The sequence below is a fragment of the Amblyomma maculatum genome, chromosome 4 (assembly GCF_055883805.1).
Source record: "Amblyomma maculatum isolate TAMU_Amacu chromosome 4, ASM5588380v1, whole genome shotgun sequence".
NCBI classification, from domain to species: Eukaryota; Metazoa; Arthropoda; class Arachnida; order Ixodida; family Ixodidae; genus Amblyomma; species Amblyomma maculatum.
The window spans coordinates 168,636,685-168,708,773 of NC_139347.1; the positions used below are offsets into that span (position 1 = coordinate 168,636,685).

At 47.2% G+C, this 72,089-nt stretch overlaps 2 protein-coding genes across 4 annotated transcripts in view; both read right to left on the bottom strand.

The window, feature by feature from the left end:
• Positions 1-4,465, bottom strand: part of LOC146193461 (THAP domain-containing protein 2-like) — a 21,669-nt gene extending 17,204 nt beyond the window's left edge. The window contains exon 1 of the mRNA XM_084602769.1: positions 3,737-4,465. Coding sequence (XP_084458895.1) covers positions 3,737-4,126 — 390 coding nt within the window. The 5' untranslated portion in view covers positions 4,127-4,465. The remainder of the gene's footprint in view (positions 1-3,736) is intronic.
• A 2,904-nt stretch (positions 4,466-7,369) lies between these two features.
• LOC146193462 (uncharacterized) lies at positions 7,370-48,918 on the bottom strand. 3 transcript variants are annotated; one of them, XM_084602772.1, is made up of 5 exons: positions 48,269-48,918; positions 39,878-40,064; positions 39,713-39,815; positions 39,501-39,647; positions 7,370-8,618 (listed from the first exon to the last, which is right to left on the bottom strand). In XM_084602772.1, exons 1-3 carry the CDS (start codon positions 48,863-48,865, stop codon positions 39,760-39,762), a joined length of 840 nt encoding a protein of 279 aa, XP_084458898.1. In that variant the 5' UTR covers positions 48,866-48,918; the 3' UTR covers positions 7,370-8,618; positions 39,501-39,647; positions 39,713-39,759. The 3 variants fall into 3 exon arrangements, with proteins under 3 accessions (XP_084458898.1, XP_084458900.1, XP_084458899.1); XM_084602774.1 differs by lacking the exon at positions 48,269-48,918 and adding an exon at positions 47,335-47,771; XM_084602773.1 differs by lacking the exon at positions 7,370-8,618 and adding an exon at positions 33,244-33,586.
• Between the last annotated feature and the right edge of the window lie 23,171 nt (positions 48,919-72,089).

Sequence of the window (72,089 nt, forward strand, 5' to 3'; positions counted from 1 at the left end):
TGAAATTAGCAAGGAAGAAGCCCATCACTCAATTATCGTTAAGAGGGAGTGTAGAGGAATTCAGAATCTTGCTGGAGAACCAATATTTGGATTTAACCCAAGACGTCGATGGAGTAGAAGCAACAATAATTTCCGGCATATCATTATGAAGTGAGCAGAACAAGCAAATGGTAGGATAGTTACACAGAATACTGGTAAACTATTACGAAGACTAAGATCTAATAAGTAACATCAATGAATGAATGCCCAACAGACAGGACAGAACTGGCACAGCTATCAAAGTTAATAAGTGTAATGCAACTGAGACAAGGAAGTATAATACGGAAAAAATCGAGCATGTTTTCAAGAACTGTGGTAGTCTGACAGCAGTCACAGGAAATTAGGCAAAAATCACATGTATGCCCTAAGAAACAAGGTGAACAATGTCATTGCTATTATAAATCAGGCAGTCAATGTAGCCGAAGAGTCAATTTAATGACTAATCTATGCAGTAGGCAAAGTAATCAGTATGTTATTGAGAGTGCCAGTAGTGCAGAACAATCAGACATTCTGCCAGTAACAAAGAATGAAGTAAAGAAAGCCTTAGAAGCAATGAAAAGGTTGAAAACAGCGAGGGAGGATCAAGTAACTACAGATCTGTTGAACGATGGTGGAGACATCACGCTGAAAAAATCTATTGCGTATAGAGAGTGACAAATTTTTCCAGCGTGATGTCTCCACCATCAACATATTAAAAAGAGTCCAGAAGTTTCAAGAGAGCAAGAAAAAATTACCACACAAAGGGCAGGAAATTATGAAACTGAAGGCTATTGCCCCAAAACATATAGTTTCATAAGTTCACGGCTTATTAAAGCAAACGCCTCATCAGGCAAGCTATTCAATACTAGAGGCACATACAGCCATACACGTTCTCTGCATTTGGTCCGCATGCAAGGCAAGGTAAATTGTTCCCTTGGCCAAAGTTCTCTTGCTGGTGTATACTCATTGCAAAATTCTCTATTCCAAACATAATTTAGTACAACCGTTAATTTGTATAGGTGGTCAAAATCAGTAAAGCACAGGGGTGTGAACAAATTCGTATCCAAAGGCAGACACATACCGTAACAAACAGATTTCCACAAAATTTTCAAATCACTGTTAATTTCATCATGCCAGATACTTGAACAGTGGTATCATGCAAGATACTCGAACATAACATAGCCTTGCTGAATAGCCCACATGACGAATTACAAAGGATGATTAATAACAAACAGGAAAAGCAGATAAGGAGGCCAATAGATTATCATCCAGAAAATGAAAGTGCTGGAAGTGGAAAATGAATACATCTATTTAGGGTAGACAGTGGCTCGAGATCCGGACCATGAGAGTGAAATAACTAGAAAGATAAGACATGGGCAGAGCACATTTGGTAGCTTACCAGTATCCCTCAAGAAGAAAGTATATAACCTGTATCTCACTAGTAGTCACCTACAAGACAGAAATGTGGAAGTTGATGTAAAGATGAGGACACTGCAGAGAGGAATGGAAAAGAAAATGGCAGATGGCCAAGCAGTGTGGTTCAGGGAACAAAGATGCGTAAATGACATTCTAGTTGAAATCAAGATGAAGACATAGGCATGGGCAGAGGATGTAGCGCAAAGAGAGGATAACCGATGGTTAATAAGTATAACTCACTGGATTCCAACAGAAGGAAAACTAGCGGGGGCAGCAGAAAGTCAGGTGGGCAGGTGAGATCAGGAAATGTCTAGAGAACAGGTGGCAGCAGCTAGCACAGGTACAGGTTATTTGGAGGGATGTGGGAGATGCCTTTTCTTTGCAGTGAGTAATCTGGCTGACAATGATGAAGAGCAACAAATTAGTCAAGAACCTTTTTTCATGTTACACCGATCCATACAAACTTTGCCAATGTGATCAGTTCAACGGGAACAACAGAGTAGTTCAAAAATTAGTTTGCTATAGGGTACAGAATGGTGGAAAAGTATAAGAATTAAAGTGAAGTTTGAAATTTTACATTAAAGAACTCCAGGTAGTCAAAATTTCTGGAGCTCTCCACTATGGCGCCTCTTATAGCCTGAGTCGCTTTGGAACACCAAAACCAACCAACCGTTTTAGTCTCTGCATTTGATTATTAGCTACTTCGAACACCAAACACACATGCCCTATTGCCAAATCTTCGTAACAGCCATGTTGTCACCACTTTTGACAATGACTGCTACAGACAGTGTTCTCTGGTGGCAAATACATGCTGATATCGAGTCTTCAGCTGGAGTGAAGATTGCTGGAAAACGTATCAACAACCTTAGATATGCGGATGATACCACTTTAATGGCAGAAAGTGAAGTGGAACTCAAGAGACTTCTGATGCGCGTACAAGAAGAGAGTGAGAAGTTTGGGCTTAAACTGAACATTAAAAATACAAAGATCATGGCGTCTTGCCCTATCAAGTCCTGGAGCATCAATGGACAAGAAGTGGAAGCTGTGACAGATTTTCTCTTCTTGGGCTCCAAGATTACCTCGGAAGGAGACTGCAGCCATGAAATTAAGAGACGCTTGCTTCTGGGAAAGAGAGAAATGGTTAGCCTTGACCGCCTAGTAAAGAGCAGAGACAATAGTCTGCCAACCAAGATCCGTATAACTCGTGCTATGGTCTTTCCAGTTGTGATGTATGGATGCGAGAGTTGGACTATGAAAAAGGCTGACCGCCGAAGAATTGACGCGTTTGAATTGTGGTGCTGGCGAAGACTCTTGAGAGTTCCTTGGACTGCCAGAAGATCAAATCAGTCGATATTGTCGACCATAAACCCTGACTGCTCATTGGAGGGTCAAATTCTAAAGTTAAAGCTCAGCTACTTTGGTCATCTGATGAGAAGAGAGGAGTCGCTGGAGAAAGATTTGATGTTGGGAAAGGTTGAGGGTCGCCGGAGAAGGGGTAGGCAGCGAACGCGATGGTTAGATGGCATCCTCGAGGCACTGCAGATGAAGCTATGCGATGTTAGGAAGATAGTGAGAGACCGGAAAGTGTGGCGTGACATAGTCCATAGGGTCACGAAGAGTCGGACACGACTGAACTGAACTGATAGATATGAAAAGGGTCTTTCATTGCATGCATACACAGCCCGTGTCTATGAGACCAGAAACCATGTAAACTTGCCATTCATGGATAACCTTATGGGAAATGAACAGAAAGCCTCCTGGAACACACTCAGGTCTTTTACTCCACATGAAGACATTCTTTAAAAAGGGACGTCACACTGACTTCTGATGTTCACTGACAAACATACTTCTGCACTGCGGTATGAACATGCTCATAACTTTTGCTTAAGTATGCTTTTATAAAGTATGCACTCTCTCAGAACAGGTTCGCTGTACACTGTCTCTTGCTTGCAAAAGCTATCAACTTTATTACTGATGAAAAGTGCTGCTACGTCGTTTGCTTCGGCTGATTTTATTAACGCTTTCTTCATAACCTTGCAAGCACTATTACGCTTCGTCGTGCTTGGCATGCAGTTTTTACAGCGCTCTTTCTCGACAAGCGGCTTTAATTTTTAGTTTGTGCTCGGTTTTCTTTGCGTAGTCAATCAAGCGCGCGAGATAAACCTAGGATCCCAAGCCTCATCAACCAGCAGAACGCTTTCAATGTAGGTAGGCATGCATCCTCTATCGAAGCGGTGTTTTAAATGTTCACCTCTGTGCCTACGGCGAGAGCAAGTTCATGGTCGCAATCGGAAAGGCTCACCTTTGGGCTTTCTTTAGAGCTGTCGCACTCGCCTGGAGCCCTTTGAGCCGTGTCAGCGGCAGCGCGGCCAACTCGAAGTCTCTTCCTTCCCTGCTCACGTTTCTGTCGCATGTGAAGCGGGTAGTTCGGAAACACAGTGGGGACCGCTGACGGCAGCAGGATCTTCAGTTTTGTGTGTTTCTTGTAGTCCTCGTCTGTGAAGTGCAGTGAGCATACAAGTGACCTATCCTTCGGCTCCCACTCGGTTCCTTTCCCACCCGGGCCCTCCCGGGAAATGTTTTTCAGCCACGCTGCTCGACGTTCTGCATCGCATGGGAACTCATGGTAACGGATTGTCGCATCTTTTTTGGAGTTGGTGGTGCATAGTGGCACGCAACAGTTCCGTGGCATGGCATGCGCTAAGCGAGCTGCTGACACTGGCACCGAAGCGGCACTGGAAGTAGATCCAGGCGTCCAGGCAGAGCAGTCAATAAAATGGAATCACTAACCCGACGCACTTCTTTCGCGGTTTCTGACTGTTGAGCGTCCGTACGAACGGCGCTTCGGATGAACGAATGTACTAGGCTGGGCTATTACGGTTGCTCCGTCGGCCTGCGTTTTTTTCAAGACGATAAATGTCCCTCACTCACTCACACACTAGAGCACCGGAAAAAGTCGCTTAAACGTATTGCTGACAGGACTTTTCAACACGCCTTTGCTTTCGCGCACTGCGCTAACTGCGAGCATTTGTTGTTGATGATGATAATGATACGGATTCCTTTCAGATACAAACATGATACAAACACATTCATGGCAAAGACTGAAATGTTTGGATTATTTTGGGTAAAAGGAAGAGCTCTCAGGATTGAATATAATGATATGATTACATAGTAGTGAATAGCCTTGCCGCTTGTCTGGCTTTTCCCAAATGAAAGGCAGGAAAAGAGCATGGAAAGGAGATAGCCTTGTATACATGGACTCGACCATTACTCGACCCGATTGGTGTCTACACGAACTCGCTTTCTAGCGAGTAAGTATCGCAGCGGCGCGTAGCGTCGAGATTTGTAGTTATTGTGCAAGTTTCTTACTGAGCGAGGGCGATCTCCAAATAAACCGCCGAGAGGATACGAAAAAGTGATCCGCAATACTCACAGATGTTTGTAACAGATTACGTACCCAAATCGGCATAAACGTTTAGTCGCGGTATTCGACAGCGCAGGAGATTCATGGACATCTTGCATTGCCTTAATTCAACTGCACATATACAAAGTCTTGAAAATTCAATGCAGCAAGCAGATCATGGCTCAAGAAGTGACCCCCGAGCGTTGGGAAGTAGACAGTGTATGGCACGAATCGTACAATGTCAGCCATCTCATTAGATTCAATACCACGTTGCCCAGAGGCCTGGCAAAAGCATACTTCTATATATATGTGGTGAAATAAAAAATTGAATGCAGCAGCTCAGAGAAGTATCCCTTGATTTTTCGATTGCTGTCAAGACGTAAAGGCTGGCTGAAAGTATAGAGATACTGTAGTGAATATTTATTAGGCCAAATCAATTGCAAGAAATGGGCCGTGTTGCCGCTCGCCAATAAAGAGCCCTGGAATAAATGCCAATATGCGCTTTTCATTTTACTGGGAGGCATCTGGTGAAGCTGCAGTATAGTTAGGAAAATTACCCAGATATTCCACTATAAAGCCCATTTATTACGTTGTCAGGCAAATTCTAAGCACCCCGTGGGAGGGTGTACTGACTACAGTATCAGCCGTAGATGGTTAACTTGTATCAGAGAATTTATTGATACAGAAATTTTCAACAGCAGGAAATTATAGTCATCACAACTTGAGGGAGCTTATATCTAGGCCAAATATTACCCAAGAGGAGAGTTAGGTTTGTTGTAGGTATGACACTAGCCAATCCGGGAATACAGTGAGAAGCTGAAACCACGAATTTAGACCAGCCACCTGCACAAGAACAGCACAGCATTAGCAACTGATTTAGGCATACCTAAGCAAAGCTGCAAAAGAAAGATGGGTTCAAGGTACCTTTGGCACACAGAAGCGAGAAAAGAACCAAATTCAAAGATTAACCGTACATAGGTCTCACAAAAAAACAGCAGGTCACCCACCCAGGTATTTAATGCAATCAACCTGTAGAATTAGGATAGTGTGATACAAGGAAATTAAAAAGGGGAGGCGTGCGTAAAAACGAGTATGTCAACCTTGTTGGCGTTTAAAGCTAACTTCAGGCTGTCTAGCAAGACTTTAAGAGCATTTGTATACGCTTGCAATTATTGATACAGGATTTAAATATTTCTGGCAGAAGCAAAAAAAATATTGTCTGTGTACACATAAGCTTACATGACCGGTTGAATAGGGACGTCACGCATCAGTATATTAAACAACGGCAAGAGGACAGAGTCTGCTGGTACATCGTCCGACTGTGCATGGGTGTTGGAATTGAACGTACCCTTAGTTCAAAACAATAATCTCATCTAAAAACTCCCTTACCCACGTGAAGAGATACCAAGGTAGACCAACTAGTTTATGAAGCAAAATGCTGTGTTCAACGCTGTCATGCACCTTTACAACATCCAAATTAATTAACTAGAAGTAATAACTCCGTTTCATCGCAACCCTTAATACGGCTCGCCAAGCCTACATGCACAGACCAAATTGAACACCCACGGCAAAAATCTCGGCTTTGCAAATGCCTTGCAAAGAGTCGGAACATGATTCGCGAGGCGGCTGAAGACCACTACCTAGCTGTTCCAAAAGCTTTGCGAAAGCTGAAGTGAGAGCAATCGACCGAATATTGTGGGATCAATAACCTTCCCCTGATCTGTTAGCGGTAAAATATTTTTTGCTGTTTTGAGATTTTGTAGTATCCAGGCTCTTTGCATGGAACAGTTCACAATCTGGAAGGCATAAACACAGGAGTTCTTTTCATTTTACGTTTTTCCTGTGCGTGCAGTGCTCACATGCATTTGTGAATATAGTTTCTACTGTCCTTGTTATCGCTCCTTTTTTTCATTTCCCTCTTTACACCTATGTATTTGAATAAATGGCAGTTACCGCAGCCGTCACAAAACAAAAACAAAAAAACTGACATATGCCAAAAGAAATGAACTCCAAATTTTTATTAAGCACTAAAATATTGCTTGTCAACTTTATTTACATTGAATACAGAATGAAAAATAGAAGACGGAGGCTAAGAAACCTATACACACGTAACTCACTATTACATGCACAGTATTTACATTTGTTGTGCATAGAATTAGCTTCAATTTCAATTCTATCAGTTTATTTCTCCACTTACATGCTGGTGTCAGGCTAAAAGGTATGCTTAGGGCCTTGACAGAGCCCCAAAATAATTTCAATGGCAGTGACAGCCAATATATACAGTGCTGCAAAATATACAAAAAAAGAGAAGTATGCCTGTTCACACATAGAGTATGCTCTTAAGCTAGAGACAGTATAAGATCGTGCAATTTTTACACAAACTACAAGCATAAATACAAAGCATATAAGACACGACACTTATACATACAATAAAAAGAACCACCATATAGGTGAAATACAAAACAAGGATATACATACACTAGGTGAGATCAACAAAACATTTGAATTTATTTATTTAGATAAATGTTATTTAGATAAATGCCTCTGGCTTAACAGCTACATAAGCTGCATCTTCTCAGTGTCATTATTTGCTTTTATTGGCTTTTTCATTGTTTAGTGATTTATAACAAAATCCAAGAAAAATGCAGAATTTTTCAATGTCTTTGGTGATAACTGATGGATGTGCTTGACACCCCAGAGAGGGCAGATATGCTTTCCTTCAAGCCCACCCGATACAAAAGGACTAGCCAACATTATCATCATCATCAAGCAAGCACAAAATGCAACACTTCTTTCTCATAAAGCTATTACAGCTGAGAAACGCTGAAATTTTCTTTGATCCTAACAAATAATCAAGCTTCTATTGTCAAATATGACAGTGAACTGTGAACCTTCATTACCTTTGGCACACATCTTTGTCTTTAATTTGGATAAAAAAAAGTCTGTAAATCTGTCACCTTTATTACTATTGTATCTAATGTCACCAGCAAGTTAGCCTGCTGTGGCTTTTTCTTCCTGTGCAAGAACCACGGTCAGTGGGCGCAGATGCTATCGCTGCTGCCTTAACACAGCTGAAATTTCAATGCTCAATAAGCCTGTCAATTAGATCAGTCATGCGCTTCTCATGTGTTTGCATTTTATTTATACAAAAAAGGAAGGTGACCACTTGGAGAGAGCAGTTCCCTGTCTTCATTCTGAACACCAGCTCAGTGGTAACTCATGCCCGAGAACTGTTGCACTATACCAAACATATTAATTTATCCTCATTGTATTTGCTATCATTAACTGAAGCCAACGGGGTTTAGAAATATGAGTAGTGAAACCATGCTTTCGAAGTAACACTTGGCCATTCCCTTTCTTTTCCGGCAGTTTGGAGAGTGCAGTAATACTAGTGCCTTTTATGGTGCCCTCGGCATCATAGTTCTGACAAGGTCACAGATTTCGCCAATAATGCACTGTGTGGCTTCACTGCACTGCAATCTTTGCTACCATACAAGACACAGTCCTCATTAATTATTTGATCGCCAAAAATCTGGAGTGCTAGCCCTACCCTCTATTTTCCAAAGGAATTTGGATGTGTATGGGCATATGTGATGCTTGGCATTACTTTCAATGTTGCAGTTTCACCGTCAATTAATTTGCCTGTTTCCTGAACTGATGCAACATTCGCATATCCATCTGGTCATGAAGGCATTTACACTTTTCACCAGATGAGGGAAGAAGTGCTGGTGGCTGCACTGGGTAGCATGTTGGGACCACTGGTGTTCTACCTTGGCTTTGCCTGCAAAGAGATAAAATTCCATTAACACGTAATTTTTCCCTAGCTAACACTGCACAGTAGACAAAACTGATATAGTAAACGACTTGATGAGTTTCTATGCTAGCAAAAACACACCGATGCACATGGATGCTAATTGAGATTAAAGCCATGTAGCCACTACAGGGTCTGTATCTGTGACTGAAGTGGACACCGAAAACAGATGGGGTACATTTCTAAAATAGTTAAGCCCATCCACATGAGCCCTATATATAGCTAAAAGGTAACCGCTGCCTCTCCAGAATGGATGACCATTCTGGGCATGGAAAGTGTATCTGCAAATATTACGGAGGATGCATTGAACTTTCTAAGAATGTGAAGGTGAAAGCCTAGTTAGGCGTTTCGTTAAGCATTTTACGTCCTTTTTTTTTGCACTCCATGGTGCCAAATTCTCGCAGTACACACTTCAATCAACACAGCACATATTTTCCACATCCACTTGCAGATACCAGTCACGAGCGGTATTTCAAGCTGCTCTAGCCTCTTCCTGCATAGTGTGCTTTCTCTGTCTTCCCCACCCGCAACTGGGGCCTGATGCGCTGTCACCCACAGCAATGTGGAAAAAAACTCTTGAGCCCACACAGCAACGTTTATAAGGCGGGCAAGCGCTGTAAGTCTGCGCCCACACAGCAACGTTTATAAGGCGGGCAAGCGCTGTAAGTCTGCTGCTGCCGTTGCATGTCCTTGCTTGTTGACAACCGAATTGAGTTGCTTTTCTAAACTGCATGACACTGTTCATAGCTGTGTGAAAAAATAGAGTAAATACATCTCCAGCTCATATGCTCTGCATACCGCGCATTTGCCCACTACAGTTACTGAACAGCATGATCCCCTGGCAACTATGTTCAAAGCGTTCACAAATCCTGGCCTTATATGTTTTGCAACTAACTAATAAACCTGCTGGCATGCTGCATAAAGCTGTAATGTAGCAAGTCAACCACTGTGGCCAAAGGAACAAAGCACAAAAAAAATGGTGAGCTCACATTCAAGCAGGCCATGCCTAAGGGAAAGGATGAGAAGAATATCAGTGCTACAGCAATGCGCTTACATAACAGCCAGGTGGGTCTCGAGAATGCAACATGAAACAACACCATAACAGCCCCGTACCAAGGAGACTCTCGCAGTGTGCACGTGGCCAATAATCACAAAGATACCTTGGCTACCTTCGCGATTGATAACAGCAATCGCATCAAAGCATGTGATGTGTAGTAAGTTCTTTCCGCGATTAAAACAGCTCACATTTGGGGCGGTAAATTCGGTGCACTGTAGAAAATGAGCCTTTCGAATATATTTATGAAGTGAAAGGTAATCGTTAGATTGTGAAGAGTTGGTTAGTTCAGACAACACATTATTTTGAATAATACATGATTAAACTGCGCGAAAAAACACGGACAGAAACAGAAAGCACGCACACACATAGAGCGCAGCCCACCAGAAAACCCTTCTTGAATAATAGTTTTTCACAATTCTTTTTTAATATGTATCAATAAGGTTTTTGCTGTATGGTTATTCGGCAGGGACTTTTTTCCCGAACAAACCGGGCCTCTTTCGTTACTCTCCTCAAACTTCAGCTAAAGGAAATTATGTTGCGCTACTCCAGAACACCATTACGATTTGACAATTGATCACCTGGCATGAAGCCAATAAATGCATACGAAACCACTGAGCAGCAAATTAGATTAATTGTTCTTCACTTTGTATAAAAGGTTCTGCAACTGTCGTCAAGGCACGGCCAGCAATAAAGCCTCAGAGTCATTGACTAATTAGTGTTTGACAATCAGAATAGATAGAACTCATTGCTGACCATTTCCATGATCAACATCAAAAATTCTAAGACTCAAACACTCCCCTATGATTTTCTAGGTTTCAATCCGCCTTTTGCGCGAGTTTTCTGCGCATGCGCGAAGTCGTAGCGGCGACCAATGGAAACACATTGAGCGGCGTCGACGGCGTTTCTCGGCGCCGCCAGTGCACGGGGGCTGGCGGCACCGGGCGGCACGGTGGCAGTCACAGGCTTGGCAAAGCGATGCCAACCACACCTGCCGCGTACGGTTGCCACTCTCTAAGCGCGCCAAGATGCAAGACGCGGTTTTTCAGGTTTCCTTCGCCGAGCCGCGGCCAACAACGACGTGAAGCTACAATTAGGGCCACCAAGCGTCAAGATGTGAATGGCCGACCTTAGCTACCTACTGCGTACTCTCGACTGTGCGAAAAACACTTCGTTACAGGTATGTATGTATGCATCTAAAGGAAATGTGCATAATGAAAAGTATCTACCGGAGTTAGCACCAAGCCTGTAACCCACCTGTGATAGCCGCAATGAGCATTTGTTCGGCGCGTTTGATGGCGATGAATTTTGTCGTTTGTTTTCTTTATGTGCGAAGGGGCCGGGTAGCGCAGATATCACAGGTGGCTGTGTGCGCTAGACCGTAATATTTAGCATGTTTTATCGCGACTGCCGCCTGACTAAAAAAAAAAGAAAAATTGGGCGTTTGTTGTGATGCACCGCCGTTCGCGAGCCGAGTGGTTGAGCTGGTCATGAGGCTCGCGAACGGCAGTGCATTAAAACGCCGTATTTTTTTTCTTGTTAGGCAGTCACGACAAAACATGCTAAATATTACGGCCTAGCGCACAGAGCCGCCTGTGATATCTAAGCTACCTAGCCCTTTCGCACATAAAGAAAGGAAAGGACAAAATACATCGTCTTCAGGCCCTGGCACAACTAAAGCAACCACGCACCGAAAAAATCCTCATTGCAGCTATCCCTGGTGCGCTACAGCCTGGGTGAAAACTCCAGTAGGTACTTTTCATCATGCATATTTCGTTTAGATGCATACATACCTGTAGTATCTGTGTTTTTGCCGCTCGGAGCATATGACGTACTTGACACTCTTGCACAACGCACAGTATTTGTTTTTTAATTAAAGGCTCGCCTTCGTGCACGCCAAAGCATCCAGATTTTGTTCCTTTGGTGTACGCAATCAGATGCACTTCGTTAGAGAGCTTGATAATCGTCGTCTACGTCCAACCGTTTGCAACGGCAAGGAAACCGCCTGGCACAATAAATGAGTCTCCTGGAGGGTTCATGCTCGTTCACTTGCAGAGTGGATCGCTCTGGACGTAGAACAGGGTTGGTTCCTGACCGAGATGCGCATCCGATATGTAGGAGATTCACATGTGTCACCAAGTTGTTGATTCCGCAGAAATCGCGGTGGAGGCAGAAATGAACGTTGGAGATCCTTTCACAACAGAATGACCATTCTCTGCGCACCGAAGAACCTTTTCACCACTGCGACCACATCCGTTCTGACTCCTGAGGCCAGAAACTGGCTACAGCTCTGAATCATCCATTGCCAGAAAAATGCAGCGCGTTTCCTGCAGGTGTGCATTCCGGCCGGGACAATGCCCTTTTCACGGGGTGTGTACATGTGCCTCTCAGCCGATCTTCGTGGATGAAATCCTATAGCTGCACGGTTGTAGATGACGCGAGGAGGAAGCGACGCCCATTGCACCATGCCGGCGCCGCGGTGACCGCATTGTGCTCGGTAACTCAAGACACCCCGCGCATATGCGCAGCTCAAAGTCACAGGAGACGATTCCACCTAGCTCTGCAGCATCAACAAACACCTGGCTGCTTTGCCCTTTGAGATCCCCCTCTCTCTCTCTCTGCCCCCACGCTCTCCTGTCTGCCGAAAACCTGCACGCTGAGAGCGTCTCATTCTGTCACGTCGAACACGGCCCGCACTACACGCTCTTACAATACGAAGATAGTAATGCGTACGTGCGTTATGAGTGGATTGTGAAAACGCTCTACCTTCCCCCATACTGCGTGAACATGATATGCTGCAATCACTGTCACTACTTTCTGCTCCGAGGCCAAAAAAGGGGGGAAGCTTTCGCTTTCTACCAGCGTTGGCGTGGCCATTTCGTATGGTGTGCTTTCGCGTCGTCTGCTACACTGCCGCTCAATGTGTTTCCCGCCCGCTCCCGCATGATGCCGCCACATCCTCGCGCAAAAGGCGGATTGTACCATCCAATTGGACCGTCCAAAATACCACTGAAACCAATCCAGTTTCCCACTGGTCTATTGACTCAAACAAAAAACAATTTGTTATTTTTGTAGCTACTGAACAATTCAAATAGACTAAATTAGGCAAATTAGATTTTCAAACGGTTTCAACGGGGCTGGAAGGGTGTGCAATAGGTAATATCCACTGGATGATGAGGATGACGTTTCATATGAGTATGAGATTTTGCAGTCTATCAAGAGCGCCAGTTTTGGTGTTCTCAGAGAACTGCGAAATCATATACAAGAGCAGCACCCGCATCAAATAAGTTTACCTTCAATGTTATACAGCATGAACAAAGCCTCAAAGTTCACATTCACAACTCAGTTTACCATCAATAAAACTTATGCAAATACTATGTCTTTTATATTTATTACGTCAGTGGCAATTAAGTTTAATACTTATTTTAACCAGATAGTAAAGGATTGCATGCATTATCATCGCCCTTCAATATTCTTGAAAGTATAAAACATATTCTAGCTCGTGCAGGGACAAGTAAATGAGCGGCGGTGGTGTAGAGGTAGAGCACCCGCCTCACATGCAAGAGGACCGTAGCTTGAATCCCGATGCAGCACAATTCTCCACCGGATAAAAAAAAAAATTGCGTGTCGATGGAACTGTATAAAAACAAGTTTGGGGTGCAGCCTGATGCTAGTGAACACCTCCGGCAACACACTCCCTGACCAGAATAGGAGTTGGCAGCCCTGGTGCAGCAACTGGCCACAACCTTCCATGATTAGCCCTACAAAACTCTGGCTCTCAGTCACCAGCAGCTGCGCAGCAACGGGTGCTAAGAATTTATGGCTCCGAAGACAGGCTGCCATCGGAAAACTGACCCTGGCAACGCTTAATGCTAGAACTCTAGCTAGCGAGGCTAGTTTAGCAGTGCTGTAAGAGGAACTTTAGGGTATTCAATGGGGTATCATAAGGCTTAGTAAATAAGGAGGCCGAATGAGGCATATACTGTACTGAAGGGCGGGAATGTAGTGTGTTATCGAGGTTTACCGGAGAAACGAGAACTAGGAGTAGGTTTCAGGTTTCCTTATCAATCCGGATATAGCTCGTAATATAGATGAATTCTATAGCATAAATGAGAGGGTGGCCGGCATCGTAATTAAGCTAAATAAGTGGTACAAGCTGAAGGTTGTACAAGCATACGCCCCAACGTGTAGTCACGATAACCAGGCGGTAGAAAGCTTCTATGAAGATGTAAAGTTAAAGTATGTAAAAGCACATCCTACTATACTGATGGGCGACTTCAGTGCCAAGGTAGGTAGAAAGCAAGCTGGAAACCACGCAGTGGACAACTATGGCATTGGATTAAGAGATAGCAGGGGGGAGTTACTAGTTGAGTTTGCTGAACGCAATAACTTATGAATCATGGATACCTTCTTCAGCAAACGGAAGAACCAGAAGTGGACATGGAAAAGCCCTAACGGGGAGACTAAAATGAAATTATATCATACTGTGTTCCAACCCTACCATTATGCAGGATACAAAGGTAATTGGAAAGGTCCGATGCAGTGACCACAGGATGGTAAGGTCTCGCATTAATCTGGATTTTAAGAGAGATCATAACAGATTAGTGAGGAAGAAGTCCATCAACGAATTAGCGGTAAGGGGAAAAGTAGAAGAATTCAGGCTCTCACTGCAGAATAGATACTCAGTGCTAACCGAGGAAGCCGACCTTAGCCTAGAAGCAATGAACAATAATTTCTTAGATATCATTACTGAGTGCACGATAGAAACAGGCGGCAGAATTGTTAGATAGAATGCCGGTAAACTGTCTAAGGAGACGAAAGATTTGATTAAGAAACACCAAAGTATGAAAGCCTCCAACCCAACAGGCCGATCGAACTGGCAGAGATATCAAAGCAAATCAATAGGCGCAGCATGGCCGACCTAGGGAGGTATAACATAGGGAAAATTGAGCATGCTTTAAAGAACTGTTGTAGCCTGAAAGCAGTAAAGAGGAAATTAGGCATAGACAAAAATTAGATGTATGCACTGAGGGACAAGGCGGGCAATGTCTTTACTAATATGGGCAAGATAATCAAGGTAGCCGAGGAGTTCTATACAGACCTCTAGAGTAGCCATAGTGAAATTGGCTGTAATGAAGAGCAATCAGACGTTACGCCAGTATTGAAGGACGGGGTTAAGAAGTTTAACGAAGGACGAGGTTAAGAAAGCCTTAGAAGCTATGAAAAGGGGGAAGGCAGCTGGGGAGGATCAGGTAACTACAGATTTGTCGAAGGATGGAGGGGATATAATGCTAGAAAAACTGGCCACCTTGTATACGCAATGCCTGATGACATCGCAAGTACCTGACTCTTAGAAGAACGCTAACATTATCTTAATTCATAAGAAAGGAGACGCTAATAATTCATAAGAAAGGAGACGCTAAGGACTTGAAAAATTACAGACCAATCAGCTTACTATCAGTTACGTATGAGGTATTTACCAAAGTAATCGCTAATAGGATCAGGACAACTTTAGACTTTAATCAACCAAATGATCAAGCAGGATTTCGGAAAAGGCACTCTACCATTGGTTGGTTTGTGGAGTTTAACGTCCCAAAGCAACTCAGGCTATGAGAGACGCCGTAGTGGAGGACTCCGGAAATTTCGACCACCTGGGGTTCTTTAACGTGCACTGAAATGGCACAGTACATGGGCGCCTTGCTTTTCGCCTCCATCGAAAAGCTGCCGCCGAGGCCGGGATTCGATCCCGCATCCTTGGGAACAGTAGTCGAGCGCCGTAACCACTGCGCCACCCCGGCGAATCACATCCACACTATAAACCAGGTGATAGAAAAGTGCTCGGAAACCAACCCCTATAGACCTCCTTCACTCTCGCTACGTCACGAAAATGCGGTGGCGCTATCGTCGTCAGTGACTTTAGCATGGTAGGCAAAACAACACTTCAATCGCTTTCACCTAGCGTGAATGCGGAATGGGTTGCTGCTGCTGAAAATAAAACAGCACCATGTTGACTAGTTGCGTCGCCGTGGCATGTGCCGAAAGGCACAGAAAGGGAAGTTTAGTAAGCTTGCACAGATTTCTTGGCAAGGAAGGTTCGCCGTAAACAGTGGGTCACTGCGGTGAAGCGCCAAGGCTGGATACCGATGCCAGCTTATCAAATATGCGGCAAACACTTTGCCATGGCTAAGCTGGAGCTTATTCACTCTTACGCCAGAGCTGTACAGCTGCTTAAAGGCCAGTATATTGCAATGCGTAGGCCTGTTTCTTTGTTGGAACATGCATATATGTGCTTACCTATATGTAAACAAATCCTCAATCACGTTTTTTTTTTCTTTTTTCACTTTGGTAATTGTACATATGCGACAGTCAGCTGCTGCGTGAGTGATCAGTGTTGAACTCCGTGGTTACGCTGCATGGCTAGCCTTCGCCGTGTTCACCTCATTATTTTAGTCTATTCAGTGATGACGTTTGCCACCGCACGTTGACAGCCGCTGATTTGCTCGATTAGAGCTGCATTTCTAAAATTTTTTTGATACCAAACGATTTTAGTTGTATTCACAGCGGCTGATTGTGATTGCGAGTTGTGGGGTTCAGCATCACCGAGCAATATATGGGCTCGTGATTCAGACTCTCTGAGGACTTCTATACATACTGCATCGTAGTGCATGACACGTTGTGGCATTCTGAGCTTATGCATGTTCACGCGGCCATGGTAGCCGGGACTGAACAGGGTCGCCCTAGCTACGGAACCATCACGACCACTGCAGCTGGTAACTGCAATGCAAGCTAAAAGCGTGAATACCCGTGACGAAATTGCGAAAGTTAACGTCGACAGTCAGCCACGAAGAGATCAGATACAACAGACGTGCGGCGTGGCAATTTCAACGAATAACGCACGGATAACACGGTGCCAAGGCACAATGCCCTTGCTACTGTTGCCATGCTTGACTAAAAGCTGCTCGAAGCTAGCGAGCGGCTTCGTGCTTAGCAATAACGTTCATTTGCCGCTCAATGGGAAGAATCATCTGAGAGTGTAATATTATGCTCTGAGCAGAATATTTCGTATACGTGGTTTGCGCGCACTGTTTACGAGCGAGAAAAATCACCGTCTACTTACTCGACTGAAAGTAGTTGTAAGAACTAGAGGTTTTGAAATTCTCGAAGCATTCCGCGTTTGATTTGCTGGGCGAAAACAGCAAATAAATAACAATGTTGCTCATTTTTCCTGGCGGGCAGCATCGCTTCGCTTGTGAGTCTTGAACCCACGCTCCGTCTTGTATGGCGTACAGGACCGGACGCCGCATACCGTGTGCGTGATTGTTTTTTTCATGTATCGATTTTGCCCGCACCGCTGATGCTCACGAAATATTCTTATTTCGTCTGCCAAAATTTTGCGCGCCTGCACCTCCCAATACACGCTACTGACAAGCTTGGCCACAGTACCGCTCCCGAGCTTTTTGCCTACAGTGGGATAGGCGGATGTATGGAATGTAGGAGCATCCCCTTTGAAACGGGGTGGGAGCAGTAGCTATCATGCTCATTTTTCTCCCTATATCTTAATTATTGATTTAAAATGGTTGACTAAACCATCATTCTATTTGTTAAATTTTTGTTTCTACATTACTAACATTGTCACTTCTCTGCTTTTAAGCCACCAATCTTCCAGTCGTTTTTTGCTAGTTTCCACCGCCGGTTTATTCACCCGGCCACTGTTATCTCTAAACCCCCGAGCTTCAGGAACAGTGATTGCGCCTGCATCAACTTCCGGATGGATACCATTACATTCGAGTATAATATGGTCAATTGTTTCACTGGAGTTACCACATACAGCACATGCGTCATCTCCATTGTTAAATTTATTTTTGTAGCTGCGTGTTCTAAGGCACCCTGATCTAGCTTCAAAAAGTAAGGCACTGCCTCTTGAGTTATCAAAGAAAGCTTCCTTCCTGATCTGCCTTTTCCACTTTCGGTATAATTCCACACTCTGTTTCTTTTCCATCGAATTTATCCAATTTTTACCTTCTGTTTTTCACCTGTTGCTTAACGCTCTTTATTTCTCCGTCCTTGTCACTAGCATACTTACCAGTTAGTTTCCTAGTTCTTTTCCTCGATTGTGAGTCAACGCTTTTTAAGTATAGGTATTTAAATACTTTAGCTGCTCATCTGTTACTGTCCAATTTCCTCAGGCGTCCCTTATATAATATTTTACTCTTAGCTTCCCATACTTTGAAAGATCACAGACGAATGCAACGCCAACTGGATTGCCGTTTGGTTGTAAACATTGAGGAGGTCTATACATAGCATTTGACAATGAAAAAGCATTTGATTCGGACGAAACCTCAGGGGTCATGCAGGCATTGCGAGATAAGGGTGTATGTGAGTCATTTTATTTATTTATTTATTTATTCAGTATACCTACATTGTCTGGGAGGCATTATTGTAGGGGGGTACAGATACATGAGGTGGCACGAGGAAACATCAGTAAATCCAACATGCAAGCAACAACAAAAGGAAAGCAATAAAGCAAAAACAAACTGACACAGAATACAGTATTTTTGAAAATAACAACTTTCCATAATAACAAAACTAAAGTGCACAAAATAGCATAAATTCAGAAGTGAATAAACTAACATTCAATGAATAATACTCTCAATAAAATTAGTTGCAGCCATTACATCACTAGGGAGCTGGTTCCAATCGTTAATCACGCAAGGGAAAAATTAATACTTAACACATTAGTATGACACTGATAGGGTCTGATTTTAATATTGTGGTCTCTTCTAGAAGACAAGTAATGTGGCTGCTTAATAAACATTGTCTTATCAATACCAGTTTTATTGTGATGTATATTGTGCAGAAATTTTAGCTTCAGGATTTTTCTGCGTGAAGAGGGGGTTTTCCAGCCCAAGCCTTCCCGTATATCAGGCCCTCTGACAGTGTAACGATAATTTCCGGTTACGAAGCATGCTGCCTGTTTCTGCACCCGTTCTATTTTATCTATTAGGTTTTTTGTGTATGGATCCCATGTTACGCATGCATATTCTAAAATAGGTTTAACACTAGTCAGATGCAAGTTCGCTTTCAGTGAAGGAGGTGAAAGCTTAAAATTTTGTCGGAAAAAATTAAGGAGACTGTAAGCTTTCATGGTAATTTGGTTAACATGATTGGACCAGTCAAGCATTTGGGAAAACGTTATACTCCGAGGTATCTGACATGTTCGGTGGTATTGAGTGATCTATTATTTATGCTGTATGAACTGGGGAACCTTTTTTTTTCTTTGTGAATTTCACATGGTAACATTTTCCGGTATTCAGAGTCATCTGCCACTGGCTGCACCAGATACACACTTTTTCTAAGTTGCCCTGCAGAACAGACATATCAGCACAACATTTAACCAGACGATACAGGACGCAATCTTCGGCATACAGTCTAATGGTCGATTGGAGGCCTACGCCTAAATCATTTATATAAGCCAAAAATAATATTGGACCAAGCACAGATCCTTGAGGTGCTCCCGATAAAACATGCATTGGAGCCGATGCCACCCCGTTTAGAATAACCTGCTTTTTGCGCATGTGTAGATAATATTTTATCCAGCCAAGAATATTTTCAGGGATGCCCAGGATTGATAATTTCATGCAAAGCAGATTGTGTGGGACGACATCAAATGCTTTTCGTAAATCAAGAAAGAGCACATCTATTTGTTTCCCTTTGTCCAAACCAGCTGCAATGTCATGCGTGAATTCCGTTAGCTGCGTTACACATGAAAAACCAGAGCGAAACCCATGCTGAGGTGAGGTAAAAATGTCATTTTCTTGAAAACGTTTCATCAGGTTGGAGTAGAGGACATGCTCAAGAGTCTTACAGCAAACGGAAGTTAAAGATACCGGCCTATAATTGCCTACGTGCGTATGATCTGCCTCTTTAAATACCAGTGTTATGTTGACTGTCTTCCAATCTTCGGGTAGCTTTTGAATCTTCAGTGATTTGCTGAAAATAATTACCAAGAAAGGCGCTACCTCTCTTGAGCAGTGTTTCAAAATATGGTTCGAAATTGCATCGGGTCCATAAGCTTAATGCGGGTCCAGACTAACAAAGTTTCTACTCCACTCTAGCTCACGACAATGTTTTCCATTTCCAGTAATTGTACTGATGTTTCTGAGATACGAACGCTGCAGGGTTTTGAAAGAACTGAATGAAAATATTTGTTGGAAATTTCGGCTTTACCTTCATCATCTTTGATCAGTTTACCATCTGACAATGGCCAGGATGCCAGTGTTATCCTTCTAGTTGTTCTTAATACACCACCAGACTTCTTTTGGATTTGTTTTGAGTTTATCTGCTAAGGCTGATAGATATGCATTCTTCCAAACCTTCAATTTATCGAAGTTTTACGCCCATGTCTTTTAACATTGTGTACAAGCTGAGGTTCCTTGTGTACTAGAAGATGTCCATAGTGGCTGCATAGCAACCATAATTCTGCATAAAGAAAATGATAAAGTTCCAATTAAGAAAGGTGTTAGGCAAGGAGACCAGTGCTATTTACAGCTTGCTTAGGGAGTATATTCAAAGGCATGGAATGCCTAACATCTCAGTAATCTGAGATTTGCTGATGACATTGCCTAGTTAAGTAACTCGGGGACCAACTACAACTAATGATAAAGATCTAGACAGGAGACACAGAAGGTAGGCTTAAAGATTTATATGCAGAAGACTAAGGTAATGCTGAACAGCCTGGGAAGTGGTAGGCGAATATGTCCTACTTAGGACAGGTAGTAACTACAGATCTGGACCACTAAAGGGAAATAACTAGGAGAATAAGACTGGGATGAAGCGCATTTGGAAGGCACTCAAACATTATGACTAGCAGCTTACCGTTATTACTCAAGAGGAAAGTGCATAACAGTTGCATCCTATCGGTACTGACCTATGGGGCTGAAACATGGAGGTTAACGAAAAGGGTTCTAATTAAGTTGAGGACAACACAGAAGGCCATGGAATGGAAAAAGGTAGGCATAACGTTAAGAGACAGGAAGCGGCCAGAGTGGATCAGAGAAATAACTCAAGTTACTAATATTCTAGTCAAAATTAAGAAGAAATGGGCATGGGCAGGACATGGAGTTCGAAGAGAGGATAACCGATAGTCTATAAGAGTAACTATTAGATTCCAGGGGAAGGAAAGCGTAGCAGGGGGTGGCAGAAAATTAGGTGGGTGGATGAAATTAAGAAATTCGCAAGGGTCAAGTGGATGCAACTAGCACAGGACCGGGTTAATTGGGGGAAAATAGAAGCATTCGCCTTGCAGTGGGTATAAGTTGAATCCCGCTATAACGAAATTCACGGTGCACGAAAAAAAATTCGTTCTCGCGGAACTTCGTTATCGCAAAAATTTGACGTGAAACGCAGAAAGAATTGCCCAAGCAGCAGCAAAGGCGTTTAATGCCAAAAATCTGTAAGCTTGGTTTGCTTACGCTTCACGGCGAGCAACGCCGTCACGCGATTTTCGCACTCGGTCAGCAAACCCATTGCAACATCGTCGTCTCGGACAGCAACGAAATTCCTGATGACATCAAAAGCGTCCATCACCTGTACGGCGGTTGCCGCAGCCGGCGCTTCCTGTACGTCGTCGTCTTCTTCATCGGAAGAGTCCTTATCATTCCGAGCAGCTTTTATGATCTGCTCATCACTCACATCTTCGTGAACAACAACACAACCGTCAGCGCCGATGTATTCGTCGAGCTCGAGATTAGGCGGCACGGTTCCTATTTCTCCCAGCGTTTTCCAGGCGGCCGCGATCCCCGGAGCCGGTGACGCCTCTTCGTCGTCGTCTGTAACGCCTGGTGTTAGGCCAGCAGAGTGTACGGGTCGACCTTCGGCAAATCCGGCGTGCCTGAAACAGTTCACAATTACTGAGCGCCCCAGTGTGCTCCAGGCAGCAGACATAATCTGCAGTGCCACGTACAAGTCCACCTTCGTGTCTCGGCCGGTTTCAGTGTTAAAAAGCAGCCGCTGAATTAACCTCCCGCGGTAAGCGCGCTTCAGGCTAAGAATCACGCCCTGATCGAGAGGCTGTAAGACAGACGTGCAATTGGGAGGGAAAAACCTCAGCTCCGTGTTAGTGAGCTTGACTTCGTCGGAGTGATGCGCTGAACAATTGTCCAAAAGCAAGCAAACTTTACGGCCCTGCCGCTTCATGTCGCGGTCGAATGCCATCATCCACTCGGTGAAAATAGCGCGGGTCATCCACGACTTGTTGTTCGCCTTGTACTGCACAGGTAGGCTACGAGTTCCCTTAAAACAGCGCGGCTTGGCACTTTTGCCTATGACTAACGGCGGACGCTTGTCCGAGCCATCCATGTTTGTGCAAAGCAGCACTGTGATGCGTTTTTTGCTGTGTTTGCCGCCGTGACAGCGCTGCCCCTTGAAGTCGAGCGTCCTAGCCGGCAACATCTCGTAGAATAGCCCGGTCTCGTCGGCAGGTCTATTCACACTTGCGACTAGATGAGGTCGCGCGACTGGTAGTCGCGCGACAGAGAAGAGGAGCTCGCCACTACCGATGTTCACACTTGCGACTGTCGCCTTCTCGTTCTGTTCTGGTTCCGAACGAGTTGAGAGTAGGAGAGTTGCTGGGCGATGACAGCGAACGTCGGTATACAGCCGCTTGCCAGACACTTCAGCTTTTTTAGGCGAGCCCGTGCGGATGCCGCGCTCTCGTGTTTCCAGGAGACGTGTCAATGTAAAATGTTGCGCCTGCGTGAAAAACCCATTTCTCAAACTCCTCCCAGGCCATATCCTGCTACCTGCCTTTGAATTCCGGGTGCCGTTTGTTGAAAAGGTAGGGGTATTCTTTAATTGCATTGAGAAGGTGCTCGATCGAGTACTCCGGGACCTCGCTGATTGGTGAAATGGTTTGCGACTAGTAGTCGCGCGACTGAAAATTCGAGCAGTGCCCGATCGGTCCGCGGCAGTCGCTTTTCGACCGATGCGACCGATGCGACCATTTGCGACTGTCGCTTTTCGACCAAAACGGTCGCGCGACCGCTGCTAGTCGCAAGTGTGAACGGGCCTTAAGGCGGGGGTCCCATGGTGGCCATCTTGGAATTAGTTCAAATTCTGCCACCAGGCTACGCCACTGATTCAGGACTGAGAAAGTGCCTATTGGCCTTGCCCCCAGTTGGCCGAGGGGCCCAACCATTGCTTTGTAGAGAAGCTTTCTTTTGTTGGAGGGTGGGTTTTCAAAGCCCCATTCTTCTCCCAGCCGTGCGCAGGGGGAAGCGTTCACCTGTTCTTAGCTTGACTACTGCGGATAGCAGGACTGCGGGGTGCTAGCTTGCCTTACCACGGCTGAACTTGAGCGGCGACGCGGACCGCCGCCGCTCGATTCGGCCATGACCGAATGTGCGTAACGTAAATGAAAAGTACCACCTCGTTTTGTTGTTCACTGTTCTGGATAAAGTGGAAGCTTGAGCGAGTTGATGATACATAGTCGATATATGTTCAGGATAGCTCAAGTGTATACCAAAAATGGAAAGGTGCGATATGATGGAAGATATTTATGTGGCCTTTGTATACAATACTTTGACTCACAAAAGATTTGCACCACTGCTAAAGGCAGGGGCTCCCTGGCCCATTCAAATGCGCACTGTAATAGGTAATTGTGCTCCGACGCACCCCTCGAATCGGCAAGGGCGACAGTGGGAGCACAATTGCCTATTATAGGTGGTGTGGATAGTGGTTATTCAAACAAAAGGAAGGAAAAGAGTGCTGCCAGCCCCTTCAACTGCTATCTAAAATCTGAAGCGCCCAAGCTGCAGCCGGCGGGAAAGCAAAATGATGGGGAGAGGAAAGCGAGGGGAAGTGCAGAGGGGAGCTATAACAAGAAATTACAGGGGGAGCTTTGTACATTAGTTACAAAGTACAAAAACAAAAAGGGAAACGCGTTTGCCTCGCTCGCGCGCAAGTGTCCAAGTGCTCTTGGTCCATGGCGCCCAGGCCTTTCACAGTACTAAAAACATTTTGTGAGACGAAGTATACATCTTTGGTGGTTTCGTCATGAACTCTGGCTGAAATCGACACCTGTATTGTCTTTCCTTTGATACCCATCTTTTGAGCTGTTATCGCTTTTGAAGTTATGGCATTTATAGTAGGATATTCTTGCGAGCTCTCTGGTGCAGAGCTACTTTTATCAAACGTTATTGCACATAATAAAATTGCAATAAAGTCGGTTTCAATCAACAGTAATCATTTTCTTTTTTTCTTTTTTTTTTAGTTCGGGCTTTTCTAACCATAGAAACTGACGTTGGTAACCTAATGAGCTGAGAAAAGGGCGATGGCCAATTTCATTTTACCTTAGAGAGGACAGTCGGCATTTCGAAATAGGTGTGAAATACCTACCAAAAGGGTAAGCACCACGCAGCTGCCGCAATGCATTCAGGCTAAATTTTGGGGGAAATGAATTGGAGAGGGGAGGGTAGCAGACAGTTATGAGGCAACGTCGCCAGTAGAAGCGGGTTAGTTTCGCAAGCGCGTTAGACCGCTCCTTCTCGACCCTTCCCCTTTGAATCTCCTCTGTACTCTTCATTGGTTAGACGTACGTCTTTGCTGCATTGCGAATCCAGTGTACTTTCTATATATTTATTTACTTATTTTTTTATTCACTACCAGCATCACCTGCTTTCATAACAAGAATAGAACGGCAATCACTCGTGCTAACCACGGTAAAATGCATAACTGGCTGCCACTGAGGCATTCTTTGGAGTGAAAGGATTCGTTTCTGTGGTTGTATGTGCAACAAAAGAATAATGCAAGACGCCCTTCGGTTACTTACTGCCCCTAGAATTTGTCTGGACATGTACTTCCTCGCGCTGCCCTGATGTGGCCATTTGGCGTGCTGAACAGCTTTCTTTTTTTTTTTTTTTTTTTTAGAGCCCAGCTCTTTGGCGCCCGTTCCTGCGTTTCGCGTCGCCGTCTGCGTTGTCCCTCGTAACCAGCTCCGCAGCCAGGGCAGCGCACGCTCCTGCCACCATTCGCCGCTGCGTGTCCCCCCCCCCCCCCTACCTTTTTCCTTTGTGGCGGCGACGGTGTTTTCCGGTGTAAGTGGATCGCGGTGCATACATCCTAAGCCGAAACGCAGAGCCACGTTGACTTGACTCGCTAGCGGCGTCAGCGGCATCAGTCAGTCGCTGCTATCTCTTCGCTGCGCAACGCTCCTACAGGTCCATACGCTGCATTACGCGAACTCCTGATCCAGAAAGCTTCCTTCATGACAGTCAAGAACTGTTAGTGGAGTGTTTCTTGAAGAAATACGTGTGAAAAATAAAATAAAAAAGTTGTCTTTGCCTCAATCTATCGAAAAGCTGGAACAGCCAATGAGATATGCTCAAATTTCGCATTAGGAAGTAACGTAATCGTCGGTAATTTTTCTGTTGTAATAAAAGTAGAAAAAAAAACGCGCGCGCTGATATATGTGGGTGTGCGTACTTTCCTTTTCATAACGCGCTGACCGCTTTCTTTTTTCCCTGGTGGGGGTGGGGGTGGAGGCATTTCCATTGAAACACACGAGGCTATATAGTGTTGACGGTAAGCTAACCGCCCCTCCCCCATTTTTGTTTTTATTTAGAATAGCAGCTTGGGCGTGTTGCTTATGCATCTTGAGGTGACAGCGCGGAACGTGGACGGGAGCACAAGGTCAGAAGACGACACAACGAATAGATTGATGTTTTAGATTGAGCTCCTTGTGCTATATACAGCAACATGAGCAGGTGGGCTGAAGGCGAATGCACCAGCGCTGGTAGTAAGCGTACATTAGTAATGGTACTCCAGCTACAATAACTACCGCGAGCTCTAGTTTCAAGTCAGTCTGCGCTCTTGTTGCGACATTTTTAGCTATAAGGTGCGTTGAGAAAGCGGACTGCCATACTAGCAGCACTCGAGAGCGTGAGTGCAACATATTTCTGAAATATATTCAAAATATATGTAATGCCTCCCTGAGGGGTAATGTAAATAAAATAAATAAATAAACATATTCTGAGCAATAAGAGCACCAGAAAAGTGCGACATCACGAGCAGTTATCTAAATATGCGCCGCTTTGCAACTAGCACATGTGTTTCTTGACAATGATTTCATAATTTGAAATTTGCCAGCCCCGGAATTCTTTTGACATGTCTGGGGATCGTACAATAAGATGCCCTTTTTGGTTCGTCTGCGGTTCCAATGAAGAAGGGGGGGGGGGGGGATCGCCCCATTTAGACAAGTACTGGCGAACCTACACCGTTTGCAAACATTGTCCCCACGAATGTGTGAAGGGTTTGTTTCATCATTGATGGAAAAAAGAAAAACAGCCCGAGGAAACAGTACGGAAAATCGAACAACTGACAAACATGGCTGTCAATCCTCACATTCCTTCTGTAGGTAAACCCTCGTAACTGCCACAAATAAAGCGGGTACTCCAAAGCACTTTCCATGCGCCGCGACGTCAACGCCGCCGTCACGGCAGGCGTCGCAAAAGGGGAATGCACCTGCATGTTCGTGGTGCTGGCTCGCTCACCCTCTCGCGCGGACTGAGAAAAAACCGTGAAGAAAACTATTCTGTGAAGAAAAGAAGCAGGGGAAGCTAAGTGGACTTCAGGACTTTCAGGACGAGAAGAACGGAGTAGGGGACAGCCGCGCGGTCCCAACCCCTCGCTAGTTTTCGACGCGTGTAGCACGCGCCAGATATCTGGCAGGGACAGATCACAGCATCAGAGCTCGCGATGCACGCATGCGCAGACCGGCTTTGGCTGACGCGTGCGACGACGTTAGCGCGGCAGTGCATGACGCATGTGTGTTTGGAGTCGGGGCTTATGTATTCCAGTAGTTCCCTTCACCCCACGCCACTTCTGCCCCCAACATGACGCAATTTTGGATGTACTTTGGGGAAGTGGTATGCCTTTATACTTTCTTCAATAGCCACACTGAGAGAAAAAACTTGACGAATGCTAAGCAGCACAGGCATCGGAGTGTATTCATTTTCATGTTATACAAAACATTTTCCCAGTGCATGCCCAGATTATTTTGGTCAATTTTGGTCAATCTAGTCTGAATTTACTAGCTTTTGTAGGCTTACAAAAAGCGGCTATGAGCTTTAGGCACACTGTCTCTCTGCAATGCTGTTTCTTGGGCTAGTTGGGGGAGTTTGCTCATTTTGACAAAGCGCAAAAAAGAGGCAGGGATGGTCGAGAGACATGGGACAAAGCGCTTTGCCTGTCCCTCGTGCCTGTATATTTTTAGCCCTTGCCCAAAATGACCAGTCCCTGTCCTTCTCTCTTCCTCTATCATGAGATAAATCATGGTGGCAATTCGTTGACCTCACCCCAATGTTTTGTTGTTTCACTATGCCATGCAGCGTTTCAGCAGGATTAGAGTTGAACAATGGCAGAGCTGGTTCAGGGCCCCTTGTTGCACCTAACCCTTATCCTCCTTTTTTTGTCCACACAAGAACTCCTTAGAATGACTTTCCAATCAGTCGGCTGAAGTATGCTCGCGAACGCTCAAGATGCAAGTTGACAGACCCTTGAAGCAATTTCTCTAAACCAAGAAAATGGCAGATGCTGCGAATATTTATGCAGTTTCTTCTGCGGCGATGCTGTTTCAAGTCATTTTGTTTTTGGACATTATGTTTCCATTCCCTCCCATTTATTTCCGATTTTATCATTGCAAAGGAGTGGAAATTTGTTTTCCTATCACTAGAAAAAAAAAAAAAAAGTTGTCTGCAAGGCGTGGTCGCCATTTGTTATCTGTGCACAGCAAAAATGGGTGATGTTCGCTACACGTGGGAACGAAGCTATAGCGATAACTCGGCGCGGTCAACTGTGGGTTTCACCGCAAGGTCTCGACATACAGCTGTCTACATCGAATTGACGTGGTATTGTTATCAAAAATCATTTCGAAACGGATTGAACAGGTTCAGCCCAGTTCGTGAATGCACCTTCGTGCAAGACTCAGGCTCCTATCTCCTGAGGGAAGCAACAACTGCTGCCTTGGTAGATATTGCCGCGTGTCTTCTGCGTGTTTGCTTGGAATTGCTTTCGCAGTGCTAGCTGTGCTACTATGCTTATATTTCTGAATCTTTTTGAGTAAGACCACGTGGCTCCTTGATGCTAAGCAGTAAGGATTACAACTAGCGTTAGTCTTTCGTTTTATTTTCTTTTACTGCTTTGCATGTTTGTTATCGGAAATGCTTTCAGTAAAAAAATAAAAATGCCGCTGGTGACCTCGACGTCAAAACTGCGCGCCGAATCAGATTGTCATGTGATTTCCGCTCCACACATCGTCGCATATTTCATTTCGGTGTTGTCAATCGATATTCAGCCATTCGGAGGCAAAAATTCTGAGCCTCCTCTACTTACTTTACTAAAACTAACTGACGTGTTCGAAGGTGTGAAGAAAACGATGTCCTATGTCAAAACCAAACGCGACGTTTATTTACTTTTTTTTTCCGGTACAAAACCGGAATGAGGTGCAAGAAACACCCAAAAAGCTTGGAATTTCACTGCGATGACTAATCGGGGATGACCATGTGCGCTTGTAAAGGGAGGCTGTCATTGTGCTAATAAATACGTTCGATTTTTTTCATTGCGGCAGTCTAAAAACAGTGGCGATGTGCGTGTGCCGCGATGGATATCAGTACTCTGTTCTGCACGACCGCCCGATACAGACACGCGCTTCATTCCGTCAACCCACCACATGCACTAAATGTCCGCGAAAGCGTTTACGGTGCATTGCATAATAATAATAATAATAATAATTAATAATAATAATAATAATAATAATAATAATAATAATAATAATAATAATAATAATAATAATAATAATATTATTATTATTAAAGCAGACCCCTGGCCTTGAAACATGAATCCACGGCTTCGAGGCTTACTATTTTGAGCATAGCGTAGACGCACAGAGAAGTAGAGAGTGCCGGCTGTGCACGCGCATTAGCCCTACTTGGCCCCACTAATGCCACTGCGTGTGCGCCGAAGGAATCCGGTAATTCGGTTTACATGTAGGCAAGCACTTTTCTCTTGTCACAGTGAAATGCGCCCAGCTGCCCTCTCGGCGTCACTTTGTTTATGTTACGCTGTCTGCAGTCGAAACTTCTCTCTTTCCACGCAGCGTAGTGTGGTGAACTGTCCCACCTTTGCGAAGATGTCCATACACGCTTCGTAAGTGACCAAATACAATTAGACAGACGTACAACGGCTGTTACGTTTCATTACGGTGATTATCGGTGATGACGTCTGGTTTTTGATTATCTGTGAGCACATATTTGTAATGTTTATAAGCATGAAAAGCACTGAACCAAAACAGTGTACATTCTCATTTCAGCTAACGCTCGACATTCGGTTCAGCAGCGTCGAATTCCTTCGTTTCTTTTTTTTTTTTTTTTCATCTGTACTCCGTATGCGACGTCGTCCTTTTGCAGTTGTATTTCTTGTAGCGGCTGCGAAGCTACATTCAAAACGGTGCTTTCCGAGAGGACAGCTGCACCTAAGCACACGTGTGCCACTGAAAGCTCTAGGGAACAGAGCACGCACCAACGGAGATGTGAAGGAGACAACCAGTTGATACCGCCGGCCGAAACTATTTATTTTGGTCTACTGTCCTATTCCTTTTTCGACCAATATTTGAGAGTCGCATGACGCACATAGTATCTAAACGGTGGATCATACGCGTGGTATGCCAGCTGGCGTATCGTGATGTCATGTGCGAGCATTTTGCCAGCACACCATGCAGCATAACGTGGCGATATCCGTAGCACTCGCTGTCAAACACATAATGTCTACATTTTGCGAGAAATACCACTGGACCAACTGCGCGCACGGATGAAGAACCTCGTCCAAGCAACCTGCAATCTGTCAAGGCATGTCTTAATTTTGATAAATTTGCACTTTTGTCGGCAGCCGAAAAGCAAGCCCGATACATGTAAATTTACCGGAAGATTCTGCGCATTCTGTTTGGATTTTGCTAGCCGTGTCACTTGCTATCCGAGCCTGAAGCGCCTGGCGAAATACGAATGCGTGAGGGAAAAGTACAGGGCCAGAAGCATATTCAATAGCGCAAAGCCCCTCAGCGATTGGGCGTGAAGGTTAGCGGCTTAGCACTGCAGGCGAGCGTCCACTGTTCGCACACAATGCAGGGGTGCAAAGGGTGATGCGGTGACCATGTGCAGGCTCTTCGTGCGAGCGAATAGCCCCCGCATAAACCACAGTGTATGCGCGCAAAACATGTGCACGCACGTAGTGTGCGTGTCAGGTCTTGTCACCTAAAAAAAGCTTTCACTCCGTGGTCCTTCCCTAATGAACTGTTTGTGTTTCCACTTTGAGTAGATGCGTCTCCTTGTGCTAGGAACCAGCGGTGTCTCGCACCACGTTCTCAATCGAGTGGTGACTCCAGGTATCCATTCATTCCTTTCACTCCACTGACACTCCCTGCTTTCCTCTATATCATGAATTGTAGCCTCTGCATCAGGTGAGAGAGTTGTCGAAATTCTTCCTCTATGGGATGTTTGAAACCGGATCTGCTGCAGAAAGAAGTTGTTTCGACAGGCAATGAATTTTTGAAAAGTGTGACACTCGCCTCACAAACAGCAATGCAAATAGCAACAAGCAAGACACTTCACAGCACAAAAGTAGTATAGGTGGGTTCCTGAAACCTAGAAGTCAGCAGAGCAAAACCCCTTCACCATGGCAGCCAAACCTGTTTTGAGGGCAGAAGTTGGGTGCAGCGCAGAATACTTCTATGTCCAGCCTGATGTCATGCGCGAACGTGTTGAGCAGAATTCCTTCACTATTGAGAGCCTGGAGGAGGTAGGGGCAGGGGAGGTGTTATGAATGGCACTCACAAACGGAGGGGTTCTTAATCCCATAATTGCGACAAGAAGAAGAGGGGTGCAGGAAATGTACGTGGCCATTATTACCACAATAGACGTCTCCTGCACTCCACCTGTTTTGTGCCCCCAAAACAGGTTTGGCCGCCATGGTGAAGGGGTTTTTGCACTGCAGAGAAGCTGACTTCTAGGTTTCTTGACTAGCTTCAGTACTTTGAAGGAGTGTAGTCACGCGCGCCTCTCCTGGCAATTGAATGAACTCACACTTCTGCTGTTTTTACCTAGATGGCGCTAGCAGTGAAAAACCTTTAATGACCGAATACAGGTGCAAATACTAATTATCACCATGGTTTGTGCTTCTTATTTTAACTTTATTTTACAGTAATACAATATTAAAAAAAAGCCAACTCAAACAAGGCTCACGTTGTTGAGTATGACGGCCTTCTCCATTGAATGTCGTGTACGAAAAATTGATTATATTTGAAGGCTCAGTATAATCGTGCTAATTGTATAAAGCGCAATTTGCGATCAGGGTTCACAAATAACGACTATTCTAGTTTCGCCATGCATGATTCCTAGGCTGTAGAATGAGCGGCTTTTCTGGTCAAGCTATGCGATGTGAGGCAGTATTACGGAAATCTTCAAATTGGAAAGGTAATTAAAAACGAACTAGCGAATAAATTTCGATGAAACTTCGTACACTCAACTATTATAATGTGCGCCCGAAGTGGTAAAAATTTTACTGCTGTGCACGTTGATAAAGCGCAGATATTCGTGCCCAAAATAGCCAAACTTTACCATGTTTAAAAGGCTGCCGATCAAAGACTGATTAAATTAAAACTAATTACGCTTCAGGTTTCATAATATAAGTACCCATTCTATGTGTAGGCCAAAGGAAACTGTTCTAAGTGCAGCAGTTTCTTCAGCGAACTAATCCGAAGTAGGGTATATCAACGACGCTAGCGAATTTGTCATCTGCAAAACCACCTCTCATGCAGTTGATAACGTTGACACACTAAAGCAGCGCACATCATTTGACAGAGAGTATATTAAGCTTTCGAATGATGCCTACATTGTGATGTTCGAAAAAGAACAACGCGCAGAATGCTCACGCAAACATTGCCTAAAATGGCACATTCGCGCTGCCGGAGTGGGACCCCCGCCTTAAATGTCTGCAGGCGCGAAGTTGCTTAAAATTCCGGCCATGTTACTCGCCTTCCAAGCAGCTGCTCCGTCCACGTCTGCTGACATTGACTCGCCGCACAACACTTTTCCAACGATGTTATGGCGGGCCTTGAAACGGTTTAGCCAGCCAATGCTGGCTTTAAAATCATCAATGCCAAGTAGGCATGCATAGTTCAAGGCTTTCTGCTGGACGATGCTTCCGGACAGGGGGACGTTGCTGGCTCGTGCTTCCACAAACCACGCATGCACTGCTTTGTCCAACTCTTCATGGAGGGGCCGCGTCACCTTTTTGTGCTTCGAGGATGTGCCTGAAGCAAGTGCCATTCTCACGCTGTCCTTATTGCCTGGAATCGTTGACAGCGAACTTGCAGGAATTCCGAAGTCTTCAGCAATTGCCGCTTTCTTCCTTCCGCTTTCTGCTTGGGCGATTATTTGAGCTTTTTGCTCAAAGGAAAGAGTTTTGCGTTTTTTCACTTGCGTTGCCATCGTGTCCTGCGGATGAAAACTCGTCGTTGTCGAAGAGAAAGGCAGCGAGTGAACAACGCGACCACGACACAAAGCCAAAATGGCGGAACTGCAATCACGTGATTTCATGCTTAATGTGGCTTTGGATTTGACTTGGACTTCTCGCCAATAAAACTAGTTTCGGTTTCGATTTTGAACACGAAAATTTCGTTGAAGCGGAAACGCTCTGCAAAAATGGTTCGTTGTGCAGAGAAATTTAGGCCATTAATTCTTATAGGATACTCGCGGGGAATAAAAATTATTCGTTGTCGCGGAAATTTCGTTGTGGCGGGATTCAACTAGTCCGGCTGATGATGATGACGACAATGCGAGTTTTGTTCTGGCACTGTCATTTCAGATAAAGCGAACACATGTTGTTAAGGTGTGCTAATCGTGTATCACACATAACTAGGACACTAATCCCTTGTAGCACAGAGCCCTATTGGGCAGTGTGTAATACACATGGGCATATGACAACTAGCCATGAGTGAAATGAAAAGCTATCTCGTAACACTGAATGATAACTAAGGTGAATACGGCCTCCTTAGTTATGACTACACTGAGCCACATGCGCAATGCCAACAGCAAAATGCAAGTGCTACAAAAGAAACAACCACTGTAGAAATATTTTAGGGTTAGTGCAGTGCGCGCCGTGACACACTGATTGACCCCTATGGCAGTCAGCACTCATCAAAGGAGTCTTTAAAAGCACTGAAATTGGTATGGTTCAGCTTATAGGGTTTAACGTCCCAAATCGACTCGGTCTATGAAAGACGTCGCAGTGGAGGGTACCACAAATTTCGACCACCTGGAGTTCTTTAACATGCACCGACACTACAGAGCACATGGGCGCCATGCTATTTGCATTCATCGAAAAGCGGCCACCTCGCCCTGGATACCGTTGAGCCTAGTTATAACGAAACTAATGGTGATAGGAACTGTGTTCGTTGCGTCCAATGTCCGTATTAAGCGGGCTTACGCCATTAAAGAAAAAAAAAATTAAAATGCCAAGGCAGACCAAGTGTTTTTTTATTGTCTTTATTTTTGTGGGGATTAAGGGAGTGACCAAGCAGGGCGATGAGCTTCTGTTTCCATGCTGATAGGAAACATGACTGCAGGAGTGCATTTACGGTGACTCTTAGTTATAATTGAGTGATGTGGTGACGGCTGTTCGTTCTATGTGAGAAACAGTGCCATTTGCCTTCATGGACATTTTGATGGTAGCCTTACCCTCATTTGTAACAAGTGAGCATTCATTATAACTTTGGCTGTTATAAGTGGGCTCGACTTATCAATCAATAAGTGAGAAGACTAGTCTGCACCAGTTTCACCTGCAAAAAGGAAAATATATATATTGTCACGCTAATGACGACGATGAAGGATGGTGATGGTGTGACAGAAGAGGAGGAAGAAGCGTTGGTTTCGGGGCGCTAGTAGGCTTCATCTTGTTCGGATACATCAGCACTGTAAATAAACACCCCTTCTTATTTCATCGTAACAACTTGGTGGAGGTGCTCCGTACGATCCCCTCGATCCCTACCTACAGCGCTGCAAGGCCAACTGGAGCTTCGACGTAGTCGCCGCATCGCTGGACTGCCACCGCTCACGACCCTTATGGACCACACCGACACAAACCATGCAAGCCGCGACGCTGCAAGCCAGGCTGGCGGCATGCCTGCTCACTCCAACCCAATTCCGTCCCAGCCTTACCGGGAACCACGACCTTTTGCCGGAGAAGAAGGTGAGGACGTTGAGAAGTGGCTACTTGATTATCAACGGGTTAGTCGGTACAACCGGTGGGACCCCCTTACCATGCTAACAAACGTCGTTTTCTTTCTCACTCACACGGCTCTGACCTGGTTTGAGAATAACGAGGATAACTTGACTTGGGAACGGTTCGCCACCGAGTTAAAACTCCGTTTTGGCGACTCTGTGCCCAGCAAAAAGCGGGCTGAGCAGACCCTTGCACAAAGAGCTCAATTGCCCGATGAAACTTGTACAACTTACACAGAAGAGATCCTCAAGTTGTGCAAATGTGTCAATCCCAACATGCTCGAGGAAGACAGAGTCGGTCACATTTTGAAGGGTATCGCGGCGGACGTGTACAACTTCTTAATCGCCAAAGACAGCCTTGACACTGTCTCCGATGTGATTAGACACATCCGCGCGTTTCAAGCTTTTAAAACACGTCGTATTGCGCCGAAATTTGGGCGGCTGGCCAACGTGCCTACCGTGGCCAGTCTTGATGACCATGCCCAACTAGATCTTCCGTCAACTATCCGGCAAATCGTGCGCGAAGAACTTCTACGGATCAACACGCTTCCCTTGCATGAATCTGCTGAGGTTTCTGTCCAGAGGGCCTCTAGACGGCCGGCTTCACCACCACAAGCGATTCAAGTACAGCATTTCTCTCAAGCTCCTGAAATTGCAGCTTCTATTGACTACCCGCCAATGCATTTTGCCAACCCGACTGCGTCGATGCTTGAAGCCCCAAGGTATGACGTCACCTCAAGTGCACCTAGATCTTCTATTCGATCTACAAGGATTCCTGTGCAGTGTGAGCATTCAGCCAGACCTACGATGCGCCCTGCTGTGCCTGACTCGTATCCACAACACCATTTTATACCTTCCCCACCGATATGCTACCGCTGCGGCGTCGAAGGTCACATCGCCAGGTACTGCCGCAGTAGGTTCCCGCCACGCTATAACCGCCCGGTGCCTCCAGCAGTACCCAACAATCGGCAATACAGCCCCGTTTTCCAGCAATCCACTCCCCGTGGGTACTTCGGCAACATCCAGAACGGGAATCTCCGCGACCATTCCCCAACATCTGAGCGAAGTGTTACTCCTCCACCCGCCTTCCGTGCCCGTCGTTCTCCATCACCGCGGCGGCGCCCCATGCCGCCCCATCCGGAAAACTAACCAGCGCGACCGATGGGGGTGAGGCCGCTGGAAATGTGCTGTGTGCCAACATCCCTCCAACTGCAATGCTCAAAAACAAAATTCGTGTGTTCATTGATGGTGTGTGTACATTAGCTTTGGTAGATACGGGTGCGACTGTGTCTGTGATGAGTAACCAGTTTAGGCGCTTGTTGGGACGCAAAGTGATGTTTGAATATGACCGTGCTTCAACGTTTTGTGGTGTGAGTGGAGAAGCGTTGCGACCACTGGGTGTGTGTAGTGCGAAAGTGTCTGTGGGTGGTGCAAGTTTTCAAGCCGAATTCGTAGTCTTACCCCACTCTACGCATGACATCATTTTAGGAATGGACTTCTTGAAGTTTTGTGGCGCTACCGTGGACTGCCGAAGTCAAGAGGTTCATTTTGATGGCTCGCATCTGCCGACACTTTTTGAAAGTGGCCGTGATGAAGAAACAGTTTTTAGTATTACCGAAGACACCGTAGTTCCACCCTTGTCTGCCATGTTCGTCCCCGTATCCGTTCCACTTCTTGAAAAGGTTTCATTCCAGGCCGTGGTGCACCCAGTACACTCAGCATGCCTGAAGAAAAATGTAATTATCCCTCACTGTATGATCTCCGTGCATCACGGTAGTGCCTCGTTATGGACCGTCAATCCATCGTCCGAACCCGCAGTTTTACCAACGGGATTGAAGCTTGCCTCCTGTGGACCCGATGCGCCCCACGTCGTTGCTTTGGTCACAGATGCTACGAGTGCCACCGTACCTCTGCCTGCTGATCAAACTTCGATCATCCGCATGATCAGCGCCGATCTCAGCTCACCTCAACGCCGTACTCTTGTGGATATTCTTTTACCTTTCTCGCCTATGTTTGACTTTTCTGAAACAGATGGACCAACCTCTCGCCCTGCACATCGGACCCATCATAGCATCGACACTGGTTCGGCTCGTCCCATTCGTCAAAAGCCATATCGCGTGTCCCCATCTGAGCGCAAAGTCATTCATGAGCAAGTGGAGGACATGCTACGGAAGAAGGTGATACAGGAGTCATCTAGCCCCTGGGCTGCCCCTGTTATTCTTGTACGCAAGAAAGACGGTTCGTGGCGATTCTGCGTCGATTATCGGCGTCTAAATTCTGTTACGAAAAAGGACGTCTATCCTCTTCCACGCATAGACGATGCCCTCGACTGCCTCTCTGGTGCGTCCTATTTTTCTTGTCTTGATCTCAGATCTGGCTACTGGCAAATTCCAATGGACCCTGCGGATAAGAAAAAAACAGCCTTCGTAACGCCAGATGGCCTTTATGAGTTTAATGTTATGCCATTCGGGCTGTGTAATGCGCCAGCCACATTTGAACGCTTTATGGACACAGTTTTGCGCGGCTTAAAATGGGACATTTGTCTTTGCTATCTGGACGATGTCGTCATATTTGGGAAATCCTTCCAGGAACACAATGACCGTCTAGTACGTGTCTTGAATTGTCTGCACAACGCCGCGCTAATTCTGAACTCCAAAAAGTGCCGCTTTGGGGAGCGCCAAGCGCTGGTGCTAGGACACCTTGTCAATGGTGATGGTGTAATGCCGGATCCCCAGAAAACTGCCGCTGTTGAGTCTTTTAAACCCCCGCAGACAGTGAAGGAGTTGCGCAGTTTTCTAGGATTGTGCTCGTATTTTAGACGCTTTATACATCGCTTTGCTGACGTTGCTTACCCATTGACGTGCCTTCTCCACAAAAACTCTACTTTTAACTGGACACCAGACTGCGACGCGTCATTCCGTCAACTGAAGTTTCTTTTAATATCGAAACCCATCCTACGTCACTTCGATCCTACTGCAATGACAGAAGTACACACGGACGCTAGTGGAATCGGTCTTGGTGCAGTCCTTGTCCAACGGCACGATGAACGAGAGCATGTTATCGCGTACGCAAGTCGCACCCTGAGCAAACCGGAGCGAAACTACACTGTCACCGAACAGGAATGCCTAGCTGTAGTTTTCGCTGTGCAGCGTTTCCGTTCATATTTGTACGGACGTTCGTTTACTATCGTAACTGACCATCATTCACTCTGTTGGTTGCGGAACCTTCGAGACCCATGTGGTCGCCTCGCACGCTGGGCCCTCCGGTTACAGGAATATGACTTTGCCGTGGTGTACAAAAGCGGGAGGCGTCATGCAGACGCAGATTGTCTTTCTAGGATGCCAATGGCCTCGACTGGACCTGAAAGCGACGATTTCGACAATTATATATCGACCCTCGAGCCAGCGTTCCCCGACACGAATGTTTTCAAAACGGAACAGCAAAATGATACCAGTCTGCAGCCTCTCTTTGCCCAAGCCAACGTACCTACAAGCCGTTTTTGTGTGCATGATGGCCTCCTATGGAAAAAGAGTTATTCGCCTGTCGGCCAGCGATACCTACTCGTAGTTCCCAAGACGTTGTGCACGGACGTATTGCGTGTTATGCATGATGATCCAACTTCTGGGCATTTGGGATCGGTTCGAACACTCCACCGTGCTCAAGAAAGATTTTACTGGCCCAGAATGCGCTCGACGGTTGAACAATACGTTGCCAGTTGCAAGCAATGTCAACGCCACAAACGTCCAACTGCAACTCCGTCTGGCTTGCTGCAGCCTGTGAAGACCCCGACAGCACCGTTTGATCAAGTAGGCATTGACCTCGTAGGTCCGTTTCCGAAGTCCGTGGATGGAAATCGCTGGATTGTAATCTGCGTGGACTATCTCACACGTTACTGTGAAACCGCCGCTCTTCCATCTGCTACGGCGCATCAGGTGTCGCTTTTCTTGCTGCACTCAGTCATCTTACGACACGGACCGCCACGAATTGTCATCACTGACCGGGGCCGACAATTCACTGCTGATGTTATTGAAGAGCTCATGCGTTTATGCGCCGTAACTTTCCGACACTCGACGCCATACCATCCCCAGACAAATGGCTTGACTGAGCGCGTCAACAGAACGCTTATCAACATGCTAGCCATGTATGTGGACGCAGGGCATAAGAACTGGGACACCATACTGCCCTTCATCACGTATGCGTTTAATACCGCCACGCATGAGACGACTGGGTACAGTCCATTTTTTCTGCTCTATGCCAGACCACCACGCTACTCTCTGGATACTATCCTGCCCTTCACAAGCCGTGAAGACCCCTGCCTGGCTGAGACCCTCTGTCTCGCCGAAGAAGCCCGGAGAATCGCCCGATTACGGTCTGGTGCTTCACAAGAACGGTCTAAAGTGCGATACGACGCCGGCCACCGGCGGGTCACGTACTCTGTAGGTGATTTAGTCTGGCTATGGCGTCCAATTCGGCGCCGTGGCCTACATCAAAAACTCTTGGCCCATTATGACGGCCCATATGTGGTTATCAAACGCCTTAGTGATTTAACTTATGGAATAGCCCGCCTGACAGCATCGGGTCGCCGGTCTGCCAAAACCGAACTGTCTCATGTTGCCCGCTTGAAGCCGTGTCAGCCTCGCACGACTCACGAACACGCCCAGAGGGCTTCGTCTGAGTAGGGGAGAAATGTCACGCTAATGACGACGATGAAGGATGGTGATGGTGTGACAGAAGAGGAGGAAGAAGCGTTGGTTTCGGGGCGCTAGTAGGCTTCATCTTGTTCGGATACATCAGCACTGTAAATAAACACCCCTTCTTATTTCATCGTAACAATATGTATATTATATATTACCGCGAAACCTTCAACTCTGTAATTTGTTGTTTTTTAGCAGCCGCCGGCGTGCGGCCTTATCACTCTGAATCCGGCACGCACATCAATTCTGTATTCTTTGTTTATTAATGCTCGATGTCGCGAAACGCACCTTTATCAGTTTCTTTGTCGCACAAGATGCGCCGAGATCTGTCTCGAAAATTACGGCCACTCGTGTATGTTTTTACAATGTTCCAGGTTGTGCTAGTAACAGTTTGCGACATTATCTAGATGGTTCTGAGCCACCTTTACATTTAGTGTTAACGCGTGCGACGGGCATTCTTTGTTCGACGACCGCCGAGCACGATTGTTGCTATCACCGCCGCTGAATTGCTTAGTTCCTTTGCGGCCGCAACTCAGCCCAATAAAGAGTTAATTTCAGATCTTCTATCCCTGTGTGTGTTCATTTGTGATCACGGCCTGGTCACCGCCACATGAAAATATATATCAGACAAACTGGAAAGAGGCTGCATAAACAAATAGCTTGTGCAAACAATATTGTGCCCACTGAATTGCTGCAATAATAACAGAACGGTAGCAATGATTTTCATGACTCAGCTACAAATGCGTGCAGCAGGAACAAATGCACAAGCTAAACATACCTTTGAACCCCTAGCATTGGTACGCTTGCACCAGCCACTTTTCTTGGACAAGTGTGGGAAGACACCGTCAAATAGAGTCTGGCAACACACAGCAAGGCCATGACAGCAAACGTAGCACGGGTTGAAAACAGTGCTTCCACAGTAAGCCTGCAGCCAAAAGTTGCAGAGTTAAGAAATCTAGCAGGTATGAAATGCAAGAGCTGAGTTACTACCTGAAAAGGTGATGGTTATCTGCGAGGGTGGTCACCAGCATGCTGAACTATGCATCACAGGTTTGTGTCCCCCTCGAGCTTGCAAATGCTGGTGTCTGTGTTGCTGTAACAAGTGTGACACAGGCAGATGTAAAAGTCAGCACGAGAAGCAAAAATTATACTCACCTTTGAGTTGCCTTTCTGTCTGTGTGCCAACCCCAGGGACAGGACGGGGTGTTATAGGGCAACCGCAAACAGCACAGGTGCGCAGTGCTGGATCAAGACCCGTTTGTTTAGAGACGCCTGACCAATGCTCCCCGCTAGCAGAGGAACACTGCATTGATGCCCCAGCTGTATATGCAGCATTCGCGACCTGCAAGCAGAACAAGACAAGTAATGCATGTTAGCCTTCATTAACAGAACAAGCCAGGCGCTGTTCCTTTTTAGTTCCACAATGATGACAACAAAGTGAAAAGAACTGCCACCCCTTCCTCGTTCGTCTGTTTTCGCTATGCCTGCTGCCAATGTAGATACTTGTGACATGAGCAAGTATTCACACTGGCAGCAGGCACAGCGGCAAAAAATTTCCCGACCTTGTTGCACAGTGGCAAGGCATGACCGCATTGCAGATTTGTTATATTGCTTTAGCACAAAGAGGCTACTGCAACATTTCTTCAACAAAGGTTCGGAGGTGGACGACGACAGGGCTCGGAATGTATGATCTCGAGCTATCTTGTCAGCCACCTCATTGCCCTGTATGCCTCTATGGGCCGAGATCCACAGAATAATGTCACAGGTGTGTGTACTGGGAGTGTGATTTCTCATGATGTGGGCAGCCGCTTGGCAGAGTTCCCCATTGTGGTGCGCCTTACAGGCCTGCTGCGAGTCACTCATGATTGTAGTCATCTGCTCAGTGGTTGGAGCATGCTTGATGTTAAGTGTGATTGCAACTTCCTGAATGTCCACTATGCTGTTTTGGCTTTGGACCGTGGCGCTGGCTATCTCTTCCCCGAGCCTAGTTGCGACGGTTGCTACCACAGCCGCCCGACCTTGGTAGGAGCTGGCGTCAATGTAAAGAATGTTTGCTTTGCGACATATGACCTTGTGTTGTATTTTCTTGGCTCAGGCCTTTCATTGTGCACTGTGGTATAGGGGGTCCATATTGGTTAGAATTAGGAAGACGTGGTACTCTCCGCAGGTGGTCAAGGCCAGCCTGGTCCATGGTGTGTGAACATTTTCTGTGTGAAGGTGGCATACCAGCCGCTGAAGGGTGCTGATGCCTGTACAGCTGAGGAGAAGGCGGTATTTTTTAGCAGTAATGACAACTTCCTTGTACTCTGCATAGGTACTGAAGATGCCCATGGCATGGATGGTATTGTTCTTAACGAACGGGATGCTGGTGACAGCACTCATTTCATAGTGGGCATACAGCTTACCCTTCCACAATACAGCCACGATGGAGGGGAACAAAATAGAAGCCCAAATCTGCAAGGCTAATAAAATATGCCCGCACAGCACATTTTCTCCATTGCCATCACCGTGGCATAAAGTCCCTTACATACCACAGGTCCAGAAGACACCGGATATCGTCCACCCTGCCATTGTTTGAGAAATGCCACAAGCAAAATGTGCGTATGTAGATTGAAGAAATTCAGCATTCCAGCTCCCAGCCCTTTCACTTCGCATAATAAAGAGCAGCCTGACAGAGCCCCCCATAACTTAACATCTTAAGGAAGGTATTTCATGCATAGTTACTACAACAAGCATAGCAGCCAAATGTCTGTCGTCGGTATCCAGCTTCATTGATATCTATATCCAACTTGACCGGGCAATGCAACATATGCAGGTCACAGCCAATCCATCTTTCATAGCCAAATTCCCTAACCACAATAATGGAAGCATCCCTTCCAGACAAGTCTCTTCAAGGCCTATAGTACCTGAAGTGGTATCTTCAACTACATGCAATCCCACGTCCAGCCATGTGCCTCCAAACCGCCTTGCAAGCCCGCCACATCCTTGCATAGCACATCTTTTGCCTGCTAAAAAAGAAACTTGCTATACTGCTCCGTCGTAACATTGAAGTGTCCCTGTCTTTCGGCCGGACCGTTCATGAAGCAAACCTGTCTGCTTCAAGTGTCGTGGATTTGGCCTCCCAATTTGAAAATGTCCAGTGATGCCCAATTACAGCTGCTGCACAGCAGGCTACCCCAACTGCACCGCCACTTCATGCAGTAGCCCTTGCATAGCACGCCAGCCCTCCAAAAGATATGCCTGGCTCTCAGCTAGAGTGCTCATTATTCACGGCTAACATCTCACCTTTTTGGACACAGGATTCAAAATAATTATAGTTACGAAATCAGCAGTCAGACTGATCCCCTGGACATAGCTGCCCTTAGCTGTCGAAGGTGTTCTCTCAGAAGACGCACTGTACTTGAAAATTAGGGTAGGCCCCACCACAGCCATAGTGGAAGCAGCTGTCATTAGCCATAATGTCTTACCTGTGATCTCGGGTAAAACTACTTTCGTGCCAGTGGCACAAAACTGATGTTCAAGCTGCCCAAGCCAGCCGAACTCCACCCTTCTGACTCTGGAACTCACACGAGCACAATAGAAGCCTTATCATCATGCATCCCATACAGTAATTATGTGTCAGCCATTCCCCAATAAATGCTGTGAAGTGCAGCCTTACCTGGACCTTCAGGCACAGAGCCTCCACAAAAGTTACTGCGCAAAAGCATGTCTGCAAAAACCACTGAAGCTGCATTACAATATTTGTCAGTGTTCTGTGGTGCGGACATGTGCACAGCATCGCCAGCATAAAAGCCCTTTGTGAGCAAGCGTTGTAGGGGCGCAATACAAAGGACCCCTTGGGTGTGGCTGATCTGATAAGCAAAAAGTCCGGTTGCTCACGGCATTTTTCAACAGGTATGACACATTCCAAAGTGTCATACCCCGCCAGGGCTTAGGAGAAACACTCAACAGACTCGAAGAAACATGAACACCAATAAAAATCAGCCTATATCCACAGACCATGGGCACTCGAGGAGCATTTTAAGATGTCGCATTGTGCATTACTGCATGTAGTACAAGTATGCCAAGCCTACATTCCAAATGACCCTGTTTTCCACTTCACTTCAACATACACCTAACATACTTTCCGATGTACAAGATTTTTTTTTTACAAAAATTTCGGGAGTGCGTCTTATACAACAATACAATTCGTGTGTGTGTATTGTTTTTTTTTTTCATTTCGCGCAATGTTCATAGGTGAACTACTTCATCGTGAAACGGTAACGGTAGCGACGCCTGCGATTACAATATTTACAGTCATAGTGTTTTTTAGTTGTACAGCTTTCTCACTGGCAGAATGCCAACCGGTAGCGACGCCCGTGCTCTTCACACTTTCCACGCTGCCAATACAAGCCAGATAGAGCAGACTTTTTTTTTCCCAATTACGATTTACAACATTGTTTGGTGGCTATTGCACGTGTGTTTTTTCCTTCCTGCATGTGCTTTGCGGTGTGCGTCATAGCGCCCGTGCGCGGCGACAATCAGCGCGGTAATTATGAGCGCAAAGAGGATGCCTGAGCACTGTTGCGAGAAATCACCAACAAACAAATCCATAAATAAACTCCAGAAAAAGGGGGGCGTTTCTTCACCGACGTCGGTTTACCACAATGCTTCTCATGATGAGTAACCAACTTGTTCATACCAAGATATTAACTAACTTGATAATCCTCTTCTTCCTGGGCTTATAGCATAGAGGTAACGTGTGCCGATTTACCTTGCCTTTGACTGCACTGTTCGAGCACTGCGGCGTATAGAATATTCAATTGCTTTCAAGTTTTCTGCATATACTGTGCGCTCCACACGCCACATGGAGATTATATTCACCCACTGTCAAGGCTTTGAGCAACATACACCTGGTGCCATAGAGTGAGTGCAGCCCTTCCGATGTTAGGAGTGTTCAGAGCAAAGATAAAAGCCGGAGAAAAGAAAGTATTTTACGAATTTGTATGTCACCAAAGCGGAAGCATGCATTTCTACTGAGCTTTAAAATAGCAAGCGACCTAGGTCTCAAACCAGGTCTCAAACCAGTCATAAACAGAGTTGTCAACAAACCCCAGGTGGACCTCAAGAATTTACTTCTGCAACGGATTGGGAAAGCTGAAGAACTTCCAATTATAGCTCTAACTCAAAAATGATCCGAGGCCGAAAACCTGCCCCTTTTAAATTGAGAAAGAGAGTGAAGAAGCTCCAAAGACTAGACAAACTCGATATAATAAAGATAGCAATAGGGCTGACTCCGTGGGTGTCTTCAATAGTGGTTGTACCAAAACAAAGGTGCGCAAGTGCAGTTAGGATGAGCGTGGACATCAAACAAGAAAGGCACATCATGCCGACGGTGGAAGACATCATCGGTATCCTCAATGACGCCAAGTATTTCTCGAAGTTGGACCTGAATGAGGGCTAACACCAGCTAGGGCTTGAGGAGACATCGCAACAGATAGCCACATTCGCCATGCCCTGCAGGCTGAAAAGATACAAAGGACTTCCCTTCAGGGTGAACGCAGCAGCATAAATTTACCAAGAAGCCATTTGACGCCAAGGAAGAAGTTCTTCATGATGAAGAGGGAATCATCAACATAAGCGATGATATCTTAATGTCCGGACGCTCTCTTGAAAAGCACAATCACCATCTCCGTCTTGTGCTAAAAGCATTGGAAGAGTCTGCACTGAATTATAACATCAAGAAGTAAGTGATTGCAACAACTAGAATACAGCTCTTCGGATAATTATTATTCTACAAGTCGGGCATCACAGTAGACACTGACAAGGAGGAGGCAGTCAAGTACATGATTCGTCCGAAAAACCCCTCAGAAGTTTAAAGCTTGTTGAGGATGGTAACTACTGCGGGCGATTCATCTCACACTTGGCTCAGATCGTCGAACCACTTCGCACACTTACACGAGAAAAGAAACTATTCCAATGGACCAGCAGTGAGCAAGAGGCATTGAATAATGTCAAGAATTGGCTGTAAGCCATTCACTAGACTACCATGACAACAGAAACCCACCTCATCACAGACATAGAATCAAATGAAATAGACTTAAAGCTAATTAAAAAAAGTAAAGGAGAAAAGCACATTATCCTTCGTCGAGCTTTGACACCTACAGAAAGGCGCTATCCTCAAATTGACAAGGAAATGCTGGCGATAGTATCAGTGGTAGAACATTTTAGAGTGTAACTTGCCAAAAGAGTCTTTACAATTGAGGCCGACTACAAACTACTTGCTTCCATCCTCCAGAACTCGAGCGCAGAACTATCGGCCAGATGGGAGCGCCTAAACCCAAGACTCCAACAGTATGACTACAAAGTGGAGCACATAGCTGGAAAAGGCAACCCGCTGACTACTTGTCAAGACATGCGAAAGAAGCCAGTTCAGAAACTACCAAAGGTCAAGCCACTTGAAAAGTATATGTACTCTTTGCCAGCATGTCAGCTGTACCCATGGCTGTGACTGTGATCTGAATGGAAGCATGCCCACCTTTAAAAGGCAGAAAATGTACTCTTTTGCGCCAACAGATGACACCACATACCCAGCAGAGTTCGGCCTGGAAAGTCCTGCCGAGCACCTGCGTAAAACCCAAAGCCCAGAAACTTGTAAACAGAGAAGCGGATGCCTAGAGGAGGAACGCAAGGACGATGTACTCGCCGTGACTGGAGTCTGTATATGCGGAGGAGACATAATAAACCAGGGCTGTATTCAGAGTTTGCGTCATTATCAAAAGTTACCTCCCTGACCTCGAGTCATGTGACACTCACCTCTCTCGAATATGGGACAGCCAACCGGATACTCTGTACGTAGACGCTGCTGGCCCTTTTAACAGACACATGGCCATTACCGTGACATCTCTAGCGGGCAGTCTCCTCAATTATGCCTCTCTTCCCACCACCGAACGGAGTATTACCAAAGAAGCAGCCACCGCTCTGGCCACCGCCACTAATGCACAAGCTACCATCATGTCAGATTCCCGCACAACCTGCCGTAACTACCTACGCCGAATCCTCGTCGCTAACCCTCCGAATAGGATCAGTGTGACCTGGATTCCGGGACACCAGTCGATAACCGGTAATGACGCTGCCCACCGACACGCTCCCGCACTCCTTCCCCGAGCCTCTCCTCTCCCGGATCACACGTATGCCTCCCCGATCCTTACATACACAGAACTTCTTGAACACTAAAGGCTGTCTCGTTGTACATTACCACCCCTTCTCCTACCCTGTCTACTCAAGAAGCAGCAACTTACCGCCGCCTGCAAACTAATACCTTTGTTACACCGTTTCTCCTAAACCTCTGGTACCCCTCCCTTTATTCCCCTGACTGCCCGCATTGCAGTGAGCAGGTAACGCTCTACCACATGGTTTGGGCGTGCCACGTTACCCCTTTTCTAAGCTCGCTCACCCACCCCTGCATGGAAGATTGGGAGGCCGCCCTGCAGGACCCCTGCCCGGAATGCCAACAATGGCTTGCTCGCCGCCACGGCCAACGGGGCCCTGGACTAAATAAAGATGTTTTGTCCTGCGGGAAGATAGAGGCACTTTCAATAATAGTGCAAACTCAGAATATGGGCCCTGTTCAGTTCTGCTTTAATTTGTGTCGTCCTAGATGAATTCTGAAGAAATCACTGGCCGGTCTCGCTCCACTATCTGTCGTGTCCTCGTGGCAGGAGCACTCGGAAAAGCCCACCTAACACATACTTGTCTCGCTCAGTGCGATTACCTGACCCCTCAAAAAAGCTGCGATCAAGCTCCGCTCCCCTCTCTACAAAAAACTGGCTGTGATTTAGCCTCGGTTAAACCTAGTGTGAAGCGACAGCTGAAGGATGGTTACACATAGAATAGACGCAAGTCGTCCCCGTTGTTCTTCAGTCCTTGTTCCGGCGGTCATCTGTAGTGCTCGTCGCCCAAGCCTTGCAGCATCGTCGCGGCGACGTTTCGCAAGACGCTCCTCACGCTGTTCCGGCGTTTCCGCCGCTCTTTTGGCTTTAGCCTTTTCTCTTCTCCTCCTCAATCTTTCAGCTCGCAACGCAATGTCCTCCGGATCGTCAGATGCAGCCATCCGACGATCGTAACGAGCACGGCTGCTCAGTTGCTTTTCTTCAGAGTCCATGGCGCTCCTCTATATATACAGATTGACGACAACGATAATGTCTCGCCACGCATCTGCCCTCGCGTTAGGCTACTTCCCACGTCAGTTGGCCTTCGAACTTGAATTTTGGTGGGAACATTGCTACCGAAAAGTGGTTGTGGCTTAGTTACAACTTCACCTCAATGCTGTTTAAAGGTCATCGGAAGCACACGGTGACCTTGGCTTTACCTCGCGTAGCGACGCTATCAATTAAAAAAAATAATAGTAAGCACAGCGCTCAAATCTTGTAATTCCAATCATTACTTGACACACACTACGGTGGCATTCTGCACACGCGCTGTCGCCCAAGAACGTCCGCATTCAACAAGGTTGACGACTGGGACTGAGGCTCGTCCTTTGGCTGGTTAAGTATGAACATTCGCATTGTAGACACAGCTGCCGCTCTACCCCTTTTCAGCGACACGCACTGCAATATTCAAATGCAACTCACGTCGGTCCGTATACCCAGACGCATAAGCGCGTCGCCGCACTGCACCGGTACATTCACGCTCGAGAAGCTCGGTATCAGCAGTGTTGCTGCTTGCTGAACTTCTTGACGGCTTCGATTCTCCGCATGACGTTTTCGACGGGCCTCGTCCACTCGGTACTGCCACAGGCTAGCGTAGCGCTGGTTCCAATGTGCGTTATTGCGGCGATGGCGCCTCCACTCGCTATCTTTCTTTCTCCGTTCCTCCCGCCACGCGGGATCATCTTTCTTTCGACTCATGGAGCTGCACTGGCTGCAAACAGAAAAGGCAAACACTTCGTATTGAAGTACTACGCTACGTATGTCAGTTCGTAGGTCGTGATCAGTTCACGTTGTTGCACAGAACGGTCGTGGAACGGTCCGCATGCAAACAACAAGCACGGATTGGTTGCCTTTGACCACGTGACGACTGGTAAAATAATGTTTTGTTTATTCTCCCGGCAGCCGGGTGTTTTGAAAAAAAAAAAAAAAAAAAAAGGCTGTGGCTTAGCTTCGTTAATATTGCGAAGCAATACGTGGCACTACTATTGTACCGCTTGTGATGCTCCGGTTATGTTTACTGTTATGGCTATGGTGACGCTTGACTGTACTATGTTTAGCTATGGTTTTCACAATCGGTCCCTTGATACCGTACTGGCCATTCTTCCAATTCATCAGTCTCCTAATCTGTACAAATGGTATGCGTGACCGTGGCGACAGAAGCCGTTCTGCAACCGGATTAAACGCGGTAGTCCTTCTGGCATCTGTGGGTATTTGTATCCGTTTGAAACACTGTACAGAGGAATCTTTTCATCCCTAAGATACTCTTGCATGTATTACACACCACGGCACTAGCTAAATCCTCTTCATTCCAATACGGGAAAGCCTTAAGCAATGTAGGAAACATGAGCAAACTCACCGGCGTAAGTTTGTCTTTGTGCCACAACCAGTCACGCACTGAACACACTGAACACGCATAGCCAAACGGATTGTCAGTACAGCGTCTATTAAATTCACGGGTTGCCGCTTCGAACTCCACTCGCCTTGCATGTTCTTCACGCCGTTGTGCCAGAACACTTGCATCGGTTTCAGCTCGAATGAGAGATTTCTCCCGTGCTTTCTCCAAGCGTTTATCTCGTTGCTCGGGTGTCTCTTCAGCACGCCGTTTTCTTCGCTGTTCATTGTACTTCTCTCGATACACACGTTCCTTCTCTAGTCGCTGTTGTCGCTCTTCCGGTGTTTCTTGGGCACGTCGTTGTCGTCTGCTAGCGTTCCATTGCTCCGAACTGGTAGTGCTGCTAGTAGATGCACGTTCCAAACTATCGGACAAATTCGTACCTTCCTCTCTTACTTCTGTCGTCGATTCTGCTACCGAAGAGATTGACCGCCTTTTCCGCCTAGCTGCTTCTTGCGCTCGTCGCTTGGAAAGCCGTTCTTCTCGCTCTTCTTCTGTCTCTGTGGCTCGCTTTTGCTTCCTCTTTGCAGCCTGCCTAAGCGCTTTGACTGTAGGCGGCATATCTCATGGCTTGACGAGAGAAGCGGAGTCAGGACGTAACTGCCACCGCGCAAGGCGACGGTGAGCCCCCGCTCTTACACAGATGGTATGACGTCACGCAGCGCCACTGGTGAGAGGAGCAGAAGTCAGGGGGTAACTGCCACCGCGCAAGGCGACGGCGCGAGTTGAGCTGGTTGAGCCATGGTATGACGTCACGCAGCGCGCAGCGCCACTAGTGAGAGGAACGGAGTCAGGCCGTAACTGCCACCGCGCAAGGCGACGGCGCGAGCTGAGCCCCCCCCCCCCCCTCCCCCCTCCCCTCTAACACAGATGGTATGACGTCACACAGCCAGGTCAAGGTCAATGTACAACTGGTCGCGCAACTTGGAAGAAAACGCGTGCAGCTGCCTACTGCCAGCGGCATCAACTCGATGATGAGGGCTCCTGCTAGCTCCTGCGAACTGTGAGGCAAATTACTAGCGCACAGAAAATAAGATCTGCCAGAACTCCAAAGAACTAGAAAGTAAACATAATATTCTCACTCAGGAATTAATGCAGTTTTTGTTTCTTGCGCAAGAAAAAACATGTCACATTTTTAATAATATTTTAACTTGTTTCTAACGGCCTCTCTCGGCCACTTATTATCCGCTGCGTAGTTGCCCAAAGCTCAGACATGGCGGCTTTTTTCATCCGCGGGATGGGTGCGTCATCGGCCCCGGTTCAACGTTCATCGTTGCGCGCTGCGTACAGAGTGGGTTATCTGTAACAAACAGTCAGTATTTTATTATGCTGGTTGTGGTAGAGCTTTACAGCAAGGCGAAGACTGTGTGTGCTCGATGAGAAACTGATTGCCGCTGCATGTGCGCATTTCCGGACGATGGGACAATGCTGCGTCACAGCTCGGCGGTTCGGCTCGGCCTCTCAGGCATGTCGCAAAAGTGGTGGCTTAATTGTTTTACGGATACACGTCTGCATGAGCGGCGTATCGCTGCATGTTTTAATTGAACGGTGAAGATGAGATTTTATTGCCCCCAAGATGCGTGTCGCATTGCTCAAAGCCTTCCGTTCCGCTCCCTTTGCTGCGTGTTTTGCTTACTGCGTCGTATTACCGCACCAACGTTCGCTGAACGTGCTTTAGCTGTTATTACAGTGATGTTCCTATTGTCAATGGGATCTTTCTCATGAACATGTTAAATGCTTAAGTTGTAAATTTGTAACCTCACATTGACTCCTCAGTGGCAAATGAAGCGCGAGTAAAATAATGGAATCATGAACAGGGCGAGATTTATTGGAGAAAAGCTATGTCGTAGATATTTTGACTTCTCAGCCGCATTAACTTCTAAATACTAGTAATCCCAATTTGAATTGCTTACCTAAGCTCTTACAGGTTGGCGTTCTAGCGCTAGCGTTAGTTATTCCGTTCGTTTGTTTTTGTTGTTCTTTGACACTGATATGTACTTTGTTAGCAAGATTTTTTACCGTTTTATAATCTCACCGCGTCTCGTTAGGAGACCTACGCTGAGGTCATTTTGTTATCACGAGGATTTCATGAAGACCGTGACGAATGAGCGGTGGTCGCTTTCCTACACTTAAAGATTTCATTGTCGTGAATCGTCCATGTAAGTAGTCGTGAATTAATAAAGTCTGGCTTTCCATGCAGCACAGCTTCACTCATTTATGCCCTTAGTGAAATGCCTCAAGCCATGTGATTCTATCCATGTGCTTGCCGAAGCCCCAGAATGCGTTTACATGACGCGCGACGAAAGACTAGGCTAACGACGACGGAGGCAGAACGATGCTATGATAAGGTGGTTAAAGATGCCGCAACATTTCAGTTAACGTAAAACTTGACTGTAGCATAAAACTTGAATGTCAAGTTGGCTGAACAGTTACGGTGTCCATTTTTCTGCCTTATCTGAGCATCGTTCTGCCTCCGTCGTCGTTGGCCTTGTTTTTCGTTTACAAGTAAAAAGACGATCAAATTCCCCGCCAAAATCACGTCCCTGTGACGTCACAAGCAACGTCACGTGTTTGTTGTGCCTCACAGTTCGCAGGGGGCGCTGGGAAACTAAAGCCTCGCTCAGAGTCGACACGCAGGCTTCTATGGGAGTTACGCTACCATTTGTTCTTCTACCATGGCCAGGTCACGCTAAAGGTCAAACGTGGCTGCCACCGCCGCGCCTTTTGACAGGCTGAGGGCTAAAGCAGGTATTGCCTCGCAATAAAAAAAAAATCGCTATGTCAGGACATCAGAAGCGAAAAGCTTCGGCGATGCCATGTTACGCGCATGACATTACATTACTTACCGGTCTTAAATCTCGTAGATGCCACAGTCTTTCGCAGACGTCACATACATGACCGAATGGATTCTCCTCAAAGAGCTCCGTCTTAAATATCTTTATAGCGCCAGCGCTTTCACACACTTTCAATGTGTAGTCTGTACGCCGGCGACTGTTCAGTTCGTCGTTGAAGGCCTCGTCCCTTTCACTCTGCTCGCTGTTAAAGATGGTGGTAGTTGAAAGCGGCCGTCTTTGAGCCTCTTGTCGTCGTCGTTTCGCCAGGCGCTCCGATCTTTGCTTGGGGGTCTCCACTGCTCGTTTGTCTCGACGCCTCTCATTATATCGTTCTTTTCTGCGTTCGGAATCTTCGTCAGCTATAGTGCTCGCCGCACTCAAATGACGCTCGGCGTCTCTTTGTCGCCTTATAACAAGGCGAGCCTCCCGCTCTTCCGGCGTTTCAGCAGCTTGTTTAGCCCTACGTCCGGCATTTCTCCGCTCCTTCTCGGCCAATTTCCACGCCACCACTTCAGCATCGTCTTCTTCCATGGTCGCCTGCGCTCCCCTTAGAGAGCTCCTATACATATATACCAACCGCTCCGTGCCACAGCCGCGTATCTGCAGCAGCGCGCGGCAGCAGCTGAAGGTCAATCGGCAGAGCCAGCCTGTGCTTCTCATATCTGACGTCACGCGGTTCTTGCAGAGCTGCGGCAGCGGCGGCGGCGGCTCGACCACGTGCGACTCTCTTCTGACGTCACACAGTTTCGCACATGCGCAGCTGTGGCTGTTTCTGACGACGATGCCACGCTCACCCCGGTGTTGACTAGCCTAGTAAAGCTTTTCCAAGGTCTATGGCTTTTCGCCTCAAAAAATGGCTGTGGTTTAACTCGGGTAAGCTAAACATTTGCGAGAGCAGTGTTTTGTTTATCTTGGTTTATCGACGTAGAATATGCTCTTGTGATCAGCACCACTCAAAGCTTTGTCACATATATTTTTGAGCTTGTCAAGATGAACATACAGAGGTGAATCATGCGCAAGACTTACCTGCCCGAGGCTGCGAGGCATTCGAACGGCCCTCGAGACTTCGTCGGCGCCTTAGCATATCTCCTCTTGATATTTACAATTAAGGATTGAACGATGATCATTAATGGATCTGGGTAATTGCATTAGCATCTGTTCAGTCTCAACGGGAACGTTTACGATGGGCTTGATCCCATATCCATTACGCCAATTCACCAATCTCCCCATTTGAACGAAGGGAATGCGGGGGGAAATCAGTCCTTCAGCTATGCAGTTTAGGTGTAACCATTCGATCCGCCAAAGAGCGGAATCTTCGGCTTTCTCAAGCTAGTGACCCTTGGTACATGGGCGTTTTCAACGGCAGTTCAGTTGGCGGTCAGTTGGTGGACCTCCGCCAGTCTCCATTTGGAACCCATCTCTGAGCTTTCGGGGCTCCTGGGCCTTCCGCCGCGGACAACTGCGGACTCGGAGTCGCCGCAATCTAACCGCTTGGAGCTTGGCACAGACACGGACGCCATGAGGGTCCATGAGCAGATTGTTGCGGCAATTCTGGACAAAGATAACAAGATTGGTCCCGGAACCAGGGCAGTCCTTTTGCCTCTTGTCTGTGCCCTGTACCGACACACTGCGCACTTCTTTGCGTGTGCGGTCGCTGAGCTGAACCATTCAGAAACGCTCCGGACCTCTTTGGCGGCGCGAGAGCATGAGCTGGGTGTCCTCCGAGTGCGGCTTGCTTGCGGGACTACCCAAGACACCACTACTGCGGCGGACCTCTGCGACGTGAGGCACCAACCCCAGGTCCCTCGGACGTATGCTGCCACGTTGAGCGGCGTTTCAGAATCTCATCAACAGGGAGGCGCTGCCATTGAAACTCCTGCTGCGACCTCTCATCCGTTCAGGCCTCCTCAGTCTGGAGACTCCTGCCCGGATCCTCAGCTGCACTAGATGTACCTAACTTCTGTTGCACCCTTGGACAACGTTGGCAGTGAGGTGGCGGCTCTGCTCAAGGCGAACATCGATCCAGAAGCTGAGGGAATCGGAGCTGTTACTCTCAGGGCCTCTCATCGTGCCCTGACGGTTACCTCCAGGGACCCTGAGGACCTCGACCGTCTGAAGTCCGCAATCTCACGGATCGAGGCAACGCGGAACTCTGTGAACGTCCGAACCCCCAAGCAGCGGAATCCGCACGTACGACTGACTGGGGTTGACCCCGATATAAGGCCAGAGGAGCTCATCGCGGCACTCAATCATCGGAACCACGCTCTTCATCTGGACCCTTCTTCCTGTAAGGTCAGGCTCTCTTTTGCACAATGCTCCGGACAGTTTGTTCATGTTATTGAAACTGACCCACCTGCTTTTGCCCGCCTCTGTGCGGCGCGTCGTGTAACCATCGGTTGGACTTCCGTCGAGGTCCGTGAGGACATGCACGTTCCCCTGTGCACTTTTTGTGCGCAGTATGGCCACGCTTTGAAGAAGTGCAAGCTCAAGAATGATCCTTCGGAGGCGTGTTGTACCCGTTGTGCGGGGTCACATGCTTTGGCGGCTTGCCCTCGCTCCGTCCGGGACCCCAACATTAAGTGTGCCCCCTGTGCTGCCGTCAGTCGCCCGTCGAATCATCATGCAGGACATGAGTCGTGCTCTATTTTGCACGAACGTTCGGACAAAATCCGCGCTCGAACTCAGTATGGGCCTTAGCAGTCAAGTGGCCTCGCGTCCCTTGCCCGTCGGCACCCCACACCGTAGCACGAACATCGAACACATAGAAATCTGGCAATGGAACTGTAGGGGCTTCAGACGAAAACAGAGTTTGCTGAAACAATATCTCTGCACCACCCTCATCAGACCTGACATTATCTGTTTGCAAGAGGTAGGAGCCGACAGGTCACCGACGCTAGGCGGCTACTACACGGTCCGCCAAACCCACATGCCGTCGGTTGCAATCCTCGTCGCAAACGCCATAACTGTAATCGAGCACTCCTTATCCGAACCGGACGTTGAACACTTAGCGATAGAAATAGTGCCTAACAAACGAGGCCGAAAGAGTATATTCGTCATCAACATGTACAAGCCGCCACGACCCGCAAAGGCCGACTTCACCAACCTCCTTTCCGAAGCCACCCACCTGGCGCAAGCAAATCAGCTTGTCGTGGTCGGGGACTTCAACGCGCCCCACCGGGACTGGGGGTACCAGTCAAACTCAGCCAGAGGAGTGACAGTTGCGCGAGCAATAGAAGCCCTCCGCTTAGAACTCCTCACCGACCCTCTATGTCCGACAAGGGAAGGCAACAGCATCTCCCGCGACTCCTGCCCGGACCTCACCCAGATCAAGAACGTTGCTGAGGCTACATGGACGAACCTAGAAGAAACCCTGGGAAGTGACCACTGCATACTAAGCACATCAATATCATCTACGAAAATCCGGAGGGATCTGGGCACTGCCCACATCACCGATTGGCCCAAATTCCGCAACGCATACGTCCCATCAGGTCCAATTCAGTCCATACAGGACTGGAGCGAAGACATCAGACACGCACACAAGCAAGCCACCGAAATAATACAACGCACACTGGAAGCCCCAGAGGTAGACCGCCATCTTCTCAAGCTATGGCAGAAGCGCAGCCGCCTTGTGAGGCGATGGAAAAGACAGCGCCTAAATAGACTTCTCCATCTGCGGATTGCGCAGCTCACGGAGGAAGCCCAGACATACGCCACCAACCTAGCACAACAAAATTGGCAACAGTTTTGCGAGTCATTGAGAGGAACGCTGGAAACGTCCCGTACTTGGACAATCCTGCGGAACCTCATTGACCCCTCTAAATCAAAATCCGCATCTACACGGACCCTGAAGCGTATTGCTCACCTTTTTTCCAGGGGACGACGCCACGCTGCTTCAGGCTCTTAAGGACAAATATATCGGCACCAGCCCAGCTCCTCCTTGCTCTTTGACCTACCAGGGTGAGGAAAATCCGGCACTCGATGCTCCCATTTCTGAAGCCAAGGTGTATGCTGCAGTTCGATCATGCACCCGCAAGACGGCGGCGGGAACGGACAAGATCAGCAACGCCATGATCCGCAACTTCAGCAAGGCACAAATCAGCGACCTCACCAAGTATTTGAACGACTCGCTGTGGGAGAAGAATGAAATTCTCTCCGAGTGGAAGCGCTCGGAGATAATCGTAATTCCAAAACCGGGCAAGATGACTGCGGTCGAAACGCTACGACCCATATCACTCACCTCGTGCCTGGGCAAGCTCTACGAGCGAGTCATCCAGACGCGACTTCAACACTACATAGAAGATAACGGCTTCTTCCATCCCTCCATGATCGGCTTCAAATCGGGCCTGTCCACTCAAGACGCTTTTCTTCTCCTCAAGGATGGTACTTTCTAACATTCCGAGAGGAGGCGATCACCTCATTATGGCGCTAGATCTAAAAGGCGCGTTTGATAACGTGTCTTACGAGGCAATCCTATCCGAGCTCAATAACCTAAACTGCGGCGAACGCACCTTCCGATATGTCAAGAATTTTTTGTCCAACCGAACTGCAACGATAGTAATGGGTGACATGAGATCGAATCTTCAAGACATGCCAAACAAGGGCACGCCACAGGGATTGGTCATCTCCCCGTTCCTTTTCAACATCGCCATGATTAGAATCGCAAGGGCTCTGCAACAGGTTCCGAACATTGGATACACCCTGTATGCTGATGACATTACGATCTGGACAACCACCGGCTCTCTAGGCCAGAAAGAAGAAACACTTCAAGCAGTCGCAATCTGCGTGGAAACAGAGGCCTTTCGATGCAGGCTCCAATGCTCCCCAGATAAATCTGAAGTCATCCGCATACGTGGGTACCACTATACATCACCAGGCAATCTTAGCATCCTCCTGCATGGGGTCCTAATCCGCGAAGTGCCACTCATACGAATCCTGGGTCTCTGGCTCCAAAGCGATAGAAAAGTAGACCACATGCTCCACCTCCTCAAGAATACAACACAGCAGATCTCCAAAATGATCCGGCGGGTGGCCAGAAACAGAAAAGGCATGCGGGAAGAAGACACGATCCGTCTGGTGCAGGCGCTGGTCATCAGTCGCCTCTCCTATGGACTACCTTATCTCACCCTGCTCCGAACAGATCTCAACAAAGTAAACGCAATTATACGTGCAGTTTACAGGAACGCGTTAGGCCTCCCACCATACACCTACAACGTCAAATTGGAAGCTCTTGGACAGCACAACACATTTGAAGAAATTCAAGAGGCTGTCCTCCTGTCCAAAAGGGAACGCCTTCTGTCAACTGAGACTGGCCGGCTCATTCTCGAGCGCGTTGGCTATCCTTTGGACGTACAAGCTATACAGTCAACGACTAACATTCCTGTTCCGTACCGGGCAAGAGTATATGTGTCCCCGCTCCCAAAGAACATGTCTCCAGTCCACAACGAAGGCAGAAGACACGCCCGAGTGAATTATCTTAAGCGTGCAGTGGAACGCAGTCCGAGAACTGTCTATGTGGATGCCGCTCTATACGAGCATACATCGAACGCAGCAGCAGCCGTGGTGGTGGGCTCTTCATACACAGAAGTCTCCAGCATGTCCATCCCGCACTGTACTATCACAGAAGCGGAAGTGGCGGCGATCGTGCTGGCCATTATCTACGGAGACGCGACCAATCGAGAGCTTCACGTAATCACAGACTCACAAGCGGCGTGTCGGCTCCTTCTTGCAGGCAGAATACCTAAAAAATTAGCTCGCTTCACAACTACCCCTTGGCTACAACCTCACAGCTCAAGCATCAGATCACTTGGGTACCGGGGCACTCTGGATTGGAAGGTAATGAGGTCGCAAATAGGCTAGCTCGAGGTCACACAAACCGAGCGGCCACCAATCCCGATCTCATAACCAGCATTCCTGTCCCAGCGACTTGCGGCACGCGACTTAAGTACCTACGGGAACAACGTAGGATTTATCCCCCTCCACACAAGGGTCTAAATGCACAAGAAATGCGGGAATGGAGACAGCTCCAAACCAGCACTTACCCCAACCTACATCAATAAAACATAATGTTCCCAGAACACTACACAGACATATGCCCTTGGTGCAATGACCAGCCCACCGCCTACCACGTCACATGGGGGTGCACAGGCCCCAAACCTCCACACATAAACATGCACCCTTCGGAGGCACAGTGGGAGGCCACTCTGCAATGCTATGATCTAGAGACCCAGCGTAGGCTGGTAACTCAGGCAAGAGCGGCAGCCCAGGCCACTGGGGTCTTGAAATGAAGACTCCACTCACTGCCCCCTCCCCCCTCTTTTTTCTTTTTTCCTTTCTCTTTTCCTTTTCTTTTTGAAATAAAGCTATCTCTCTCTTGGCTTCTCTTCGTTTCCGCAACCGTTCTTCTGTTTCATTGGCCATACGCTGTCGCCTTGTAGCGTTCCATAGCTCTCGTTTGCCTAGGTGCTGGGTACCACTAGAACTCGAGCAACTAGCTTCAGAGTCACTTGGCACAGGTTCTTCGGTGAGGTCCATTCTAGCGCCACTGAGCAGCATTCACCTAGCGCGCCTCTGCGGAACCGAAGACCGAAGAGCGAGCTAACGTCATCGTGTTGGTGGTGATGATGATGTGGCTATCCCTTTGCATCGGGAGGGGATGGCGCCATGGAGGAAGGAAAAACAGTTTTTTCTTTCCTCCATGGGATGGCGCACGATATGCGCCTTGGCCGTTTACATGTCATCATGTCATAAGTCAAAGCATACCCACATACACAGAAACACACAGACCGCTTAAACACAGTCGGAGGGCGTCTTCGCTACAGTTTCACTGTACCTTGGCTGGAGTCACAGAGTTTGCCTTCGGCTTGTGCTGCCGAGTGTTGACCCCCACCACTGGCGAAGTCGGCATTTGTTGCTGCCACCGCCGCGTGCGGAATGTTGCCGTCAAAATTGCCTGGTCGAGTTGCGAAAGTAACAGCTGCAATGGCTGCTCCTGTGATACGGTATGGGCAGGTAATGACAACTGTGGATACTCCGGCACGTGCTACACACACTGGCATTCTGTAAAGTCTCATCGTCCCAATCTGGATAGGCCAAATGATGAGTAGGATGCATAAGTTCGCCTACCGGTGTTAGATCATTCTTATGCCACAGCCGGTCGCACGCAGAACACACACTTCCGCAGGGGTTGTTCGTGAACCGGCGGTGGAACTCTCGCGTGTTCGATCTGTGCTCACCCACTCTTTGTGCAAAGTCAGCACGTACGTCTATGATCTTCGACATCCAGGCTCAACAATTAAAACAGCAGCGACCAAAGACCGCTTCCTTCTTTTCTCTAGACGTGCAGCCCGCTCTTCATCCGTTTCTTCGGCACGCTGCATCTCCTGAGATTTTCGTTGCGCCTACGTCTGTCTTCTTCAGTCGCACTATCGGCTCGTTTAGCTCAAGCTTCGGCCCGCCGTTTCTCGAACTTTCTTGTACGTTCTTCTTCAGTTTCCTCGGCACGTCATCTGCGCTTTTTCTCATTCCAACGCTCTTGGGAACTCAACCCGGAATCTTCCGTAGTCGTCGTAGAGTCACTCTGGAAAGTAGAACGAATTTTAGCTGCATCTTCGTTAAGATGCTTCTCGAGTCGTTCAGTGCATTCTGCTGTCTCTTGAGCGCGTCGTCTGTTTCTAGCTTCGTTCTGTCTTTCCTCTCTTTAGCGCTCCCCATAACTAGATTCCACCGAGGCGAAGCGAGGCCCTCGGTATATCCGCAAAGTGTCGCCCCCTCTCCTCTGCCCACGGAGCACACACCTGGGAGCAAGCGGCAGCGGCGATCTGGCGCAGCTCGGCTAAGCGGTTGCTATAGGCACGGCTGTTTCAAGGTCATTCGTGGTGGTGGTAGAATACATTTTATTGCCATGGGAACAAATAGTGGGGGCGAAGCTCCCTGCATGGCGCTTGGGTGCTCCCTTACTCATCCTCCTCCTCATAGCGCTGGAAATGATTTTCCGTTGGTCTCGACTTGAAGTGCTCTGACTCTGCGACGTTTGGTGATGGGGGATGAGGAAAGGTGGGGCATGTAAGAAGGATGTGTAGGAAGTCTCCTGGTTTGCCACAGAGTCTGAATGATGAGGAAAACTGGTCTGGGTATCGGGCATGTAGAAGTGTATACGGTACGGAGCAGTTCGAGTCTGCAAGCTTTGCCACTGTGTGGCCTGCGCTATGGTGAGTGAGGGGGTTGGGAGTGTATATTCCCTTTGTTTGTCCCGGTAGTACAAGAGAATATCACGTAAGGAGAGCAGGTGCTCCCCGGCCTGTAGAGGGGGCTCCATTCCTCTAGCCAGGAATGTAAGACCTCGGGCTAGGGAATTAACCTCCTCGTTGCCACAGAGGAGGAGGAGGAAAAACATTTATTATGTAAACTTCCTTTTCTTCCTGAGTGGAGCCCTCAGTCCAGGGCTCCATGTGCCGCCTCAATCCTGCAGGCCCGCCAGAACAGCTGTCGCTGGTCTTGCGGTTTGGTGCTGATGAAGCGGTCTCAGAAGAAATAAATACACGTCAGTCCATAAGCCCATGGGCCACGGCAATCCTCTCGGCCCGCTCGATTAGCCGGCATTGTTCGGCCAGCTCCGTGCGGGACAAGGCATCTTCTCAAGATGAGAGGGTGGGGTGAGGTACAGGTGGAATGCCGCCGGGTGGCTTTGGGCAGGCCCAAACAGAATGGTATAGTGTAGGTCGGTGTTGTTGGCAGGTGGGGCATTTATCTGGGTAGCGGGTGGGGAAGAACAAATGTTTGTGGTACAAATTTGTATACGTGTGAGTCTGCAATTGTCGCCATGCCACAGCTTCGGCCTTGGTGAGTGTTGGGTGCGGCGGTGGCAGAGTTCTTCTCTGTGTGCGGTAATATAGTGTAATGTGGGTGTAAGACTGTGGAACTGTGCTGGCGTCCTCTGTGTCTACTTCCCCCTCCGCTTCCGTTGACAGCGCCCGGAAGGTTCCTGCTCGGGCGAGCGCGTGCGCACTGATCGTTGCCAGGAAGGGAGGAGTGACCAGGAGTCCAAACAATTTTAACAATGGGAAAGGTATGATAATTTATAGTTGAGAGCACGCGTGAAGCCTCGAAAGATAATGTATTCTTCGCGAAGGCACGACACGCAGCTTGTGAATCTGTGATTATTGTGTATGTCGGACTGGTGGGATGTTAGTAACATGTGTCCATGTGGTGTATGAAGGTGAGTGCTACCGCTATGGCAGTCTCCTCAGCCGTCGTGCTCGAGTTCCTGCCATGAACGGAGCCCGTAATCTTAATTGAGCCGTTGGCGTCCGTAACAGCTAGCGCCATAGCGTCTGTGCCCGATGGATATCTCGCCGCGTCGACATATAAAACAGTTTGGACACCTCTGTACTGGCGCAGGAGTGCCTTGACTCTAGCGGTCCTACGACCAGTGTGGAGTGCGGGGTCCATATTCTTTGGAACTGGCGCGACCCTGATCTTAGCTGCCAGTTTGGGCGAGATGGCATGGTACCTCTGTTGCAGCGGTGTTGTCGGCTCCGGGTAGCCTAGTCTACGGAGAACAGTCCGGCCCACTCTAGTGTCTCGAAGGCGCGTGAGTTGGCCATTCCTTTGGGCTTCTATCAGCTCTTCTGCGGTATTGTGGAGGCCAAGCTGAAGCAGGCGATGCGTCGAGGTGTACGGGGGAAGTCCGAGGGCTGTCTTTACTGCCGATCGTAGAAATATGTTCAGATGATTTAGTTCAGTTCGATTGAACTTGTGATAAGGGGCGTGAAACGTCATACGGCTGATTAATAGCGCCTGCATGATTCGCATGGTATCTCTTTCCTTGAGCCCCCCACGTTTATTGGAAATACGGCGGATCAAGTGCGCCACCTGCGCGAATTGCTTCTTCAGCAGCTGTATAGTGTAGGTCGCTCTGCCGTTGCTCTGCAGATACAGGCCCAGTACCCTTAGTCGATCCACTCTAGGGATGGGAATTCCTTCGAGATGCAAGCCGATTTCCCAGTTGACTACTTGGGTCCTCGCTCGTGCACGAATAACAAGCAGTTCTGATTTCTCAGCCGCGCATGTAAGCCCGCGCTCAGATGCGTACTGCTGTGTCATCTCAATTGCTTCTTGAAGGCTGTCTTGGATGTGGCCGTCAAAGCCTTTGGTGATCCACAACGTGATGTCGTCTGCATAGAGCGAATGATGCAGATCAGGAATTCTTGACAGCAGCGGAGGAAGTCCTGCCATCACCATGTTGAACAATGTGGGCGACAACACCGAACCCTGTGGGGTGCCTCGATCAGTGAGACGTATCGGTTCAGAGCGTACGTCTCCGATACCCAGGGTAGCAGTTCGATCCATGAGGAAAGCCCTAACGTAATCATAAGTTCGTTGACCACAATGTGAACTCGCTAGTCCCTCCAAGATGGCATCGTGCGACACGTTGTCAAAGGCCCCCTTCAGGTCTAAGGCCAGGACAGCACGGGACTGGGTCCTGCCGGGATGATCGATCACTTCCTCTTTAAGCTGAAGATGAACATCCTGAGTAGAGAGATGCGGTCGGAACCCAACATGGTGTCAGGGAAGAAGATGTTGGTTTCCAAGTGTGGGTGCAGCCGCCGGAGCACTACATGCTCCATCAGTTTCCCAACACACGACGTCAAGGATATGGGTCGAAGATTCTGAAGGGCGAGCTGCTTGCCTGGTTTCGGAATTAAATTTATGTCAGCATGACGCCATTCTTGCGGGAGTGTACCTGTCTTCCATACGTCATTATAATAACTGGTCAAGGCAGTTATTGATTCGTCGTCAAGGTTCTGGAGCATCTTATATGTAATACCGTCCGCCCCAGGGGCAGTGCTCCTTCTCAGGCTCGCGAGTACTGCTCGAACCTCTGATTCCGTGATGTCCTCGTCCAGGGGTGAATACTCATTTTGATGAGGGTAGTCTCTATATTGCGGTCTGGGACCCGTCAGTATATAGCGCGCCTCCAGGGCATGCAGCAGTGCAGTGCTATTTTTCGCTTCCTTATGGAGGAGTTTGGCAACCGCTTTAGAGGTTTCCTCTCTGGTTTTGGATGGGTCGAGAAGGCCTCGGAGGAGTGACCACGTTTTGGCCGTTCCGAGTGTTCCCTGCAGCCTTGTGCAGAGCCTGTGCCAGTTGGAACTCGTGAGCTCTTCCGCATAGCGCTCTGCCGCAATTGTAATTTCCGCTATACATTTCCGTAGCTTGCGATTGTGTCGCTGCTTCCGCCATCTTCGGACAAGCACAGAGGCCGGCATGTGCTGATTTCTAGATGCTTGCCGTGGCCATGGCATACACGACGAGCTGAAATCTGGCATAATGTTGCTTTTGCATTAAAAATTGGCTGTGGTTTAGCTCTGGTTAAACCTGGAGGATTGCGAAAGCAACATCTGCATAGCTACGCTTGCTGTTTCTTTTTTTCCCCCTATCGCTACTTACCGGCATCAAGTCTTTTGCATGCCACAGTCTTTCGCACATATCACACGCGAAGCCAAATGGCCACAGTCTTTCGCACATATCACACGCGAAGCCAAATGGGTTGTTGGTAAAGCCAGTGTGGAACATTCCAGTAGCGGTGGCACTTTCACTGAGTTTGATCACATGGTCACTCACACTACCCTGCACCTGCGCTTGCTCTCCCCTCGCCAAGCTATGCCTTCACATACCACATCGCTGAACTCTCGTTACCACGCCTTGTCCCACGAAAGCCACGACCGAGAGCAGCTTCAGTGATAAATTAGCCAGGTTACGAGCGAAGGCTCTGTTTACAATGGAGACACTTATTCAGCCACGGTGAATCGATTGGTCGCAGAGAATCAAGCCACCAGACGAATCGTGGTTGGTCAAGCGCTGATTAGACACTCTAGCAGCAGATTCAGCCTTGTGACACAATGGTGATGCACTCACTCGCAGATGGCGCTTAGCATGGCGTCCTTGGTGATACTCTCTTTGTTTGGCCAAGCGAACTTCCTCCTCTTCTCTTTTTCCTTCTCCTTTCTTTTCTCGTTTACGACATCGATTTCGAAAAAGTTCTGCTTGACAACAGACTGCTGTCTGTATCGAACCATTTTTGCATTAGGTCCAAGCTGCTCTGACACCATAGCTACAACATAATCATCAGTATGCAGTTTTAATTGTACAAGATATATAAACTAGGCTTTTTCATGGGCTGGAATAACAAAAAATACTGTGGTAGCAATTGTACTACCATTTTTTTCATGTGTCACGTGACCTAAACACGAACTTGGCTTCACAGCCATCATTCAGCTAATTGAGCTGAAACGGAAACAGCATCAAGAAGGAATTCAAATATAAATTATTTAGTGGTTGTAAGCAAATATCATGGAATAGTCCGTGCATGTCTAGCGCTTAATTTTAAAGAAGAAAATATGAAAGCAAAAGTCTAGAATCTGTGCTGCTTTCTCTGAAACTATGCTGAGTGATCTTGTAGCACATTCTACATATGTACAGCACTTTCTAAAATTTAGAAGCCTTGTGTTAAAAAAAACAAACAGCAGTACAGTGCACTATTCATGACATGTTTTATAATAAGCAAGACTGTGTGGCTGTGGCTATGTGGAGCTAATGTCAGTGAAGTTGGATGTGCCGACAAGTGCAGAAATGAGGCGAGGAAATGAGAAATGAGTAGTGTTGGTGCGACATTGATACTGCTGCTGCCTTGGGAGAGTGTATTAAAGAGGAGACTACGAATGTGAAAAATGTATCGACACCACCATGTCAATCACACCTCAGATCACAACTGGCTTATCAAAACAGAACAACTGTACGAATGGCTCAGTGTTAGGGTACCACTGAACCGATAGGCCCAAGTTCAATCCTGGCCAGGTGCAAGTGTGTTTTGATGGAGATAAAAAGGCATATGCCTGTCCACGGTGTGATGTCAGTGCATGTTAAGAAATCCTAGGTTACTGACATTATCTGGAGGCCTTCACTACAGCATCCCTTGTATCTTGAGTCACTTTGAATTCCATTAAAACTAAACAATTGCAACCAATTTCTGTTTTTAGCAAAAGTCAGTTCCAGCACTTCTAGATATAATGATGTTTTGCAGAAAAAAAAAAAAAAAACATATTGCCAAGGAAGTTGCATTTAAACATCCTGCCACCCAATGATTCAAACTCATGATGGTTAGAGCAAAAAGGAATCGCTGATTACTGTTACAAAGAACACAGCCTATCCCCTGGAATCTGTACCCAGAAAGCAGAGTTGACATGTAATTTTACTCGCGAAATCAGACTGTGATGAGAACACCTGTATTTTAATTTGGGTTTCTTAAAGTGCGAGAGTACTACTTCACGGAGTAGATCAGAAAATATGGAGGTACAGTTCAGTTCAGTCATTCAGTCGTGTCTGACTCTTCGTGACCCTATGGACCATGTCACACCACGCTTTCCGGTCTCTCACTATCTTCCTAACATCACATAACTTCATCTGCAGTGCCTTGAGGATGCCGTCTAACCATCGTGTTTGCTGCCTACCCCTTCTCCGGCGACCCTCAACCTTTCCCAACATCAAATCTTTCTCCAGTGACTCCTCTCTTCTCATCAAATGACCAAAGTAGCTGAGCTTTAACTTTAGAATTTGACCCTCCAATGAGCAGTCAGGGTTTATGGTCGACAATATCGACTGATTTGATCTTCTGGCAGTCCAAGGAACTCTCAAGAGTCTTCGCCAGCACCACAATTCAAACGCGTCAATTCTTTGGCGGTCAGCCTTTTTCACAGTCCAACTCTCGCATCCATACATCACAACTGGAAAGACCATAGCACAAGTTATACGGATCTTGGTTGGCAGACTAATGTCTCTGCTCTTTACTAGGCGGTCAGCGCTAACCATTGCTCTCTTTCCCAGAAGCAGGCGTCTCCGAATTTCATGGCTGCAGTCTCCTTCCGAGGTAATCTTGGAGCCCAAGAAGAGAAAATCTGTCACAGCTTCCACTTCTTGTCCATTGATGCTCCAGGGCTTGATAGGGCAAGACACATGATTTTTGTCTTTTTAATGTTCAGTTTAAGCCCAAACTTCTCACTCTCTTCTTGTACGCGTATCAGAAGTATCTTAAGTTCCACTTCACTTTCTGCCATTAAAGTGGTATCCTCCGCATATCTAAGATTGTTGATACGTTTTCCAGCAATCTTCACTCTAGCTGAAGACTCGTCCAGACCGGCCTTCCTCATGATGCACTCTGCATATAGGTTAAATAGGCAGGGCGACAGTGTGCAGCCTTGCCTCACTCCTTTCTCAATCGGAAACCAATCAGTAAGACCATGCCCAGTTCTGACTGTGGCCTCTTGCCCTTCATACAGGTTCCTGAGGAGACAGATGAGGTGAATTGGAACTCCCATCTGTTGAAGAGCTTGCCACAATCTGCTGTGATCTACGCAGTAAAACGCTTTCGCATAATCAATAAAGCAGAAGTAGATAGGTTTCTGGAACTCTCTTGCTTTTTCCATGATCCAGCGAAGGTTGGCAATTTGGTCTCTAGTTCCTCTGCCCTTGCGAAACCCAGCTTGCACATCCGGAAGCTCCCGATCCACATACTGACGCAGCCTTCCTTGGAGGATTTTCAACATCACCTTGCTAGCATGCGAAATAAGCGCGATCGTGCGGTAGTTGGAACAATCTTTGGCACTGCTGTTCTTTGGAATGGGGATGTAAACTGACCTCCTCCAATCCTGTGGCCACTGCAGGGTTGTCCAAATCTTCTGACATAATGTATGCAAAATGTTAACAGCGTCATGGTTGATGTTTTGAAGCAACTCAGCTGGAATGCCATCAATTCCGCTAGCTTTGTTCTTAGCAGGGCTGGCTAAGGCCCATTCAACTTCACTCTTCAGGATGCCCGGCTCAAGATCAGTAATCACAGCAGTCTTATGTTGGGTTTGCACATTCGGGTTCTTCTTGTACAGTTCTTCTGTGTATTCCTGCCACCTCTTCTTTATCTCTGAGGCTTCAGTGAGGTCCTTGCCTCGTTTGTCCTTTATCACGCCCAGCTTAGCACAGAAGCTTCCTTTGATATCTTTGATTGTCTTATACAGAGCTCTTGTGTTCCTTAATTGGCTGTTGTCCTCAACTGCTTGGCACTGTATGTTCAGGAAGGCATTCTTATCTCTCCTTGCTATATTCTGAAAATCCGCATTGAGAACCTTGTATCTTTCTCTTTCCCCCATAACTTTTGACATCCTCCTTTCCTCAGCTATTTGCAAAGCCTCTTCAGATAACCAGTTTGCTTTCTTGCATTTCGTTTGCTTTGGAACTACCTTAGTAGCAACTTCTTGTATTATATCACGAACATCAGTCCACATCTCTTCGGGCTCTCTGTCTTCTAGATCTAATTCTTGAAATCGATTCCTCACTTCCACAGCATATTCTAATGGAATTTGATCCAGATCATACCTGAAAGACCTTCTAGTTTTCTGCGGTTTCCTCAATCGAAGCTTAATTTTGGCAACAAGAAGCTGATGATCGTTGCCACAATCTGCCCCAGGCCTTGTTTTTACTGCTTGTATAGCGCTCCTCCATCTCTGCCTGTACAGACCGTCCGATCTGATTCCTGTACAGACCGTCCGGTGAAGTCCATGTGTACAGGCGCCTCTTGTGCTGTTGAAAATGAGTATTCGCTATAGTCAGGTTGTTTTCTTGAGAAAACTCTACTAGCCTCTGCCCAGCTTCATTTGGCTCGCCAAGACCGAACTTGCCTATAATTCCAGATATTTCTTCACTCCCGACCTTAGCATTCCAGTCTCCTATGAGAAAAATGACGTCTGATGATAGGGTGCGGTCTAAAAGGCATTGTAGGTCCGCATAAAATCTCTCAACGTCAGCTTCTTCAGCAGTAGTGGTCAGTGCATAGACTTGGATAACTGTTATGTTGAAAGGGTGACCTTGGATCCGAAGTGAAATCATTCGGCCGTTTCTGGGGTTGTACCCTAGCACTGCTTTGCCCATTCTTCTGTTTACTATGAGAGCGACCCCATTCCTTCTCTTGGATTCGTGCCCACAATAAAAGACATAATGGTCGGCGGAGTTAAATTCTCCCATTCCGGTCCACTTGAGCTCGCTGATACCCAAGATATCAATGTTCAATCTGTCCATTTCTCGCTTGACAACATCCAGTTTACCTTGCGTCATAGATCTTACATTCCATATTGCTATGTGATATATTTCCTTGCAACATCGGACTTTCCGGTCACTTCCCGACACATCCACAACTGAGCATCCTTTTGGCTTTAGCCCAGCTGCTTCATTCGTCCTGGAGCTACTAGGAATCGCCCTTTGTTCAACCCCAGTAACATGTGGGACGCCTTCCAACCTGGGGGGCTCATCTTTCGGCGCCATATCATTAATGGTATTGTGACTGGCCATAGGGTTTTCTTGGCAGGAAATACTGGAGTGGGTTGCCATTACCTTCTCCAGTGAATCACATTTTGTCAGAACTCTGTGCCGTGACCTGTCTATCTTGGGTGGCCCTACACAGCAGAGCTCACGACTTCATCGAGTTTCGCAAGCCCCTCAGCCACGACAAGGCAGTGATCCAATGAAGGGGATGGAGGTACGCAGGAAGCCTCTAACTGCGATATCTCAAAGATAAAAGCTGCATCCCATTGTGTTTGCTAAAGATAACCATGATAAACTACACCGAACTAGTGCTTTCGCGTGTTATACTAATGTTTAGCCAACCTAAACTTCTGCAGTTATTTTTTTTAATCTTATAAATGCTCGATTCTTGGTCGGATCTTCATTAGAATGCCATAATCTGCAGATACACACCAACCTCAATGCGTCCTCAACAACCCTTTAACACCGCCCATTTCTTTCTCTCTTGACAGCACCAAAACACCACACACCTTGTAGGATTTCTAGAGGGGCTGGGACTCTGCTTTCAGAGCCAGATGCCAAGCTGTTAGCTTGGATCACACCTGTGGCAGGGTAGCCCACAGACAAATTATTTATTGGGTGTTCCCAATACAACTGACTGTTTATCGGATGCACATGCGCACAGGCAGCAGGCAGCTCACACAGGACTCTGGCAGTAGGTCACCTGTGCTTCCTATGTCTGCTCCCGGCTGCTTCTGCACTCCTCCGCTCCGACTTCCCCGTTGCCGCGAAGTTGAGAGGATGGAAAGCGGGGCTGCCTATGTGTTGACACGTGCAGCCTCTCCCTCACCATCTCTGCAGACTGTCTGAGGAAGGGTAGGGCCACTGGCAAGAGCAGGAGAAGGGAAGGTTGTTGCCCATCACCTCCTACTGTGGTCACACGAACAAGGGTTTCCCCACAACCTATGCAATAGATAAGTTCACAGACACAAATCCTGCATTCTCGTTTTTCTTCACCACCTCTCAATCATGAGAACTGGGTTAGCCTCTTAAGTCACTGAAATTTGATTAGTACCCAACAGTCAACTATCGTTGGACCCAACAGCCTTTTCTTAAGTATACATGAACACTTATGCTCATGGTCTGATGAGCAGCTGGTGCAAAAGTACAAATGGCATGCTGTGGTGACAACTTTTGGTGCAGCAATCGTAATGAGAAACCAGACAGAACAAGAGAGGAGGCGTCAGTGAATGTTGGTACTGAAGTGCTAGGACCTGCCTGGCCATAGCAATTAACCCTGGTACCCTTAACTAAAGCTGGCTTCATTTCATACGAGTGACTCACATCTGACCATTATCTAGCAACTACTATCTAGTATCAACTATCAACTAGTAGCAACTATCTAGTAGCAGGCAACTACTGCAGGACCTACCTTATGCTTACTTAAGTGCACATGACTGTCAAAAAATACTATGTGAAGCTGCCCACTACCTGATGAAAAACTGAGGAGGATGCAGTGGCAATGCTACGGTGACAACGCTTGGTGCAGCAATGGTTAAGCGAAACTGTACACAGAGCAAGTGAGGAGGCTTGAAGTGGAGTCAGGCTTACCGAGTACCTGTCCTTCCTTCAGCATGTGGGGGCTGGTCTCAGACAAGGTAGTGTAGGTAGAGCCCTTTGTTGCCCACACCGTAATATCATTCGCGTAGAGGCTGTGCTGTACTCCTGCTATTTTGACAAGTCTATCCTGGATTTTGATTAATGCCGGATTAAAAAGGAACGGAGACAGAACAGCCTCCCGAGGGGTGCCTCTCTTTCCCAGCTTTATTGAGTCGGATTTCAAATTGCCCAAGTGCAGTTCCACCGAGCGCTCACTGAGAAAGGCCTTGATGCAGTTGTTAGCCTTTCGCCCAGGGTTAATTTCGTTTAGGTGTTCTAGTATAGCATAATGGGAGACATTGTCAAATGCTTTAGATCGATAGCCAGGATGGCCTGCATATTTGCCTTGTTAGATCTGTTAATGATGTCATGTGACAGTTGAAGCATGCCATCCCAAGTAGAAAGTCCCCTTTGAAGCCCACCATGGTGTGTGGTAGAAGCGAGTATTCTTCGGCGTAGTCTTGCAGTCTATTAAGCACAACATGCTCCACTAGTTTACCTAAGCATGAGGTAAGCGATATCGGCCTTAGGTTATTGAGGTTTATCATCTTGTTAGGTTTTGGAACAAAAATCATCTTGGCATGCTTCCAGGATTGGGGTATGCTACCACTCTCCCAGCACTCATTCAAGTAATCCGTGAGCGCTGTGACCGACTTTAGACATAGGTTCTGCAGCATGTTATTATTGATTTTATCTGGTCCAGGCGCAGATTTTGTCTTGAGTTGAGACAGTGCGGCCCAGATCTCTGCATCTGTGAAAGACTCGTCAAGAGTTGGGCTGTAGCATCCCGTGTAGTTCGGGTACAAATCTATATTTTTGTGGAAGTTTACATACTTATCTTGTAGTGATGATATCAATTGTTCCCCACTTCCAGGATATGTTGACTGTCTTGGACTGGGCTGGGTCAAGGAGGTGGCGGAGAAAGTGCCATGTGTTCTTGTTTCCAAACTGCCCGTGAAGTTCGTCGCATACCAGGTACCAGTTCTGGTGTGCAAGGTTAATGGCGTGATCTTCGATTTCCTTCTCAAGCTGTACAATGCATAGCTTTAGCTTCCAATTAATTCTCTGCTTTTTCCATTTCTTGCTCCCACATTTCATTTCCCACATGTACACTAGCCTGCAGTCTATGATGGTTTTGCTCCCCGTCCGTTTTTATGCTACTGGTGTACTTAAGGACGTCTACGCATATATCCTGGACGCGCTTCTCCAAGTCCGAGATGCTGCACGGCGCATTACTCTCACAGTCGGTGTGCTTACAGGAGTTCCATGCCCTCTTATTACGCGAGTTGGTTTCTATTGTAATGGCGAGAATGTAGTGGTCGCTGCTAAGGTCTTCCCCAGTATTGAGTCATGTGGGATTGATCGCGTTTCGAGCTAGTGACAGATCAGGATTAGTGTCCCTCGATATACTGTTGCCGGTTCTTGTGGGTTTGGTAGTATCATTCAGTAGCGTGAGGCCAAGCTCCTGAATCTTCCCTAGTATTGCTGAGCCTTTACCATTAGTCTTCGGGTAATCCCATTCAGGGTGATGGGCATTGAAGTCCCCAACTATGATAAGCTGATTCCTTCTGGCCTTTCTCACAATTTTGTCTAGGAGTTTACTTGTTTCCTGGGTGTGATTCTTGGGAGAGCTGTAGACGTTGAGGACGTAGGTGCTTCGCTGTCCCTTTTCAGCGGGAATGATTTCAACAAGCGTATAATCTAGGTTGACGTCCTCAATTTCATGCTGCACATAGCTGATGTCCCTTTTGACCAGTACAGTCGTTGCTGGATATCTGCGGCTAGTTCGCAGTTGCGTAACGGTAACATATAGCCTGAAAGAGTAGCCACTCTGGAGGGTTCTTGTGGTGCAATAATGTCTGGTTTGACAGTGGTGTTCTGGATGTGGATCTGTAGGTTGGCCTTCTTGCGTGCGTAGCTCCTACAGTTCCGCTGCCAGACTGTAATTATTTTCCGTTTGGCAGAATCCATGTTTTACTTTGGCTTGTCCCCTCCGCGCTGGATGTAGATACGGTTGCCCCATCACGCCATGCAGTACCGATCCTAAGTGCTTAATCTGCTGATCTGTGCTCTCATGCGCAATCTTAAGTTCTCGCAGAATCTGGGTGGCCTCCTGCTGCCAACGTCCGAGGCCAGCAATGGAATTCGCAAGTTCTGATACTTTGCCATTTAAACGCTCTTCTATCTCATTCTTTTAGAGAGCGGGACTTTTGGGGCACTCCCCTGAGAGCACTCTTCAATCTTTTTTTTAGCGGTAGGAGCCTCCACCTCCTCTTTGGGCGCCAGTCTCTTAGTTGGGGAGGCGTGATCTGTTTCCATGGGTGGGTTATCTGAAGTTTGCATAACTAGCTCTTTTTGAAATTTTTCACTTTTGAGAGATTGAATGAGTTTTGTTTGTGTTTCTACCAATTTTTCTAGTTTATCTATGCGTGAAAGAAGCCTCTCAATAACTCTTGCCTGATCCCTCACCTTATCATCGTTGTCTTCTTTCTTCCAGGAGATGGTCTTGTCATCCGCGACGTTCCAGACATTCTTGGAGTCCCTCTTTTGGCTGGGGTCCCTTGACCGACGTCCGGAATCGCTCCTGTTTTGGTTGGACTTGCTCCTATGCCTTTGCAGAGGCGGGAAAGAAGATAGGAGTCTCCGGCTCCGAGGAGGAGCTGTTGACGCTCTCTTCTACGTCACTGCTTATCAGCCTGTGGAGCACGGCGGGCTTCTGCATCGCTGACCGAAAGGGCAAAATTCATCAGTTGTCACGTCCCTGTCGGTGCAGGTCTAAACCAAGGAAGTTGATCACTTCACAGAAGTCTGACTACTTGAGAGGCAGGGAGAGAACACTCAGCACATAACAATCACTTTTTTTTTGTTCGAGAAGTTTGCCATCACTTAAAAACATGTTTGAACCACGACCTCTGGAGGTCGTGGTTCAAACACCGGAGGTCGTGGTT

Bases quoted from the DNA above. Each gene is read 5' to 3' on its own strand.
- LOC146193462 (XM_084602772.1), bottom strand. From the start codon at position 48,865: ATGCCGCCTACAGTCAAAGCGCTTAGGCAGGCTGCAAAGAGGAAGCAA. The intron at 40,065-48,268 runs GTGAGTTTGCTC...TTCTGCTTGCAG, and splicing joins ACAAAGACAAACTTACGCCG to GTCGCGAATGCTGCATATAC. The intron at 39,816-39,877 runs GTGAGTATAATT...CACTTGTTACAG, and splicing joins GACAGAAAGGCAACTCAAAG to CAACACAGACACCAGCATTT.